This window comes from Pristiophorus japonicus, chromosome 1 (genome assembly GCF_044704955.1).
Source record: "Pristiophorus japonicus isolate sPriJap1 chromosome 1, sPriJap1.hap1, whole genome shotgun sequence".
NCBI classification, from domain to species: domain Eukaryota; kingdom Metazoa; phylum Chordata; class Chondrichthyes; family Pristiophoridae; genus Pristiophorus; species Pristiophorus japonicus.
The window spans coordinates 498445331-498517419 of NC_091977.1; positions in this window are offsets into that span (position 1 = coordinate 498445331).

The window sequence follows — 72089 nt, forward strand, 5'->3', positions numbered from 1 at the left end:
ACAAAATATAATAACTATATGAATATTCAGTCCAAGATTGACTGCATCAGCAGGTTGATTTATATTTGAATATTCTTTTAGGAACTACACACCATCATTAACCATGAAATATTTGAGCTAAATTTGTTCCGAATTATCTATTACCTTGTCAGTCATCTACAATGTAAGACTTGGTAACATCGCAGCTGAAAGGATTGCAGCTATTGCCTACTAAATATTCAATGTGTGTCCAACTACAACGAGATTGATTTATAATGTATTGGTTAAATAATGAAGTGCAGATCATATAAATGCATTATTACATCTGTCACTGGCTCTGGTGTTTTGTGTAGAGTTCAGTGCCTCACTCTGCCTGACCTGGCTGGTGATATCCAACGCAAATCATGCAGCCATGTTTTTTACAAATTTGAACTTGAGAAGCCGAGGTGATGGGACAAGTCCTACAATGCAGGACGCAATCAAGATTGGAAAGAGGAGGAGAGAAATTACAAAAAGAGATATTAATAGATTAAGTGAGTGGGCAAAACTGTGGCAAATGGATTTCAATAAAGGAAATATTGTGTTCCTAACACAGATGAGACTGCACACAGCGGGGTTAAAGTAACAGTGACCTCAGTCTTTATTCACACACTCCAGAGTGAGGAACAGGCCTTAGGGGTCAGCTTATATACAGTGCTCCCAAGGGATGCTGGGATCCCTTGGGACTTCAGGGGATGCACTCATTGGTGGCGGAACATGGGAGTGCATGCATTACAGATACACAACATCACTCCCCTGCAAAGTCAAAGTGAAAACTATTTACAAGGTGAGGCAGTCGGGAGCCTTTCTTTCCCTGGTGGACCGCCTCGGTACAAATGTCTGTTCTGGTGTGTTGGCTGTGCCCTGGCTGGGCTGGCGTGTTGTTGGCCCTGCAGGGCTGTTGGGTGAGCCTGGGCTTGCTGGGCCGTTGGGCGTGATGGGTTCGATTTTCTGGTCTGGGGTGGTGTCGTTGATCCTTTGGGTGTGTGTTGTGGGCTCGAAAAAGGTGGTGTCTGCTGTGGGTTGTTCAGGACAATCTGTGAACCGCAGCCTCGTTTGGTTCAGGTGCTTTCTGCAAATTTGTCCATTGTTTAGTTTGACTACAAACACCCTACTTCCTTCTTTAGCTATCACCGTGCCCGCGATCCACTTGGGACCATGTCCATAGTTTAGCACATACACAGGGTCATTCAGATCAATTTCCCGTGACACAGTGACATGACCATCGTTTACATTTTGTTGCTGCCGCCTGCTCTCTACCTGATCATGCAGGTTGGGGTGAACCAGCGAGAGTCTGGTTTTAAATGTCCTTTTCATGAGTAGCTCAGCCGGGGGCACCCCAGTGAGCGAGTGGGGTCTCGTGCGGCAGCTGAGCAGTACTCGCGGCAGGCGGGTTTGGAGTGAGCCTTCTATGGCTCATTTAAGACTCTGTTTGACTGTTTGTACTGCCCGCTCTGCCTGCCCACTGGAGGCTGGTTTAAACAGGGCCAAGGTGACATGTTTGATCCCATTGCGGGTCATGAATTCTTTAAATTCGGCACTGGTGAAACATGGCCCGTTGTCACTGACCAGTATGTCAGGCAGGCTGTGAGTGGCAAACATGTCCTTCAGGCTTTCAATGGTGGCGGTGGCGGTGCTTCCCGACATTATTTCACATTCAATCCATTTTGAAAAAGCATCCACCACCACCAGGAACATTTTACCGAGAAATGGGCCCGCATAGTCGACATGGATCCTTGACCATGGTCTGGAGGACCAGGACCACAAACTTAGTGGTGCCTCTCTGGGCGTGTTGCTCAACTAAGCACACACGCTGCATCTAAGTCAGAGTCGATACCGGGCCACCACACGTGGGATCTGGCAATCGCTTTCATCATTACTATACCTGGATGTGTGCTGTGGAGATCCGAGATGAACGTCTCCCTGCCCTTTTTGGGTAGCACTACGCGGTTACCTCACAACAGGCAATCAGCCTGAATGGACAACTCGTCCTTTCGCCGCTGGAATGGCTTGATTAGTTCTTGCATTTCAACAGGGAGGCTGGCCCAGCTCCCATGCAGTACACAGTTTTTTACTAGGGACAGCAGAGGATCTTGGCTGGTCCAAGTCCTAATCTGGCGGGCTGTGACAGGTGATTTATCATTTTCAAACGCTTCCATGACCATCAACAAGTCTGTGGGCTGCGCCACCATCAACAAGTTTGCAGGCTGCGCCATTTCCACCCTCGTGGTAGGCAATGGTAGCCAACTGAGAGCATCTGCACAGTTCTCGGTGCCTGGCCTGTGGCGGATGGTATAGTTATAGGCTGATAGCGCAAGTGCCCACCTTTGTATGCGGGCTGAGGCATTAGTATTTATCCCCTTGTTTTCAGCGAACAGGTATAAGGGGGACTTCGGATCGGTTTCCAGCTCAAATTTGAGGCCAAACAGGTACTGATGCATTTATTTACTCCGAACACACACACTAATGCCTCTTTCTCAATCAAGTGTTGGCCCTCTCGGCCTTAGACAAGCTCCTGGAGGCATAGGCGACAGGTTGCAACATCCCCGCAATGTTAGCTTGTTGTAATACACACCCGACTCCGTACGACGACGCATCACACGCTAGCACAAGTCTTTTACATGGATTATACAATACAAGCAACTTGTTGGAGCATAAAATGTTTCTGGCTTTCTCAAAAGCAATTACTTGGTTTTCTCCCCATACCCAGTTCTCACTTTTACACAATAACACATACAGGGGCTCTAAGAGGGTGCTTAACCCCGGTCGGAAGTTACCAAAATAGTTGAGGAGTCCCAGGAACGATCGCAGCTCCATGACGTTCTGTGGCCTGGGTGCGTTCCTGAAAGCCTCTGTCTTGGCGGGCCGAATGCCGTCTGCTGTGATCTTTCTCCCCAAAAACGACACTTTTGTTGCCATGAAGATGCATTTCGACCTCTTCAGCTGAAGCCCTACGCAATCCAGTTGCTGGAGGAAGGTAACTATAGGCCGGTTAATTTAATATCTGTCGTGGGGAAAATGCTTGAAGCTATCATTAAGGAAGAAATAGCAGGGCATCTAGATAGGAATAGTGCAATCAAGCAGAAGCAACATGGATTCATGAAGGGGAAATCATGGTTTAACTAATTTACTGGAATTCTTTGAGCATATAACGAGCATGGTGGATAGAGGTGTACCGATGGATGTGGTGTATTTGGATTTCCAAAAGGCATTCGATAAGGTGTCACACAAAAGGTTACTACTGAAGATAAAGTTATGTGGAGTCAGAGGGAATATATTAGCATGGATAGAGAATTGGCTAACTAACAGAAAGCAGAGAGTCGGGATAAATGGGTCTTTTTCAGGTTCGCAATCGGTGGTTCGTGGTGTGCCACAGGGATCGGTGCTGGGAATACAACTGTTTCAAATATACATAGATGACCTGGAAGAGGAGACAGAGTGTAGTGTTACAAAATTTGCAGATGACACAAAGATTAGTGGGAAAGTGGGTTGTGCAGAGGACACAGAGAGGCTGCAAAGAGATTTAGATAGGTTAAGCGAATGGGCTAAGGTTTGGCAGATGGGATACAATGTCGGAAAATGTGAGGTCATCCACCTTGGAAAAAAAAAACAGTAGAAGGGAATATTATTTGAATGGGGAGAAATTACAACATGCTGCGGTGCAGAGGGACCTGGGGGTCCTTGTGCATGAAACTCTTTTGAGTTTACCTGAAAAAACATAAACATTAAATCGTGCCACCCGCCTGGGTGACACAGCAGACATTTTCAAGGCCCCTTTTTTTTTTCCCTTTTTTTGTGTGTTTTTTTTGTTTTTCTTTCTTTTTTTTTTTTTTTTGGGGCGCTAAAATCACATTTTTCCAAGTGCCCCCTATAAAAGGGGAGGGGGATACTAAAAGCACCGGCAATTAAAACAAATTAAACTTTAAAACGTAAAATCAAATTAAAATTTGGTTGCCGGGCGTAATGATGCACTCCAGTCCCTCCGGTGCCCACCTCTCACGGAAGGCCGCGAGCGTACCGGTGGACACCGCGTGCTCCATCTCCAAGGACACCCTGGACCAGATGTAAGAGCGGAAGAGAGGCAGGCAGTCAGGTTGAACGACCCCCTCGACCGCCCGCTGCCTGGACCGGCTGATGGCACCCTTGGCCGTGCCCAGGAGCAGTCCTACGAGGAGGACTTCGGACCTACCCGCTCCCCTCCGCACAGGGTGCCCAAAGATCAGGAGAGTGGGACTGAAGTGCAGCCAGAATTTCAGGAGCAGCCCCTTCAAATAATAAAACAGGGGCTGCAACCTTGTGCATTCCATAAAAACATGGAACACGGACTCTTCCAGACCGCAGAAATTGCAGGCGGCCTGGGAGTCCGTGAACCGGCTTAAAAATTTGTTGCACGGCACTGCTCCGTGCACCACCCTCCAGGCCAAGTCCCCGATGAATAGTGGGAGGACCCCTGCGTAGAGTGCCCTACATCGGGGACCCCCGCCTCCTCCGGACGGCAAGATGGTACGCCATGGCGTGTCCGGACGGCCGGCGAGGATGGCAAAGTTGAGAGTGTGCAGGAGCAGCCCGTACAGGAAACCCCTCCGCGCGGAACTGAAAGGCACGGAGGGGATTTCCCCGAGGCGGCTCAAGTTATGAGGTGTCCGGCCCCCGAGGGAGGTTCCGGGGTTTGGCGCCGATGAGGAATTCCGTCCGGACGGGGGTCAGTTTGGACGGGATCTCCCCACGTGCTTGAGCCTCCTCGATGCACCTAATGGAGTCAGGGCCCAGAGCTGTTTTTAGCGACTCGATGGCATCGGCCGTGTGGCGGACGTTGGCAGAATTTAGGCACCGCACCAGCATGTCTGGCGCCATCCAGCCCGCTCCTCCGCCATCGAGCAGGTCCCTGACCCTGGTCACCTCACCAGCCACAGCCCTCTCTTCCGACCGCCACATAAAACCTCGGTCGTGGAGGTACGGATTCCCGAGCAGCAGCTCCTGCAGGACGGCCGTCACTCCAGCCGGTGGAGAGCTGCGCTTGGTGGAGACTTTGTTCCAGACCCTGATGAGTTCCTTGTAAAAGACAGGCAGCTCCCGGAGGGCGGTCCTGACACCCCCCAAGTTCACAAACAGGAGCTGCGTGTCATAATTGAGATCGCGCTGCTGGCGGAAGAAATACGTCGTCAGAGCACACCACCTAGGAGGGGGCTCGACGTAAAGGTATCTCTGCAGGGTCTGAAGACGGAAAGTCGCGAGCTGGGCGCTGACGCACTCCTTGTGCATGAAACTCTTTTTGGAGTTTATCTGCAAAACAAAACACATTAAACCGTGCCACCCGACCTGGGTGACACACCAGACATTTACAAGGCCCTTTTTTTTTGTTTTGTTTTTTTTGGGCACTAAAATCACAATTTTTCCCCAGTGCCCCCTATAAAAGGGAAGGGGACACTAAAAACACCGGCAATGAAAACAAATTAAACTTTAAAACGTAAAATCAAATTAAAATTTGTTGCCGGGCGTGATGATGCACTCCAGTCCCTCCGGTGCCCACCTCTCGCGGAAGGCCGCGAGCGTACCGGTGGACACCGCGTGCTCCATCTCCAAGGACACCCTGGACCGGATGTAAGAGCGGAAGAGAGGCAGGCAGTCAGGTTTAACGACCCCCTCGACCGCCCGCTGCCTGGACCGGCTGATGGCACCCTTGGCCGTGCCCAGGAGCAGTCCTACAAGGAGGCCCTCGGACCTGCCTGCTCCCCTCCGCACAGGGTGCCCAAAGATCAGGAGAGTGGGACTGAAGTGCAGCCTGAATTTCAGGAGCAGCCCCTTCAAATAATAAAACAGGGGCTGCAACCTTGTGCATTCCATAAAAACATGGAACACGGACTCCTCCAGACCGCAGAAATTGCAGGCGGCCTGGGAGTCCGTGAACCGGCTTAAAAATTTGTTGCACGGCACTGCTCCGTGCACCACCCTCCAGGCCAAGTCCCCGATGAATAGTGGGAGGACCCCTGCGTAGAGTGCCCTCCATCAGGGACCCCCGCCTCCTCCGGACGGCAAGATGGTACGCCATGGCGTGTCCGGACGGCCGGCGAGGATTGCAAAGTTGAGAGTGTGCAGGAGCAGCCCGTACAGGAAACCCCTCCGCGCGGAACTGAAAGGCACGGAGGGGATTTCCCCGAGGCGGCTCAAGTTATGAGGCGTCCGGCCCCCGAGGGAGGTTCCGGGGTTTGGCGCCGATGAGGAATTCCGTCCGGATGGGGGTCAGTTTGGACGGGGTCTCCCCACGTGCTTGAGCCTCCTCGATGCACCTAACGGAGTCAGGGCCCAGAGCTGTTTTTAGCGACTCGATGGCATCGACCGCGTGGCGGACGTTAGCAGAATTTAGGCGCCGCACCAGCGTGTCTGGCGCCATCCAGCCCGCTCCTCCGCCATCGAGCAGGTCCCTGACCCTGGTCACCTCACCAGCCACAGCCCTCTCTTCCGACCGCCACATAAAACCTCGGTCGTGGAGGTACGGATTCCCGAGCAGCGGCTCCTGCAGGACGGCCGCCACTCCAGCCGGCGGAGAGCTGCGCTTGGTGGAGACTTTGTTCCAGACCCTGATGAGTTCCTTGTAAAAGACAGGCAGCTCCCGGAGGGCGGTCCTGACACCCCCCAAGTTCACAAACAGGAGCTGCGTGTCATAATTGAGGTCGCACTGCTGGCGGAAGAAATACGTCGTCAGAGCACACCACCTCGGAGGGGGCTCGACGTAAAGGTATCTCTGCAGGGACTGAAGACGGAAAGTCGCGAGCTGGGCGCTGACGCACTCCTTGTGCATGAAACTCTTTTTGGAGTTCACCTGCAAAACATAAAACATTAAACTGTGCCACCCGACCTGGGTGACACTCCAGACATTTACAAGGCCCCTTTTTTTTTCCCCCTTTTTTTTGGTTTTTTTTTCTGTTTTTTTGTTTTTTGGGGTTTTTTTTGGGCACTAAATTCACAATTTTCCCCATTGCCCCCTATAAAAGGGAAGGGGGACACTAAAAGCACCGGCAATGAAAACAAATTAAACTTTAAAACGTAAAATCAAATTAAAATTTGGTTGCCGGGCGTGATGATGCAATCCAGTCCCTCCGGTGCCCACCTCTCGCGGAAGGCCGCGAGCGTACCGGTGGACACCGCGTGCTCCATCTCCAAGGACACCCTGGACCGGATGTAAGAGCGGAAGAGAGGCAGGCAGTCAGGTTGAACGACCCCCTCGACCGCCCGCTGCCTGGACCGGCTGATGGCACCCTTGGCCGTGCCCAGGAGCAGTCCTACGAGGAGGCCTTCGGACCTACCCGCTCCCCTCCGCACAGGGTGCCCAAAGATCAGGAGAGTGGGACTGAAGTGCAGCCAGAATTTCAGGAGCAGCCCCTTCAAATAATGGAACAGGGGCTGCAACCTCGTGCACTCAATAAAAACATGGAACACGGACTCCTCCAGACCGCAGAAATTGCAGGCGGCCTGGGAGTCCGTGAACCGGCTTAAAAATTTGTTGCACGGCACTGCTCCGTGCACCACCCTCCAGGCCAAGTCCCCAATGAATAGTGGGAGGACCACTGCGTAGAGTGCCCTCCATCGGGGACCCCCGCCTCCTCCGGACGGCAAGATGGTACGCCATGGCGTGTCCGGACGGCCGGCGAGGATGGCAAAGTTGAGGGTGTGCAGGAGCAGCCCGTACAGGAAACCCCTCCGCGCGGAACTGAAAGGCACGGAGGGGATTTCCCCGAGGCGGCTCAAGTTATGAGGCGCCGGCCCCCAAGGGAGGTTCCGGGGTTTAGCGCCGATGAGGAATTCCATCCGGACGGGGGTCAGTTTGGACGGGATCTCCCCACGTGCTTGAGCCTCCTCGATGCACCTAACGGAGTCAGGGCCCAGAGCTGTTTTTAGCGACTCGATGGCATCAGCCGCGTGGCGGACGTTGGCAGAATTTAGGCATTGCGCCAGCGTGTCTGGCGCCATCCAGCCCGCTCCTCCGCCATCGAGCAGGTCCCTGACCCTGGTCACCTCACCAGCCACAGCCCTCTCTTCCGACCGCCACATAAAACCTCGGTCGTGGAGGTACGGATTCCCGAGCAGCGGCTCCTGCAGGACGGCCGCCACTCCAGCCGGCGGAGAGCTGCGCTTGGTGGAGACTTTGTTCCACACCCTGATGAGTTCCTTGTAAAAGACAGGCAGCTCCCGGAGGGCGGTCCTGACACCCCCCAAGTTCACAAACAGGAGCTGCGTGTCATAATTGAGGTTGAGAAATACGTCATCAGAGCACACCACCTAGGAGGGGGCTCGACGTAAAGGTATCTCTGCAGGGTCTGAAGACGGAAAGTCGCGAGCTGGGCGCTGACGCACTCCTTGTGCATGAATCCCAAAAAGTTAGTTTGCAGGTGCAGTAGGTAATCAGGAAGGCGAATGGAATGTTGGCCTTCATTGCGAGAGCGATGGAGTACAAAAGCAGGGAGGTCCTGCTGCAACTGTTTTGGGTATTAGTGAGGCCGCACCTGGAGTACTGCATGCAGTTTTGGTCACCTTACTTAAGGAAGGATATGCTAGCCTTGGAGGGGGTACAGAGAGACTATTCACTAGGCTGATTCCGGAGATGAGAGGGTTACCTTATGATGATAGATTGAGTAGACTGGGTCTTTCCTCGTTGGGGTTCAGAAGGATGAGGGGTGATCTTATAGAAACATTTAAAATAATGAAAGGGATAGACAAGATAGAGGCAGAGAGGTTGTTTCCACTGGTCGGGGAGACTAGAACTAGGGTTCACAGCCTCAAAATACGTGGGAGCCAATTTAAAACCGAGTTGAGAAGAAATTTCTTCTCCCAGAGGGTTGTGAATCTGTGGAATTCTCTGCCCAAGGACGCAGTTGAGGCTAGTTCATTGAATGTATTCAAATCACAGATAGATAGATTTTTAACCAATAAGGGAATTAAAGGTTATGAGGAGTGGGCGGGTAAGTGGAGTTGAGTCCACGGCCAGATCAGCCATGATCCTGTTGAATGGCAGAGCAAGCTCAAGGGGCTAGATGGCCTACTCCTGTTCCTAATTCTTACGTTCTTATGTTCTTATGTTCTTATGACCTCCTCCAGGTTTTGTATGTGCTCGACAGTGTCCTGACCCATGAGCAATATTTCGCCCTGAAAAACCATCGTGCGTTGTACCGACTTGAGTCGGCTCTTCATGTTTCTCTGGAAGATCACTGCAGCCGACCGAATTCCAAACCGGCATCTGCTGTAGATGAACAGTCCCTTGTGCATGTTGATGCAGGTGAGGCCCTTCGAAGACTCCTCCAGCTCCTGCGTCATGTAGGCCGAAATCAAGTCGAGCTTGGTGAATGTCTTGCCTCCTGCCATCGTCGCAAATAGGTCTTCTGCCTTAGGTAGCAGGTATTGGTCCTGTAGCGAGAAACAATTAGTAGTTACTTTATAATTGCTGCAAATCCTGACCGTGCATTACTTTTGAGTACTGGAACAATTGGGCTGGCCCACTCGCTGAATTCCACTGGGGAGATGATGCCCTCGCGTCGCAGCCTGTCCAGCTCGATTTCCACTCTCTCGCTCATCATGTGAGGTACCGCTCGCGCCTTGTGGTGAATGGGTCATGCCTCTGGGACCAAGTGGATTCGCACCTTCGCCCCGGAAAAGTTTCCAATGCCTGGTTCAAAAAGGGAAGGACATTTGTTGGTACATGAGGCCTCATCGATATGTGATAGCGCTCGGATGTCATCCCAGTTCCAGCGGATTTTCCCAGCCAGCACCTTCCAAGTAGCGTGGGACCATCGCCTGGAACAATCCAGAGTGGCAGTTCGTGCACCGTGCCCTCGTAGGTGACCTTGACCATGGCGCTGCCCAGGACAGTGATAAGCTCTTTGGTGTACATTCTCAGTTTTGTGTGGATGGGGCTCAGGGCTGGTCTCAGTGCCTTGTTGCACCACAGTCTCCAAACATCTTTTTACTCATGATGAATTGGCTAGCAGCAGTTTCCAGTTCCATGGCTATGGGTAAGCCATTCAATTTTACATTTAGTATTATAGGTGGACATTTCGTCAAAAATGTGTGCACTCCATGTACTTTAGCATCTGCCTCCTCTCGCTGAGGCTTGAAATTGCTTTAATCCACCATGGACATATCTTCCCCTGCCACGTGGTGGTGAGCAGGTTTTGCAGAGCTAGCAGCTCGTCTGCAAACTCGTTGGGGGTGCCCATTTGTTCCACAGCTCTTGCAAACATACCCTTTGAAGCGGCATGAATAGGCTGAATGGAAGTCTCTACAATGCCAACAAGGTGTGAATTGCCTTGCATTCATCCTTTGTTGCAGACTCTGAGTCATCTGCGTAAGCTGAGGCCTGCTGGCAGTTGCAGACTTGTGATTTCTGCCCTGTACATTTCTGCTCGCAAACACAGTTTAGGTTAATTTATGAACATTGCTGGCACTTGTGTGCTGAGAGATTTGTTTGGTGTTATCACTGGTGGACATAAATGCCTGTGCTATCGCAACAGCCTTCCTGAGGGTCAGTGTCTCTACAGTCAAATGTTTTTGAAGGATGGTCTCGTGGCCAATGCCCAGTACAAAAAAGTCTCTGAGCACTTGCTCCAGGTAGCCATCAAACTCACATTGTCCTGCAAATCGCCTTAGCTCGGCGACATAGCTCACCACTTCCTGACCTTCAGATCGCTGGCACGTGTAGAACCGATAGCTCACCATCAGCACGCTCTCCCTTGGGTTAAGATGCTGCCGAACCAGTGTACACAGCTCCTCATATGGCTTATCTGTGGTTTTCACTGGAGCCAGAAGATTCTTCATGAAGCTGTAGGTTGGTGCCCCGCAGACCGTGAGGAGGACCGCTCTCCTTTTTGCAGCGCTTCCTTCTCCGTCCAGCTCGTTGGCTACAAAGTACTGGTCTAGCTGTTCGACATAGGCTTCCCAGTCCTCACCCTCCGAGAATTTCTCCAGGATGCCCACAGTTTGCTGCATCTTTGCGTTGGAATCGAATACTCGTCACGAGTTATTGTGTTCCTCACACAGATGAGACTGCAGACAGGGAGCTTAAACTAACAGTGACCTCAGTCTTTATTCAGACACTCCAGTGTGAGGAACAGGCCTTAGGGGTCGGCTTATATACAGTGCCCCCAAGGGATGCTGGGATCCCTTGGGACTTCAGTGGATGCACTCCCTGGTGGTGGAACATGGGAGTGCCTGCTTTACAGATACACAACAGCATAATGTGAGGTCATCCAGGTTGGTCCTAAAAAGGATTAGAACAGTCATTTCCAAATCGTGAAAAGCTAGAAACAATGGAGGTCAAGGAGACTTGGGGGTCCATGCACATAGATTATTAAAATGTCATCGGCCCCTATTTTCCATTTGCTGGATTTTTGGTGCCCGCGCATGTTAACGCACGATTCTTTTTGTGTACGTTCACGGTAAAAAAACAATTAGGACTTTCAACAAAGAAGTTTTTGAATTTGGCACAGTGCTCTCTGAAGTTAGTCTGGGGAGCGGAGCGTCAAGTCTGCGCTAAAAACTGTCTGGGCATGCGTGTAAAGCTGAAGTTACCAGGGCAACCAGAGATGCTGAAGCAAGCTGAAGCCTGCTCCTGTCTTTGATTCATAATGATATTCAGACTGAGGGATTAGCGATTGTAAGACATCTTTACCAAGACATAGACATCATTGGCAGTTGATCACTGCTGTATTCTGTACCCCAAAATGATAACCTGCTCATTTCTATACCATACAGTATTTAAAAATTAAAATACGCTGGACCCACTGCAATCCTGCTCCCCTGAAGGACCTCTCCCTCCCCACCCCCCCCACCACAGGACCCGCTGCAATCCTGGGCCCCCGAAGGACCTCGCTCCCCCCCGCTGGACCCGCTGCAATCCTCGGCCAAATAGACATCCCGCTCCCGAACTTCAACTCGCAGGGGGAGCAGAACTGAGTGGGTGGCCATTCGGCCCTTATCTTGTGCAATACAGGGTATTCTTTTATGTGGCACCTTATATACCTTTTGGAAATCCAAGTATACCACGTCCACTGGCTCCCCTTTATCTACCCTGTTAGTTACATCCTAAAAAACTCGAATAAATTTGTCAAACATGATTTCCTTTTCCTAAAACCATGTTGATTTTGCCTAATCATGTTATGCTTATCTAAGTGCCCTGATACCACTTCTTTAATAATGGATTCCAGCATTTTCCTGATGACTGATGTCAGGCTAACTGGCCTGTAATTCCCTGTTTTTAATCTCTCTCTCCTTTCCGCTGAGACCGTCCTAGAATGTAGGGAATTTTGAAAGATCAAAACCAATGCTTCCATTATCTCTGCAGCCATTTCTTTTATAACCCTAGGATGTAGGCCGTCAGGATCAGGGGAATTGTCGGCTTTTAGTCCCATTAGTTTCTCTAGTACTTTTTCTCTAATTACATGAATTACATTAAGTTCTTTACCCTCATTAATTCTTGGCTCCCCATCATTTTCGGTATGCTTTTTGTGTCTTCTACTGTGAAGACAAATACAAAATATTTGTTTAACGTTTTGCAAGCAGTTTTGATCCTAGCCCAATTGGATGGTTTGAATTGCCCCTGCCTTATGAAAATTCTATACCCGGGGATTAATATTCAAAGTGTAAATGAAATAAGTCACAGACAGGAACGCTTCGGTGAAAAATCGTACTTATATTTATTTAGTCTAACATACCCTGGCTAAAATATGCACTACTAAACGAAATGGAGAATAAGATCCAGCTTACAAACAACATACATACAGTACAAAACTGAGGACCGGTAACATACAATAATTCCCTTGTTGCTGTGGTGGATTCTAACTCCACTCCTACCAATGAATTACCCGGTCACAGCCCCTTCGCCTGGCTCAACCAAACAAAGCTTCCTCCCCATAACAGCCCCGAACAACTTTACTTCTGAGAAAACCCTGAGCCCTTACACCTCACCCAGCTCGCCTGGGATATCTGGTTACCGGCTTGGGAACACGCGACCATGCTCACCACCACACACAGTCGGTCTCAAGCGCTCAGCTCAGCTGTGGGAAGTCGCTGCCTGGAGGCCGTACCCTGTGAGGGGTATGCGGTTCTCTATCTCAGCGGCTTCTTCTGCACAACTGCGGCTTCCTCCTCTGGTACTTCTTGTTACGTCGAGAGCGAGAGGGAGAAGGGGGGCAGGGGGTGGGGGGAGGTGGGACTGGGGTGTAGTGAAATGGTGGAAAAGAGTCTATCTTTATAGGAGTCTTGCTACCCCTATCTTTCCTACCAATCTTTAAAACCCTTTTGTTTCTAAGCACTCCGGTGCTTAGTTAGTGATGGGCCATCAGACCCATGTGTATTGGACTAATGGCCCTGAGTCTGGGACATATCTCGGTCTTTATGTTGAGAAAAAAAAAACTGGCTCCTCTTTGGCTGGCCAGGCTCGTGGGATCATTGTTCTGCTTCACTTCTGAGATAGAGGTGAGAATTGCTTTTGCATATGGCCCCCTTCCTTTAGCTAGGACTGGCGGGCAAACCCATACATTCTGGATGACTGACAGTTCTTTTGTCACAGCCAACTGCCATGTGGTCTCTCTGCACAGGGTGATCCCATCACAGGGAAAAATACCCTCAGAAAAATCCCATAAAGTCCACAAAATATTCTCGACTGAGTCCATTCTTCAAATAGAGCCTTTGCGATCTCTTCAGTTCCCCGTCTGATGCTTTTTCTTTCCATAAAGCATCACTCGATGAGAGAGCATAGGCAAAAGTCTCCCAGAAGTGAAGCTGTTCCCATGATTTTACGTTTTAAATCCCTGGAACTGTCCCCTTTGCTGCGTGTCACAGTTCCCTTCTACAGAGTCAAAACATCAGCGAAAACGGCTTCTTCACACATTCAAACTGTCATGTATGTACTTTTGGGATCACTAGCCACTAGATGCTGTCACTGTTGGAGGCCATTGGGCTGCACGCATGTGTGTGCAGCCCAAGTATAAAAAGCCAGCCATTTTGTATATTAGTCACTTTGGGCCTTAATAAAGCAGAGCCAAGGTTATACCTCTTGGAGTTAAACAGCACTCAGTCAAACAGTTATTGCATACACAACATTTGGCGACGAGGCAACAAGAACCTTTGCATAAAAAAATGAGCACAATTGGATTGTTGGAGCGATTTGTGGAAAGAGGAGATTGGGCAGACTTTATGTGCTGTTTAAGCCAGTTCTTCGTGGCCAACAAAATGGAGAAGGTTGGCGATGCAGATCAGCGAAGGGCGGTGTTCCTCACGGTTTGCAGTCCAAAAATTTATGGTCTGATAAAGATTCTACTCCAGCCTGTGAGTCCAACAGAGAAGACGTATGAAGAATTGTGTACACTGGTACAGGATCACCTGAAGCCAGACGAAGGCATCATCATCTCAAGATACAGATTTTACACGCACGTTCGCTCAGAGGGCCAGAATGCCGTGGAATTCGTTGACGACCTGCGACATCTAGCAGGACCATGTAAGTTTGGGGCTGTGTTGGCAGACAAGCTGCAGGACTTCTTTGTAATTGGCTTCAATCACGAGGTGATCCTGCATAAACTATTAGCGGTGGAGATGTTGGACTTGAATAGGGCCATCACGATCACTCAGTAATGAATGATGACGGATAGAAATCTAAAGCAGATATCAGTGAAAAATCAAAACTCGGCAAGTATTGTAAATATGATTGATTCAGCGTTCAGCAGAGCGGCACATGGGAGGGCTTACCCGATTGCGTACGAGAAATCTGTAGCTGCCCAAAGTTCGCGAGCAGGAATGCATCTGATTTCTCCGTGTTGGCATTGTGGGGGAAATCACCGGCACCAGTAGTGCCGATTTAAGCAATATAGTTGCAAAGGCTGTCTGAGAAAGGGGCATCTTCAGCTCAAGTGACCGCAGATGAGCAAGCGTGCTGCGACACACCACGTGGAGGATGATGGTCAGACTCGCGCAGATCCGGATATGCGATCCGAGATACCAGAGGAGGAGGTGTATGGACTATACTCATTCCTGACTAAGACTAAACTGATAATGAAATTTAATGGGGTGCAAGTATCGATGGAACGGGACACGGGGTTAAGTCAGGAATGAGTACAGTCGATTGATAATAAGCCAGAGGACATTTGACAAGCTGTGGGATACTAAAGCTGTGAGACCCAGACTGATTCCAATAAATGCCAAGTTGCGCACATGTACCAAAGATTGGTGGTGCCACAATTAAAGTGTTGTATGATGGTGCAGTTCACGAGTTATCGCTATGGATTGTCCCAGGCAATGGCCCAACCCTATTCAGGAACTGGCTTGAAAAAAATCAGATACAATTGGAACGACATCAAGGCGTTGTCATTGGAGAAAGATACATGTGCCCAAGTACTGAGCAAGTTCCCCTCGCTGTTCGAACCAAGCATTGGCAACTTCACGGGAGCCAAGGTGCAGATCCACATGGACTCGGATGCAATACCTGTCCATCATAAAACTCGAGCAGTTCCGTATATGATGAAGGAGCAGGTCGAAATCGAACCAGATAGACTCCAGCGTGAAGGGATCATATCATTTAATGATTGGGCCAGTCCCATTGTTCCTGTGCTGAAAGGTGATGACACAGTCAGAATCTGTAGAAACTATAAGGCTACGATCAACAGGGTTTTGAAACAGGATCAGCACCCGTTACCGAAGGCTGATGATTTGTTTGCAACACTAGCCGGGGGGAAGTCGTTCACCAAACTAGGCTTTGACATCGGCCTAGATGACATAGGAGCTGGTCGAGACATCGAAGAGACTTAAGTGCATTAACACGCATAAAGGACTGTTTATTTATCATGGGTGCCCTTTTGGAATTCGTTCAGCTGCAGCAATACTTCAGAGGAACATGGAGAGTCTACTTAAGTCTGTTCCCAGAACTGTCGTGTTCCAAGATGACATACTGATCGAAGGTCGTGACTCCGAGCAATATCTGAAACACCTGGAAGAGGTTTTCCTTGTCTGGACAAAGTGGGACTCAGACTGAAATGCTCAAAGTGTGTCTTCATGGCACCAGAGGTAGAATTCCTGGGGAGGAAAATTGCTGCTGACGGCATCAGGCCCACAGACACGAAAATCAGGGCCATCAAGAATGCACCCAAGCTTCAGAATGTGACGGAGCTGCATTCGTTCCTGGGTCTACTCAACTACTTCGGTAACTTCCTACCTAAATTCAGCACCTTAATAGAACCACTGCTCATGCTGCTAAGAAAAGGTGACAACTGGGTGTGAGGTGCGTCTCAAGACAGAGCTTTTGAGAAAGCCAATAATCTGCTTTGCTCGAACAAGCTGCTGGTAATTATGACCCATTTAAATGTTTGGTATTGGCCTGTGATGCTTCGTCATCTGGAATTGGTTGCGTACTCCAACAAACTAATGAGTCGGGTAAACTTCAATGAGTCGTGCATGCTTCAAACAGTTTGCCTACTGCATAAGAAGAACATAAGAACATAAGAAATAGGAGCAGCAGTAAGCCATACAGCTCATCGAGCCTGCTCCGCCATTCAATAAGATCATGGCTGATCTGATCATAGACTCAGCTCCACTTCCCACCCGTTCCCCATAACCCCTTATCCCTTTATCATTTAAGTAACTGTCCATTTCTGTCTTAAATTTATTCAATGTCCCAGCTTCCACAGTTCTCTGAGGCAGCAAATTCCACAGATTTACAACCCTCTGAGAGAAGAAATTTCTCCTCATCCCAGTTTTAAATGGGTGGCCCCTTATTCTAAGATCATGCTCTCTAGTTCTAGTCTCCCCCATCAGGGAAAAATTCTCTCTGCATCCACCTTGTCAAGCCCCCTCATAATCTTATACGTTTTGATAAGATCATCTCTCATTCTTCTGAGTTCCAATGAGTAGAGGCCCAACCCATTCAACCTTTCCTCATAAGTCAACCCCCTCATCTCTGGAATCAACCGAGTGAACCTTCTCTGAACTACCTCCAAAACAAGTATATCCTTTCATAAATATGGAAACCAAAACTGCACAGAGTATTCCAGGTGTGGCCTCACCAATACCTTATATAGCTGGAACAAGACTTCCCTGCTTTTCTACTCCATCTCCTTTGCATTGAGAATCTCAGTGTCATGTTCGCGACACATGGTCTGCCTGACATCGTTGTTAGTGACAACGGATCGTGCTTCACCTCTCCATTGGCGTTCCTGATCACTTGCTATACCTGCATACTATCCTTTTGTGTTTCATGCACAGGTACCCCCAGGTCCTGCTGTACTGCGGCACTTTGCAATCTTTCTCCATTTAAATAATAACTTGATCTTTGATTTTTTTTCTGCCAAAGTGCATGACCTCACACTTTCTAACATTATACTCCATCTGCCAAATTTTTGCCCACTCACTTAGCCTGTCTATGTCCTTTTGCAGATTTTTTGTGTCCTCCTCACACATTGCTTTTTCGCCCATCTTTGTATCATCAGCAAACTTGGCCACGTTACACTCAGTCTCTTCTTCCAAGTCATTCATATAGATTTTAAATAGTTGGGGTCACAGCACTGATCCTTGCGGCACCCCACTAGTTACTGGTTGCCAACCAGAGAATGAACCATTTATCCCGACTCTCAGTTTTCTGTTAGTTAGCCAATTCTCTATCCATGCTAATATATTACTCCCAATCCCATGAACTTTTATCTTGTGCAGTAACCTTTTATTTGGCACCTTGTCAAATGCCTTCTGAAAGTCCAAATACACCACATCCACTGGTTCCCCTTTATCCACCCTGTTCGTTACATCTTCAAAGAACTTCAGCAAATTTGTCAAACATGACTTCCCCTTCCTAAATCCATGCTGACTCTGCCTGAAGCATGATAGAGAAAGAAGCACTAGCCTGTGTATATGGGGTTAAAAAGATGCATCAGTACCTGTTTGGTCTTCAGTTTGAATTGGAGACAGATCACAAGCCGCTCTTTCACTGTTCTCTGAATACAAAGGTATCAATACCAATGCTTCATCCCGCATCCAGGGGTGGGTGCTGAAATTATCTGCTTATGGTTATGTCATTTGCCATAGAGCTGCCACCAAGAATTGTGCCAATGCTTTGAGCTGTCTGCCGTTGCCCACACCGGAGGTGGAAACGCCACAACTGGCGGACCTATTGTTAGTTATGGATGCTTTTGAGAGTGAAGGAACCCCTGTCACGGCTCAACAAGTTAAGACCTGTACCAGCCAGGACCAGATTTTATCGGTAATGAAGAGTTGCATCCTCAAAGGTGATTGGTCTGCTATACCCAAGCAAATATGCGAGGAGACCAAACCTTACATTCGTCGCAAAGATGAACCGTCTATTCAGTCGGATTGTATACTGTGGGGCAATCGTGTTGTTATGCCCAAGAAAGGAAGAGAGAAATTTGTACATGAACTCCCGGCATTGTAATGATGAAAGCCATCGCCAGGTCTCATGTATGGTGGCCAGGAATTGACTCTGAATGGGAATCATGTGTGCCTCAGTACAACACTTGCATGCAGCTCAGCAAAGCACCAGCGGAATCGCCGCTAAGACTGTGGTCGTGGCCGTCCAAACCATGGTTCAGGATCCACATAGACTTTGCAGGTCCCTTCTTGGGGAAGATGTTTTTACTTGTGGTGAATGCATATTCGAAGTGGATAGAGTGTATAATCATGTCATCCAGCACATCCACAGCTACCATTGAGAATCTCAGTGTCATGTTCGCGACACATGGTCTGCCTGACATCGTTGTTAGTGACAACGGATCGTGCTTCACCAGTCAGGAGTTTCAAGAGTTCATGAAACTCAATGGTATCAAACATGTAAGGTGAGCACTGTTCAAACCTGCATCCAATGGGCAAGCAGAGCGTGCTGTCCAAATCATAAAGCAGGGTATGAAGTGAGTAACCCAAGGGACACTGCAGACCCGCCTGTCATACATACTGCTTAGTTACAGGACAAGACCACACACGCTTACCAGGGTCTCGCCTGCTGAACTAATAATGAAGAGAGGTCTTAAGACCAAGCTATCTCTTGTACACCTTGACTTGAGTAATCATGTGAATACAGAAGACAAAGTCAGCAAGGGTATCATGATTGCGCAGCTGTGTCACACGATATTTCTGTAAATGATCCTGTATATGTTTTGAATTATGGTCAGGGTCCCAAGTCGATCGCTGGTACTGTCATGCCGAAGGAGGGCAACAGAGTATTTATTGTCAAGCTCAAAAATGGGCAAAAATGCAGGAAACATATGGATCAGACAAAGCTGTGGCACACAGATGAACTGGAACAGTCAGAGGAAGAAACAATCGACAATCAACCAACCTACACCCCATCATCAGAGGACTCAGTGGTCATCGGTGAATCGGGACTTTCAATCACTGACATGTTCAATGAAAATGGACTTTCAATCCCTGACATGGTCATTGCCACTCCCACCAGGTCAGCCACCCAGCCACCAGTCACAACAGACTCTGAACACTCACCCAAGGCTGGAGTTGAACTGAGAGGGTCAATCTGGGAGCGTAAAACACCGGAACAACTCAATTTGTAAAAGACTGCGTTAATATCTCAGAGGGGGTTTTGTCATGTATGTACTTTTGGAATCACTAGCCACTAGATGACGTCACTGTTGGAGGCCATTAGGCTGCACGCACGTGTGTGCAGCCCAAGTATAAAAGGCCAGCCATTTTGTATATTAGTCACTTTGGGCCTTCATAAAGCAGAGCCAAGGTCATACCTCTTGGGTTAAACAGTAATCAGTCTAACAGTTATTGCATGCACAACACAAACGGTTTGGACTAATACACAAGATGTTACCAAAAAGGCACCGTGCACATCACACAGTACAGCATTGACAGGTGGTAACACATTACAAAAATCATAACAGCGCACATCGTGCAATACAGAATGTAAAACTATAACCAAAATATAATACACTTGTTTACAGAACTTTGGTACATTACAAGTTTTAGCAGAGAGAAACCATCATCAACATAAATCAATTACACCTCTCTGGGTCGATCTAACATCCCTTGCCACCGCACTCGGAGCATCTGGCTCCGTCGCCTGCAGCGAGTGTAAAACAAGTAGCCTACAAGCAACAATTGTATGATATCTAATTGTAAAGTCCTGTCCCCTCAGTACAGATTCACACGAGGCATGTAGTGAAGTCAAGGTCACTCTGGACCTGCACCTTTATTTCACAGCTCTGGAATGCTGCACTTGCCTGAGACCTGCCCTTATATACCTGTCTCTTGCAAGTGCACCCCTGGTGGTAAGGTATGCTGGTGGTTACAGGTCATATCTTATTACAGTCATGTATAGCATGTTAGGATACAGTTATATATAATAATGTAAGATACATGACACTAATGCATGGGAACAAACACGGATCCAGGGAGGGATCTCTACACTCAGACCGATGTCCCACCACGGTGGCGAGACAATCCCCTTGATCTCCTCCCCCACTTCGATTGGCTTTTGCTCTAAAGTGTAATAATGTTTCTGGGACAGCTTAACGGTATTTATTAACTCAGTGAGGAAAAGGAATCGGGTACCTGAAATGCTCCACATAGTCCTGGAGATGCGTGAGAGTGTTGTTCACAGTGAGGTGAATGGTCGAAGGTTCAGGGATGGGAGTGATTCGCTCTTATGCCACTTGAACCTCAGCCTTGGGTTTGAAACAAAAACTGCTGTCGCTCACCGGACACCACATGTCCTGGCTGTACCGGTAGTGGAGCGCACTTGTGGTGACACAGTATGTCCCACTCATCACGTATGCTACCTGTGGAGGTACGTGATCTGGTGCCAACACTTCCATGATGCATTGATAGGTTCCGCGCTGCAGAAGCAAACCCAGATTCTGATCAAGAAAAAGCAATCAAGTGCTGGGGACACAGTATTACGTGTGCATCCTGGCTCTGGCATCCGGAGAGGTCAGTGCCTGTCGTAGCATGCTCCCACTTTATGACATATGGCGGGACCGCTTTAAAACGAACATGCACTCCTCCACAAATGACCCCGATATTCTCAACCCTGTATACTGGTGCTGGCTGGGGTGACCCGCCCATTACCGGCATCCTCACTACAATTTCCATCACTATATGGTTGGACCGCCCACAATCTACAAGGACGGGGTAGACTTCAGAGGCTAACCGAAGCTGGCACAGGCTCAACGAATTGCTATACGGGTGCAGCGTGGCGAGATGCTTGTTGTTTAACCATGAAGGGATACGACCTTGCCTCAGGTCCTCCAGGTTACTGCGGCCCTCACCCAGCAACCAAGCTCCATACAGCACACACACCTTATTCCATGCAGCCTGCTCCAAGGTGTTCCTGTCCTCCCGTATCAAATTATTAACAGTTTTAGCGTGCCTCTCCAGCTCCGCAATGACCTACTTTAAATGAATGGTCATTGCCTGATCCTCATGAAGCTCTGAACCCACCATTGTATTCTCTTCGCCTAGAATCTTACGCAGTTGGTTCTCAGCCCAGTGATCTGCATCTGGAGTTGTACATCATCCTTACTATTAACAATACCCGTTACTGTACTGAACTTTGTGGTTACATCATTTCAGATCCCTCTTCTCTGCCTTCCGGACCCCACACTATTCCCAACATTCAGACCATAAAGCTGTTCTTTATCTGCATTTTCATAGTCCACTTCATAAAATTCCTGAAACATCACTTTTAACAGAGCTTCATAAAGCTTCTCTGTCTTCTTCGGACACCACACAGGCAGATGGACTTCAGTCAGGCTGAGGATCACGGATGCCATTGAATGGTGCACATTCTGAAACAAAACCTTGTCAGTAGGGATTAACATCAACCCATTCCCCGGACCCCTGGTGGTGGTGGGACACCTATCTACAGTCGTCTGTATCGTTGTGGCTCTGGGCCGGGGGCGTCCTGATGTATGAGATGAGCTCTGTGGCGTTGATGGTGTTCGGGAGATTTGGGATCACACAGGAGTCCACACTCCGATCCCACCCCCGGCGCCCTGCCATCGCCTGCTAAACACAATTGACACACCAGTTGGGCAGATCTTTTCTGACCCCCACACACACGTATAAATCACTTTCTCGGATTCCCACCACTTATCCCAACACACATTCACTCCTCCCTGAGAACCCGTGATCATCCGGTACATGTTATTACTTAGTCTTTCCCAGTCAGCTGTCTGGTCCACTGTGTCCGCACTCAGTTTCCTGTGGAATGTGTACCCCACAGCTAAGGCACACCCGCTTACCCTCCGTTACCCTAACCCGAGAGATGGTAACCCCTATTCTCGGGCATGGGATGGACATTTCACCATCGGTGAACTTGTCATGGCTGGAATACTGGAATTTGACCCCAGCCATCCCGGCCATCTTCCCTCATGGAGATAGATGCTCTCCCCATCCTTCGAGCAACCCACAGTGGTCATGGTCGGTTCGTCTCCACCGGTGCTTCTGAGGCTCAAGCAATAAACAATTTCTACAATGTTGCTTCCCCATGTTACTGGCAGCCTGCCAATGGATCTGTTTGAAATGCTCAAACAGATTCTTAACAAACCTTTCCCGGTTCACCTCTCTCAACTGACCTTCCGTGAGAACCAGCTGGGCGTTCTCATGACCCTGCCAGTCACGAGTTCATGCGGGGAATAACCTGTGCTTCTAGATGGGCTGGCTCGGACCCCCATCAGAACTAACGGCAAGACCTCCACTCATTTTTTAGGCAAGTCTCCCGTCTCTTTCTGTAAACTTTCCTTGATGGTCCTATTCTTCGGCTCCACAATCCCCGATGACTGCGGGTTGTGGGCGACGTGCCATTTACCCTCTACACCTAGCATCTTCAGAGTTGCCTACATGACTCCCCTGATCGGACTCCATATACTTTGGTAGCCCCCACCTAGAGAACACTTCTCTCACTAGAATCCTTGCAGTCCCCAAAGCTGTGGCTGTTCGACATGGGAAGGCTTCTACCCATTTAGAGAACACATCTACCAGAACCAGGCAGTACTTGTAACCCCCCTGCGCGGTGGACAGCGGTCCGATATAATCGACCTGTATGGACTGCCATGGTCCCTCCACTCTACTAGTGTGTCCCATGGATACCTTCCTTTTCTGGGGGTCAGGGTTGTTTGCAGCACACACCAAGCAATCCGCGCAGAAGTCGCGGACGTCCTCCCTCAGTTGTGGCCACCACCCTGCCTGTTCCACCCATTGCCAGGTGATCTCCGGCCTGGGGTGCCCCGCTCCTGGATTCTCGTGGGCCAACTGAAGGAATTCTCTCCGGTGCTGCTGCGGAACTACCTACTGTTTCTCTCTGAAAACCATCCCTTCCTTTTCCGTAATGTCTGCCACTCCGTATTGGTCCTCTACCTTAACTCCCTTAGCCAGTGTCTCCAGAACAGTCTTTAGTGTAAAGTCCTGTCCCCTCAGTACAGATTCACATGAGGCATGTAGTGAAGTCAAGGTCACTCTGGACCTGCACCTTTATTTCACAGCTCTGGAATGCTGCACTTGCCTGAGACCTCTCCTTATATACCTCTCTCTTGCAAGTGCACCCCTGGTGGTAAGGTATAGAAACATAGAAACATAGAAAATAGGTGCAGGATTCGGCCATTCAGCCCTTCGAGCCTGCACCGCCATTCAATGAGTTCATGGCTGAACATGCAACTTCAGTACCCCATTCCTGCTTTCTCGCCATACCCCTTGATCCCCTTAGTAGTAAGGACTTCATCTAACTCCTTTTTGAATATATTTAGTGAATTGGCCTCAACAACTTTCTGTGGTAGAGAATTCCACAGGTTCACCACTCTCTGGGTGAAGAAGTTTCTTCTCATCTCGGTCCTCAATGGCTTACCCCTTATCCTTACACTGTGTCCCCTGGTTCTGGACTTCCCCAACATTGGGAACATTCTTCCTGCATCTAACCTGTCTAAACCCATCAGAATTTTAAACGTTTCTATGAGGTCCCCTCTCATTCTTCTGAACTCCAGTGAATACAAGCCCAGTTGATCCAGTCTTTCTTGATAGGCCAGTCCCGCCGTCCCGGGAATCAGTCTGGTGGACCTTCGCTGCACTCCCTCAATAGCAAGAATGTCCTTCCTCAAGTTAGGAGACCAAAACTGTACACAATACTCCAGGTGTGGCCTCACCAAGGCCCTGTACAACTGTAGCAACACCTCCCTGTCCCTGTACTCAAATCCCCTCACTATGAAGGCCAACATGCCATTTGCTTTCTTAACCGCCTGCTGTACCTGCATGCCAACCTTCAATGACTGGTGGTTACAGGTCATATAGGGTGGTTACAGGTCATATCTTATTACAGTCATGTATAGCATGTTAGGATACAGTTATATATAATAATGTAAGATACATGACATTTAGGACGGGATCCTGTGCCTGGACCATCTTTAGGTCTGGGGCCAATGCAACCCCTGCACTCCCTTGTGTCCCACCTCTGTCTCTGATCGCTGCTACTGGACTCGACTCATATGGATCCCAAAACGTGCCTGTTCGAACATCTTCTTTGGCCAGTATGTCAGCCTGCTGATTGCCTTCCGCATGGGGTTCTGTCTTAGAATGGGCCATAACTTTGTGGATACAGAAATCCCCCGGGTTCCAGCGATGTTATGATCTGTCGCAACAGTGGCATGGTTGCTAGGAGTTTCCCGTCTGCAGATGTGAACCCACGATGAGACCAAATGGCTAAATATTCTGTCCACGAATTGCAAGTGAACATGCTGTCCGAGCAAATCGCGTAGGGTATAGGGAATTCTGCGGGGTGGGTAACCACATACACCACCACCGACAGTTCAGCAGGCTGGGTGCTCATGTTGCTCGGGAGTTTAATGGCTTTGGCAATGCCTGCCTTTAGGTCAAAAATCACGCATCCAGTGAGTCGCTGGCCTGCCACCACTGTACTGGACCCGCCTACATAGATCTCGCGGCCCATGGGATGGATCCCAGCCCGAAACCCTATGTCTACGCCCCATACTCCTTCAACAGAACATATGTGAGCCACCTCTGGGTAGATCAAATTTGCGACAAGCTTGGACTCAAAGAAGCCTTTCACACTCAAATTCATCTGAGAGAGCAATAAAGTCCAGCGAGCAATGCGTGCACTGCTCACCATGCCATCCTTTATCCTCCCATCCAGAAGCGTCTGAGTGGGCATATGACGGATTAAGAGAATTATCGGGGATGCCCCCGTGAAGATTTGTGATCTCTTCATGGCCCAATGTGTGGCAAGCAGGTGCCTCTCACAATTGGAGTACCCCCTCTCTACATCTGTGAGGATTCTTGATGAGTATACCACAGGCCTCAGCTTGCCATGCTGCTCCTGGAGCAGCACTGCGCTCAAACTGTCCCCTGTGGCAGCTACCTCCAAAATAACTCAACTCCCCCATCAATCACTCCTAAAGCCTGCAGGTCTCTCTTCAGATGACTAAAAGATGCCATGCAGTCCTCATCCCGCTCCCAGCCCACTCCCTTGTGGAGGAGCCGAAGTAGAGGGGCTGCCGTCGTGGCATAGTCCTCTATGTAATCCCTGCAGTACCCTGTGAGTCCCAGGAAGGATCTTACCCTCTTTACCGTGGTCGGGGCAGGTAGCTCCTGAGCCTCCTCGTCTCATCGATGGCCCTCTCCCCGCAACGCCCGTTCAGCCCGAGGAATTTTATTCCCTGCTGGCCGATCTGTGCTTTCTTGGGATTAACCTTGAACCCAGCTTCCTTTAACAGACTCAGCAGCTCAGCCAGCGGTGGGCCATGCTCCTCCCCCTCTTTGGAGAACAAAAGCAGGTCGTCCACATACTGCATAAGCTGGCACGGTCTGCTGAACCCTTTTTAACAGTTGGCCATACATTGGTGGAAAATAGAAGGACTGTTATGAAACCCTTGGGGAAGGCAGGTCCATGTGTACTGCTGACCCTTGAATGTTAATGGGAACTTATACTGGTCCTCCCTTTTGAGAGGGATAGACCAGAATCCTTTCGAAATGTCCAGCACCGTGAATGTTTACATGGATGCTGGGATGCTCTCGATCAGGTCGGCTACAGCTGCGACGGTGGGGGCACAGGCTGGGATGTTCTTGTTAAGAACCCGATAGTCTACAGTGGCTCTCCACGAGTTGTCCGGTTTCATAACTCATAGAGAGTTCACATGGGCCGCTAAGGTTCTCAACACACCCTGCTCAACCAGTGATACCAATGCCGTCTCTAAATCCGCCTCTGCCTCTCTGGGGAAGTTGTACTGTTTCTGTGGTCAGATCATGGGGTCTCCTTCTACTCTGACCTCCACCCCTGCACCCTGCCGCAGTCGTGCTTGTGTATAGCGAATGCCACAAGGTTGGCTCACACATCTGCCCTGTACTCCGCCGGGGTAGAAGTGACCAAAGGTTCGAGGTCATAACTACCCTTGGGCTTCATTGTACACAGGGTTCCCTTGCCTTGCTTCCCTGGTATAACTACCACCTCCTTCTCCTTTCCTGTGCATATTTCCCCGCAATGACAATGATTCCGGAAATCCACAAATATCTTGTGAGCCAGTATGAAGTCTGCCCCCAAAATGCCTATTCCCTCCCGCTACCACCACATCAAGACACATTTCCACTCTGTATGGTGTGTACACAGATCGATGGCTAGCGGGATGAAGAAAGACCCTGTTCATTCATTCCCACTGAACCCTACTAAGTTATATGGGACCCCGTTCGATAGAGGTGATGTGGTCGGGTTATCTGCATAGACAATAGTGCTTGAAGCTCCAGTGTCCAGCAGTTAGGTCTCTTGCACATTCTCCACCCCCATCTTCACGCACGGTCTTTTCCAAGCATCATAATTAGTGGGCACAGGTAAACAGGCTGAGAAATCCCTCGTCATGGGTCGGGATTGTTCGGGGCAGATGGGAGTACGCTGCCTGCTGCCACGTCCACCCTACCCTGCCCTGCCAAAAAGACTGCGCGGAGAGCAGCCACTAATACCGTGAATGGATCAATGCTGCTTCCCGCCACATCTGTGGCTTTCCGCGCTGGCGCTGGAGGATCCCCTTTCCCACTCCCTTTGTCAGTGACTGGGCAGTCTTTCCTCCAATGCTCTTTACTCCTGCACCCATAACAACCCTACTTCTTCTCTGAGCTAACCCCTTCCTGGTGCCACTCTCTCCTAACGGTGCCAACACTCGGCTTTACCTTGTACACTCTGCCCTTTGCTTTGTCACCCTCACCCCTACCGTTCTTAAAAGAGAGAGTTAACTGCTGGATCACACTCTCTTCTGTGATCTGGGGATCCCTGGAATCAAACTGTACTATATTCACAGAGCACAGCACATACAGCTTCCTAACATGGCAGGCAGCTCTGTCGGAAGCCTCTGGAACAGCCTGGTTCTGTTTATTATTAACTCTGCAGTTGCATTACACAATACGTCCACATCCACAGTGTGGAGCTACAAACATTGCAAGCTTGCAGACATTACACTTCTCCCTCCTTAATGAAGAAGTTATTATAACAAACATCATACATAACTTTCATTTTTATACATAACACAGGATATAGACTTGTTTTTTTTTCCATATTTACAAATTTAACTTGACCACTTGTTTTCTGTTTCGAAGAGGATACCTTCGCTCTCGAACAGAACCTTCCAAACATGGTGTTGATTTCACACTCATTCGAGGCTCATCCAAAGGAACGTTTTCCTCCACGGAATTTCTTTGATTTTCATTTGAACTCACTCTAACTTCAGGCTCTTTGTTTTCCTGACTCGGGCTCAGACTTTCATTCTGATCCTCTCCTGGATTTGTTTCCAGTACATTAGATTTAGGATTTGATACTGGTGTATAAAAACTACCTGATGAGTCAGAAATAATTGAATCATTCCCACCTTCAACTCCTTCCATGTCTGTAGGTAAAATATGATCAATATGAACAAACCTAACCTGTCCATTATCAAACATCTTGACCAAATATGTGTGAGGACCAGATATCTTCACCACTCTTCCTAGTAACCACTTTAACTATTTATGGTGATGATTCTTCACTCTCACCTTCTGGTTTAATTTCACACTTCTCTCTTTTACTCTACCTCTATCATGATTCTCTTTCTGTCTTAATTGTGTCTCTTCTACGGACTGTGCTAAATTTGGTTTTAACAATGAGAATCTGGTTCGTGGCTGTCGTTTGAGCAACAACTCTGCTGGTGTTCTACCAGTAGTTGTGTGAGGAGTATTACGATATGCAATCAAAAAATTAGCCAATTTGTGATCCAATGACAACTGTCGTTTCCTTGGATTTGGTTCTAGCATTTGTTTTATGAGGGCACATTTTACAACTTGGAGAGTGCGCTCTGCTGCACCATTCGAAGCAGGATGGTATGGTGGAACCTTGGTATGTGTCACACCATTTCTGCTCGTGAATTGTGCAAATTCTTTTGAATGAAATTGTGGTCCATTATCCGAAACAATTTCTTCAGGGAGACCAAATGAAGAAAATAATCTTCGTAAAATGTCCAATGTTTTACTTGTTATTTTCCACATTGGGAATACCTCAATCCACTTCAAATGGCTATCAATCACAATGCACAATTGTTGTCCTTCTAACTCAGCAAAATCAATATGTAGCCTTTGCCACACCCTGGGAGGCCATTTTCATGGCTGTAATGGTACTGATGGTGGTTGTTTGCTTACCGATTGACATGTCGTACACTCACTCACGATGTACTCCATATCTTTATCAAGACCTGGCCACCATAAATAACTGCGTGCAAAACTCTTGGTCAAGCACATTCCCAGGTGCTGGTCATGGAGGTCTCCTAATAACTTGGACCTGAATTTATTTGGTATAACCACTCTTGCACCCCACATGATACAATCTTTATCGACTGATAATTCATTCCTACGAATGAAGGATGGATGTGTATCTTTATCTGTTACCTGATTTGGTCATCCATTTGCAATATAATCATACACCTTTGACATCACTGGGTTACGTTTGGTTGCTCTACCAATCTCTTCAGCTGTGACTGGCAATGCATGAAAATAAAACACTTCTTCCCTAGCGGGTGTAGCTTGTGATGGGGAAGGCAATCTAGACATTGCATCTGCATTACTGTGATCAGCTGATTGTCTATATTCAATATCATAGTATATGCTGACAAAATCAAAGCCCATCTCTGCATTCGGGTTGCAGCTAATGTAGGAACTGGGGACTTTGGATGGAGGATTGCTGTTAGGGGCTTATGGTCTGTAATGATGGTAAACTTATTCACATTTGTGAAACTTCTTGACCCCAAAAATGAATGCCAAAGATTCCCTTTCAATTTGCGCATAATTTCTCTCACTGGCACTGAAAGTGCGTGGAGCAAAAGCAATTGGTCTCTCCTCCCCACTATGTGATACATGAGAGATCACTGCCTCAACTTCATATGGAGAGGCATCACATGCTAGCTTAATCTCCTTAGATATGTCATAGTGAAGTAACAGGGCACTCTCTACCAATTTGCTTTTATACTCCTTGAATGCTGTATCGCATTCTTTTGACCACTTCCAATGTACCTGTTTTTTCAAGAGTTCATTCAGTGCATGTAATACTGTAGCCAAATTTGGTAGGAACTTCCCATAATAGTTCAAAAGACGCAAGAATGAACAAAGTTCAGTGACATTCCTGGGAGTGGGTGCATTCCTGATTGCATCCAGTTTTTCCTTGGTCGGATGTAAACCATCTTTGTCTACTCTGTACCCTAAGTACTCCACTGAGTTTTTAAATAACTCACACTTATGAGCAGACACTCGTACTCTGTGCTTCTATTGCCGTTTGAGGACTTCATTCAATATGTTATTATGAATTTGCCTATTAGGTGCTGAAATTAGTATATCATCCAAATAACATACTACCCGTTCAATACCTTGCAAAATCTGGTTCATCACCCCTTGGAATATGGCAGGGGCGGAAGACACTCCAAACGGTAGCCTATTAAATTGATATAGGCCTAGATGAGTATTTATAGTCAAACATGACTTGGACTCCTCATCTAGTTCAAGCTGTAAGTAGGCTTTCGTAAGATCCAGTTTTGAGAAGATCTGACTACCTGTCAGTGTTGTGAACAAATCTTCTATATTCGGCAATGTATTGGGGACATTACCCTCTAGAACCTGGTTTACGGTTACTTTATAATCACCACACAATCTTACCTTACCATCGGACTTTGGTACAACAATGGGTGCAGCCCAATTACATCGATCTATCTTACAAATAATGTTCTCAGTCTCTAGTCTTTTAAGTTCTTGCTCAACTTTCTCCTTGAGTGCATATGGTACGGAATGTGGCTTGTAGTAAACCGATCTAGCGTCTTTCTGTATCCTGACACTCGCCTTGAAGCCTTGGATCTGACTGCCTGTTTCACAGAACACCTTCGGATACTTCTTGATAACCTCATCCGTTGATGAAAATCTCGCTTCCACACAGAAATTCTCACTCCAATCCAGCTTCAGTGAGCTCAACCAATTTCTTCCTAGTAAGGCAGCCTTGTCTCCTTTCACTACTATTAGAGGCAAGTTCTGAAATTGATCTTTATATTTCACCGGTACGGTGATACGACCTACCCAAGGAATTTTCTCTGCTGAGTAGCCTCGCAGCTCTATCTTGGATTTCTCCAGTTGGAAATCTCACAATTTGTCGAGGTACAGCGACTCCGGTACTACACTCACAATGCACCCGTGTCGATTTCCATTGTTATCTTGAATCCCGCAGCAGCTATTTGGATTTTGATACTTTCTGAATCGCTGTCCGTTAACCTCGTGCTCCTGATGACGTGTAACTCTAACATCTCCTCATCCTGTTGTTGTTCTTCCGTGCTATGTAGTCTCTTGGGATTTCTACTCATAGCTTTGAACACTGGACTCATAGCTTTGAAAGCTGGTTTTCCCTTCAGTCGGCATGCCTTCGCAAGATGCCCAGTCTTTCTGCAGCAGAAACACTCTGGTAAAGATGTTTGATAATGGACAGGTTAGGTTTGTTCATATTGATCATATTTTACCTCGGATTGTTGTAGCTTTTTTTAAAGACAGAAACTTCCAAAGTCTCTCTGTCGGCTGGCTGAATCCACCAACAAAATTTAAGGTTTAATTCATCCGAAAAATCCCATCTCGCCGTCAAATGTGATATATTCTCAGAGCACAGCACACACAGCTTCCTAACATGGCAGACAGCTCTGTCGGAAGCCTCCGATACAGCCTGGTTCTGCTTATCATTAACTCTGCAGTTGCAGTACACAATACGTCCACATCCACAGTGTGGAGCTACAAACATTACAAGCTTACAGACATTACACAAACCACCCCTCTGCTTTGGCCTTGAGCCTGGGCAGGCTGTTCGTCACCAGGGTCCTTAGCCAATGAGCCCTCGGCTCCCTCTGCAGCTGCATCCGGTCGGGCACCCCCGGACAGGCACTCCGGTAGACGGGCCAAAGCCTGTCCGTGAAAGCCTGCGGTGCCTCCCCCGCTAACTGCAGTGTACTTTCCACTCGGGAGAAGGGACTTCTCATAGCCTCTAGGATGTCATCCTTTATCCCCTCTAATGTACACTGCCCCCTCTATTCTACCCGCTAAGAGCAACTGGTACAACCTACTATCCAGGGAAAATAAAAGTAATTTGGCTGCCTCAGCTTCGTTACAATTATTGATCCCCTCCCACCTGCTTCACATCTGTAAAATGGACAGATGGGTCCCCTTTGCTGGTTAGTTTGGTCAGGTTACAGTCCATTGCCTGCAGCTGGGAGGTCGTATATGTTATGTCTTGAATAAAGCGCCAGACTAGATACTGCAAGCTCAAAGTAAGGTGTGACCGTCGTCCTTTATTACAGATCTCAGAGTGCCTCTCCAGCCTGTGAGGCCTCCTTTATACAGGTGCTCCCAAGGGATTGTGGGATCCCTTGGGACTCCAGGGGATAAGCCCTCTGGTGGTTAGACATGGTATTTACAGGTTCACATACATAACAACAAAGTCCCCCCAAAGTCAATAGAGTAACTATTTACAATGTGAGTCGATCTGGGGCCTTCCTTTCCCTGGTTGATCGTATTGGTGCAAATACTGGTTTGGTGAGTCGTTTGTTGGGCCCTCGCTGGGCTGCTGTGTCGCTGGCCTTGCTGGGCTGCTGGGGGTGGTGAATCCTGCTGGGCTGCTGCGGGTGATGGGTTCTGCTTCATGGTCAACCGCTGGGTTTGTTGCCACTTGTGTGTGTGTTGGAGAGTCGAAGAAGGTGGAGTCTATTGTGGGTTGCTCTGGATAGTCCATAAATCTGAGTTTGGTTTGGTCCAAGTGTTTCCTGCAGATGAGTCCATTTGAAAGTTTGACCACAAACACCCTACTCCCCTATTTGGCCAAAACAGTGCCAGGAAGCCACTTGGGACCTTGACCATGGTTCAACACAAATACAGGATCATTTGTCTCAATTTTGCGTGAACATTTGCGTGATCATGATATGTATTCTGTTGAAGCCGCCTGCTCTCTACCTGTTCGTGTAGATCAAGGTGTACTAACAAGAGCCTTGTCTTAAATGCCCTTTTCATGAGCAGTTCAGCGGGAGGGAACCCAGTGAGCAAGTGGGGTCTTGTGTGGTAACTGAGCAGCACTCGGGATAAGCGAGTCTGCAGTGAGCCTTCAGTGACCCTTTTCAAGCTCTGCTTGATTGTTTGCACTTCTCGCTCTGCCTGACCATTGGGTGCTGGTTTAAATGGGGCAGATGTGACATGTTTGATCCCATTGCTGGTCATGAACTCCTTGAACTCGACACTGGTAAAGCACAGCCCATTGTCACTTAAAGGGACATTAGGCAGGCCATGCATGGCAAACATGGCCCGTAGGCTTTCAATGGTAGCAGCGGGCGTGCTTGCCAACATTATCACACATTCAATCCATTTGGAGTACGCATCTACAACCACTAAGAACATTTTTCCCATGAATGGGCCTGCATAGTCGAAATGAACCCTAGACCACGGTTTGGAGGGCCAGGACCATAAACTTAGTGGCGCCTCCCTGGACACATATAACATTTGTGCACACAGGACTCTAAGTCTGTATCGATACCGGGCCACCACACATGGGATCTGGCTATCGCTTTCATCATTTCGATGCTTGGATGGGGGCTGTGGAGATCACTAATGAAAGTGTCCCTGTCCTTTTTTGGCACCACTACCCGATTTCCCCATCGGAGGCAGTCTTCCTGTATCGACATTTTACCTTTGCGCCACTGGTATGGCTTTATTTCTTCCTGCATCTCCAACGGGACACTAGACAAACTCCCGTGGAGCACATAGTTTTTAAGTTTTTACTCAGGACAGTAAGGAGTCCTGGTTCGTCCAGGTTCTAATCTGTCGGGCGGTAACAGGTGATTGCTCACTCTCGAATGCTTCCATTGCCATGGACTGTGCCATCTCCACCCCTGTGGTGGGCAATGGCAGCCTGCTGAGAGCATCGGCATAGTTTTCTGTGCCTGGCCTGTGGCGGATGGTGTAGTTGTATGCAGACAACGTGAGCGCCCATCTCTGGATGCGGGCTGATGCATTCATATTTATCCCCTTGCTTTCAGAAAAGAGGGATATAAGCGGCTTAAGATTGGTTTCCAATTCAAATTTGAGCCCGAACAGATATTGATGCATTTTCTTTACCCCGTAAACACATGCTAACGCTTCTTTTCAATCATACTGTAGGCCCTCTCGGCCTTAGACAGACTTCTGGATGCATAAGCAACCAGTTGCAATTTCCCAAATTCATTAGCTTGTTGCAATACACACCCGACTCCATATGACGACGCATCACATGCGAGTACCAAATGCTTACATGGATCGTACAGCACAAGCAATTTGTTTGAACATAACAGCTTCCTAGCTTTCTCAAGGCATTTTCTTGGCTTTTACCCCATAGTCATTCATCTCCTTTACGCAGTAAAGAGTGCAGGGGTTCGAACAATGTGCTAAGACCCGGTAAGAAGTTACCAAAACAGTTCAGGAGTCTTGGAAACGACTACAGTTCCGTCACGTTCTGTGGTCTCGGTGCAGTCTTGATTGCCTCCGTGTTCGAATCGGTGGGCCTGATGCCGTCCGCCGCGCATCGCCTCACCAGGAACTCCACTTCAGGTGCCAAGAAAGCGCACTTTGAGCATTTTAGCCTGAGCCCCACACGATTAAGCTGACTAAGAACCTACTCCATGTTCTGCAGGTGCTTGACAGTGTCCCAACCTGTAACCAAGATGTCATCCTGGAAGACCAACTTCAGCAAGCTTTCCATGTTCCTGTGGAATATCGCCGCAGCTGATTGAATCCAAACCGGGCATCTGTTGTAAATGAAGAGACCTTTGTGCGTGTTGATGCAGGTGAGGCCTTTCGATGATTCCGCCAGCTCCTGTGTCATGTAGACCGAGGTCAAGTACAACTTCGTGAACGTTTTCCCTCCCGCCTGCGTCGCAAATAGGTCGTCTGTCTTCGGTAGCGGGTATTGATCCTGCAGTGAAAAACGATTGATAGTTACCACAGATTCTGATGGTGCCGTCTCCCTTGAGGACTGGAACAATCGGACTGGCCCACTCATTGAATTCGACCAGCTCGATCTCCACCCTCTCTCTCATCATGTAAGGTACCACTCTTGCCTTGTGATGGATGGGTCGCGCCCCCGGAATCAAATGGATCTGCACTTTTGCTCCTTGGATCTTCCCGATGCCTGGTTTGAACAGCGAGGAGAACTTGTTTCGGACCTGGGTACATGAGGTGTCATCAACAGATGAAAGCGCTCGGACGTCGTCCCAGTTCCAGCGTATCATTCCCAGCCAGCTCCTGCCGAACAGTGTGGGGCCATCGCCCGGTAGCACCCAGAGTGGTAACTCGTGCACCGCTCCATCGTAGAAGACCTTTACAGTAGCACTGCCGATTATGGGAATCAGTTCCTTTGTATACATTCTCAGTTCAGTACGAATGGGAGTCAGGACTGGCCTTGAGGCCTTGCTGCACCACAATTTATCGCAAGTCTTTTTGTTCATTATGGACTGGCTTGCGCCTGTGTCCAGCTCCATGGACACCGGGAGTCCATTTAATTCAACCTTCAGCATTATTGGGGGACACTTTGTGTTAAATGTGTGCACCCCATATACCACTGTGGTTCTGTCCTCTTCTGCAACATGGTGGTTTGCAGGATTAGCAGGGTTTGCAGTTCGCCTGCACATGCGTTGGAGGTGTCTCATTGTTCCACAGCCCTTGCAAACGTATCCTTTGAAGCAGCATGAATGGAAACGATGATCACCCCCGCAGTGCCAACAAGGTGGTAATGGCCTTGTATTCACCACCCTTGATGGTGGTCTCTGAGTCATCTGCGGATGTGCAGCTGCAGGCATATAGGTCCTGCTCTGTACATTTTGATTCGAAAACAACGTTACTTTATTCACACTGCTGTACTGAGAAATTTGTTCGGTATTGTCACTGGTGGCGATTAACGCCTGGGCTGTCGCTATGGCTTTACTCAAGGTTGGGGTCTCTACAGTGAAAAGTTTGCTAAGTATTACTTCATGGCCAATGCCAAGTATAAAGAAGTCCCTGAGCATGTGCTCCAAGTGTCCTTCAAATTCGCAATGTCCTGCAAGGTGCCTTAGCTCGGTGACGTGGCTCGCCACTTCCTGGCCTTCTTGTACGTGTAGAACCGATACCTCGCCATCAGAACACTTTCCTTCGGGTTTAGATGTTCCCGGACCAGTGTGCACAACTCATCATATGACTTGTCTGTGGGTTTTGCTGGAGCGAGCAGATTTTTCATGAAACCATACGTTGGTGCCTCGCAAACGGTGAGGAGGATTGCCTTCGTTTGGCAGCGTTCCCTTCTCTTTCCAGCCCATTGGCCACAAAGTATTGGTCACTCCACGAAGGTTTCCCAATCATCGCCCTACGAAAATTTCTCCAGGATGCCCATGGTTCTCTGCATTGTTGCGGTGGGATTCATCATTTGTATCTCCTCGCCAGTTGTTATGTCTCGAATAAAGTGTCAGACTAGATATACTGCAAGCTCAAAGTTAGGTGTGACCATAGTCCTATATTACAGATCTCAGAGTGGCTCTCCAGCGTGTGAGGCCTCCTTATATACAGGCGCTCCCAAGGGATTGTGGGATCCCTTGGGACTCCAGGGGATAAGCCCTCTGGTGGTTAGACATGGTATTTACAGGTTCACATACGTAACAGTATATGGGACCATGAAGTCACTCTGCAGTGGTCTTTGCTCCTGACCGCCTATGGGTTCACCGTATTTCCGCTGCCAGACAGGGCAGATGGATCCTGGTCCCGGAACTTCGGGCGGTGGTCGAGCATCCTACTCTGCCTCACAGTCCTCCTTATGTACCCGGGCCATTCCCGGAGCTACCACGCAGACCATCCCTTTGGCCTTAGATAGAGCATCGGTCAAATTCCAGATCTGCTCTTGGCAAAGAACATGATTACCCATATCAAACACTCCAGTGTTGGCAACTCTGTATGCCACCTGAATATCCTTCAACTGTTCTTCCAGCACCTTTCCCTCACACGACAAGTGAGCGTTCTCCTCCCTAACCACCCTCTCATTCCCCTTTGCCTCAGTTACTTGGTATTGCAGGAACTTCTTATGATTACGGAAGGTTTTCTCCTGGCTTATTCTTCCCAGCTTCTCATCCCTCAGCTCCGTGCATAACCTGCTCCCTACTACAGCCCTTGCGTCTGACTGTGCCTCGGACTTGCTGAGCTTTGTCTCTAACTTACCAACCTGCTCATCTTGCAGTTGGACTTGTCTTTGTAGACAGACGAGCCATATCGCTTTTTCAATACTGTGCCTATGCTCCTTGCCCTCCATCCATTCTGCCGCTGAGTCCACTGGACGCTCAGCACGCAACAAGCCTAGCACTCATTTCTTAGTGATGTTAACCTTCTTAAATACATATGAAGAAATACCTTCCTCCATTTGGGATCTTTCACCAGAAGCGCTGTCCATGACTGATTCACACTTCTTTAACCCAAGTCCCCCCGTGGTCGGCAAGAGATGTAAGCGGTTTTGATCCTAGCCCAATGGCTAGATGGACGATTCGAATCGCCTCCGCCTTACGAAAATTCGATACCCAGGGATTATTATTCAGAGTGTAAATGGAATAAGTCACGGACAGGAATGCTTTGGTGAAAAATCGTACTTATATTTATTTAGTCTAACATACACTGGCTAAAACATGTACTACTAAACGAAAATCACTGACTCTGTGGAGAATAAAACCCAGACAACATACATACAGAACAAAACTGAGGACCGGTAACATGCAGTAATTCCCTTGTTGCTATGGTGGATGCTAACTCCACCCCTACCAACGAATTACCCTGTCGCAGCCCCTTCGCCTGGCTCAACCAGATGAAGCTTCCTCCCCAGAATAGCACCGAAAAGCTTCACTTCTGAGAAAACCCTGAGCCCTTACACCTCACCCAGCTTGCCTGGTATATCTGGTTACTGGCTTCGGACACTCACGACCATTTTCACCACCATGCATAGTCGATCTTGATCGCTCAGCTCAGCTGTGGGAAGTGGGGCACCGAGGCTGACAAGGCCCGATGGAAGGAGCACTTTGAAGATCTCCTCAATCGAGACTCTGCCTTTGACTCGAGTACTCACGACTCCGCAGCATGCGACCCACAACCAACTCAGTCAAACTCCAACGTTGCACGAGGTAGGCAAAGCCATAAAACAGCTCAAGAATAACAAGGCTACGGGTACGGATGGAATCCCTGCTGAGGCGCTAAAGTATGGCGGAGAGGCACTGTTGGCGTGGATGCATGACCTCATCTCTCCCATCTGGAGGGAGGAAAGCATGCCGGGTGATTGTGACCATTTTTAATAAAGGGGACAAGTCCGACTGCGGCAACTACAGGGGAATCTCCCTGCTATCAGCCATTGGGAAAGTTGTCGCTTGAGTTCTCCTCAACCATCTTCTCCCTATGGCCGAGGAGTTCCTCCCGGAATCACAGTGTGGATTTCGTCCCCTACGGGGCACAACGGACATGATTTTTGCAGCGCGACAGCTGCTGGAAAAATGCAGGGAGCAGCGCCAGCCCTTATACATGGCCTTTTTCGATCTTACAAAGGCCTTTGACACTGTCAACTGTGAGGGTCGATGGAGCGTCCTCCTCCGTTTTGGATGCCCCCAAAAGTTTGTCAACATCCTTCACCTGCTTCATGATGACATACAGGCTGTGATCCTTACCAACAGATCCATTACAGACCCAATCCACGTCCGGACTGGGGTCAAACAGGGCTGCGTCATCGCTCCAACCCTCTTCTCAATCTTCCTCGCCACCATGCTCCACCTCACAGTCAACAAACTCCCCGCTGGAGTGGAACTAAACTACAGAACCAGTGGGAAGCTAGTTAACCTACGCCGCCTCCAGGCCAGGTACAAGATTACCCCAACCTCTGTCGTTGAGCTGCAATATGTGGACGACGCCTGCATCTACGCACATTCTGAGGCTGAACTCCAGGATATAGTCAATGCATTCACTGAGGCATATGAAATCATGGGCCTTACGCTTAACATCCGTAAGACAAAGGTCTTCCATCAGCCTGTCCCCGCCGCACAGCACTGCCCTCCAATCATCAAGATTCACGGCACAGCCCTCGACAACATGGACCATTTCCCATATCTCGGGAGCCTCTTATCAACAAAGGCAGACATTGATGCGGAGATTTAACACCGCCTCCAGTGTGCCAGTGCAGCCTTAGGCCGTCTGAGGAAAAGAGTGTTTGAAGACCAGGCCCTCAAATCTACCACCAAGCTCATGGTCTACAGGGCTGTAGTAATACCCGCCCTCCTGTATGGATCAGAGGCATGGACGATGTATAGAAGGCACTTCAAGTCGCTGGAGTTATATTACCAACAATGTCTCCGCAAGATCCTGCAAATCCCGTAGGAGGAAGGCGCACCAACATCAATGTCCTTGTCCAGGCTAACATCCCCAGTATTGAAGCACTGACCACACTCAATCAGCTCCGCTGTGCAGGCCACATAATTCGCATGCCAGATACGAGACTCTCTAAGCAAATGCTTTATGCGGAGCTCCTTCATGGCAAACGAGCCAAAGGTGGGCAGCGGAAACATTACAAGGACACCCTCAAAGCCTCCCTGGTAAAGTGCGATATCACCACTAACACCTGGAAGACCCTGGCCGAAGGCCGCCCGAGTTGGAGAAAGTGCATCCGGGAGTGCGTTGAGCTCTTCGAGTCTCAACGCAAAAAGCGTGAAGAGGTCAAGCGCAGCAAGTGGAAGGAACGCGCGGCAAATCAGCCCACCCATCCCTTCCCTTGACGAATGTCTGTCCCACCTGTAACAGGGTCTGTGGCTCTCGTATTGGACTGTTCAGTCACCAAAGAACTCACTTTGGGAGTGGAAGCAAGTCTTCCTCGATTCCGAGGGACTGCCTATGAATGAATGAGAAGTCACTGCCTGGAGGCCGTATCCTGTGAGGGGTATGCGGTCCTCTGTCTCAGCAGCTTCTTCTGCGGAACTATGGCTTCCTCCTCTGGTACTTCTTGTTACGATTAGAGCGAGAGTGAGAAGGGGTAGCAAAATGGTGAAAAAGAGTCTATCTTTATAGGAGTCTTGCTACCCCTATCTTTCCCACCAATCTTTAAAACCCTTTTGTTTCTAAGCACTTCGGTGCTTCGTCAGTGATTGGCCATCAGATCCATGTGTATTGGACTACTGGCCCTGAGTCTGGGATATATCTCGGTCTTTATGTTGAGAAAAAAAAAGCTGGCTCCTCTTTGGCTGGCCAGGCTCGTGAGATCATTGTTCTGCTTCTCTTCTGAGATGGAGGTGAGAAATGCTTTTGCATATGGCCCCCTTCCTTTAGCTAGGACTGTCGGGCGAACCCGTACATTCTGGATGACTGACAGTTCTTTTGTCACAGCCAACTGCCATGTGGTTTCTCTGCACAGGGTGATCCCATCACAGGGAAAAATACCCTCAGAAAAATCCCATAAAATCCACAAAATATTCTTGACTGAGTCCATTCTTTCAACAGAGATTTTGCGATCTTTTCAGTTTCTTCCATTTCCTTATTCCCCATAATAATTTCTCCTGCCTCAGTCTCTAATGGGCCAATGTTTACTTTTACTACTCTCTTCCTTTTTACATATTTGTAGAAAATTTTACAATCTGTTTTTATTATCTCTTGCTAGTTTTCAGTCATAGTCAATTTTTTCCCGTTTTATCATTTGTTTTGGTCATCCTTTGCTGGTTTTTGAAACTCTTCCAATCCTCAAGCTTACTATTATTCTTCACAACATTATAAGCTTCTTCTTTCAATCTAAAGCTATTCTTAACTTCTTTAGTTAGCCACGGATAGATCACTTTTCTTGTGGAGTTTTTGTTTCTCAATGGAATGTATTTTTGTTAAGAATTATGAAATATTTCTTTAAATGCTAGTCACTGCTTATCTATTACCAAAACTTTTAATCCATTTTTCCAGTCTACCTTCGCCAACTCGCCCTTCATACCTATGTAATTGCCTTTATTTAAGTTTAAGACTCTAGTTTCGGTCACTTAATAGCATAATGTGAAATTCTATCATATTATGGTCACTCTGCCTCAGAGAATCCTTTACTATCAGATTGCTAATTAACCCTGTGTCATTACACAATTAAATATCTAAAATATACTCAAATCCTTTTGTAACAAAGGCCAACATACCATTTGGTTTCTTAATTGCTTGCTGTACCTACATGTTAACTTTCAGAATTTTTGTACAAGGACACCCGGGTCCCTCTGAACACCAACATTTCCCAATCTCTCACCACTTAAAAAATACTCTGTTTTTCTATTGTTCCTACCAATGTGAATAACTTCACATTTCTCCACATTATATTCCATTTTCCATGTTCTTGCACACTCACTTAACCTGTCTATATCCCCTTGAAACCTCTTTGCATTCTCCTCACAACTTACCTTCCCACCTAGCTTTGTATCATCAGCAATCTTGGATAGATTACATTTGGTTCCATCATCCAAAACACTGATATAGATTGTAAATAGCTGAGGCTCAAACATTGATCCTTGTAGTACTCCACTAGTTACTGCCTTCCAACCTGAAAATGACCCGTTTATTCTTACTCCCTGTTTTCTGTCCATTAACCATTGTAAAAGGGTAAAAATTATGCTACAGCTATACAAACCCTGGTTAGACCACTGTGAGCAGTTCTGGGCACCACACCTTAGGAAGGCTATATTGGCCTTGAAGTTTTATCAGAATAATACATGGATACCAAGATAAATTATGAGGAGCGATTGCACAAACTCGAGTTGAATTCCCTGGAATTTTGAAGGTTAAGATATGATTTGATTGAAGTTTTCAAGATATTATAGGGGACTGAGAGGGTTGATCGAGACAAACTATTTCCGCTGGTTGTGGAATCTAGGACAAGGGGGGCATAGTCTAAAAATTAGAGCAAAGCATTTCCAGTGCGAAGTTAGGAAACACTTCTACATGCAAAGGGTGGTAGATGCTTTGAACTCTCTTCCACAAACAGCAATTGATGCTACGTCAATTGTTAATTTTAAATATGAAATTAATAGACATTTGTCAACCATAGGTATTAAGAGATATGGGGCAAAGGCAGGTATATGAAGTTAGGTCACATCAGCCATGATCTCATTGAAAGGCAGAATAGGCTCCAGGGGTTAAATGGCTGACTCCTGTTCCTATGTTGCTATGTTAAGATGAGGGGAAAGTAGTGCTTGGATGATGAGCGCCTAATTCGTAGTGCCCAAAAGGAACTTCTCTTCTTCATGTTGCAGTGCTCACACTGATACAGCAGGAGAGTTCCAGCTCAATCAAACCATTGTTAAGGAAACTTCTTCTTTGTCTTCACTCCCTACTGCATCTGAGCAATCTGCTAACACAAAGAGGCCCGCACCTAATCATAATGACTTAGTGGGTACCTCGGTCAGACAAGTGTTGGCTAATTGTGAGCAGGAAAGCTCTAATTGTCTTGCTTGGATTGTTAATCATGATTGACTCCAGCTGTCTGCGCTGTACAGTTTTGTTTGTCTCCTAAATCACTTAGGTTTCAACCAGGTTAAGGGTCTCATTGATTGCATATTACTTGTTGTTTTTCTCCTCATCTTATTGGTTTGAACTGTTCAATTTATTCCAGTTAAGTGGAAAGATTTGGAGGACTGGGTTTTTTTCTTAACCATTAAGATAGATTTTTCAGTTCTTTCTCTTACACTTTTCAAAATGTATTGATCGACATATAGGTGCCTAAACTTTTTTAAGCTTTCTGATTTTAGACTTAAATGTTATTAAATCTGATTATTACCCCCAAAAGGTGAATTCCAAAATTGGGATTAAGCTCAGTATAGACTTGAACTATCAGTCTCGCCATACTGTAGTTCCAGTGTGATGTTTTCTCTGTTAAGAGGACTTCATCTTCTTTGTATATTGATGGGCAACTACTCCTGTTTTGATACTTGCATCACAAACAAAGATCCAACAGGAAGAAGGAGGAGGAATGAAGATACGGTTAAAGCTGCAGAAAATCATATTTCACTTTGTACTTTGTGAAGGCAGTTGTAAGCCTTTATTATTTAAATAACATATTTTACTTATTCCTTCCAAAGTTATTCCCTCCACCCCACATTATCGGCAAAGCTTTCAGCTTATGCTCCACTCGAGTCTCCTCCTGCCTTTCCTCATCTAAATCTATCAGCTTAACCCTCGATTCCCTTCTCCCTCATATGCTTATTTAACCATCCCTTAAATGCATTTATACTATCACTACTGTTTCACATTCTCACCACTCTCTGGGTGAAGAAGTTTCTTCTGAATTTCCCATTGGATTTCTTGGTGAATATTTTATATTGATGGCCTCTAGTGGAAACACTCTCTCTGTATCCACTCTATCAAAACCTTTCATGATTTCAAAGACCTTTATTAGGCCATCCCTCAGCTTTCTCTTTTCAAGAGAAAAGAGACGCAACCTGTTTAGCCTTTCCTGAATTGTATATCCTCACATTTCTGGTATCATTCTTGTAAATTTTCTCTGCTCCCTCTCCAGTGCCTCTATATCCTTTTTATAATATGGCGACCAGAATTGTAAGCAGTACTGCAAGTTTGGTCTAACCAAGGTTTGATACAAGATAAGCATAACTTCACTACTTTTCAATTCTATCCCTCCAGAGATAAATCCTAGTGCTTGGTTTTCATTTTTAATACCACATAAAATAGATGCAGTATTGGTCCAGAAATTGCGGTTGGAGGCTTCCCGCGGACAGATGCCTCCGACCGCAAAACACTGCGAAAGTACCTGGTGGTCCCGGAGGAATGAACACTTCGGCTCTGAGGCCTAGATGCACAGCCAAGTGCAGAGGCTCATGTATCCCATCAGCATAGGTGCATCACTGGGCTCTCGTGGGTCGGACCACCAATGAACATGGAGTTTCTCATTGATAGTAATGGTGAGTTCCGTTTGTACGGATCTCTCATTACGATGAATGGGGATTATTAAATTAATATTTAAAATTAATTGAAATTGAATGTTTTAGAATTTTTAAAATTCTTTTGACTCTTCTTCTAATATGTTTTAATAAGGTTAAAAATAAACTTACCTTAGCGGACAGGGTTTTTAATATAAAAAATAATGATAACGTTTAATTTTTCTATCTTTTAAAACTCTTACGCTGGTAAAAGCAAGCCTTACACCTGCTTTTACCAGGCGTAAGAGTTTTAAGGATATTTGTTGGGCAGGAGTTGGACAAATAGCCCAACTCTTCACCCTTGGTGACCCTTTACTTTCGTATGCGTTGGATCTGTGTGCGTAAACTTGCGGCGCTCTTCAGGCGCATGCGCACATTGTACGCAACCGAAGAGAACGCAATTTCTGGCCCAATAACTCTGATTAAGACTAAAGCCCTTGAAGTTGTATGGAGACTGCTCTTCCAATGTGTTGGCTTGAAACATCTGTTCAACTGACAGTGAGGCTGCAGATTCCATCTATATTTGACAGCTGGGTCAATTCTATAACTGGAATGACACATCATGCCAACAAGGGTTCTTCTGCTGCAGCTGCTCCAGTCATCTGGCAGATTTAGGAGTGGTACCCATGTCTGTGAAAGGGCCCCAAAAAATAAGGCAAGTGGAAATTTTGCTGCTAAGGAAGGAATTTGTTGGCATTTCAATGGTAATCGAAGCCTTCCAACAACAACAACAACAAATTGCATTTATATAGTGCCTTTCAAGTGGTAAAATTTCCACGGCAATTTGACACCAAGCCACATAAGTAGATGTTAGGAGAGATGACCAAAAGTTGAGTCAAAGAGGTAGGTTTTAAGGAGCTCTTAAAGGAGGAGAGAGGTAGAGATGTGGATAGGTTTAGGGAGGGAATTCAAGAGCTTAGGACCCAGGCAGATGAAGACATGGCCTCCAATGGCAGAGCGAAGAAAATCGGGTATGTGCAAGAGGCTAGAGTTGGTGGAGTGCAGAATTCTCAGAGGGTTGCAGTGCTGGAGAGGGTTACTGAAATAGGAAGAGGGGAAGCAATGGAGGGGTTTGAAAACAAGATGAGAATTTTAAATTTGCGGCGATGCTGGTCAGCGAGCACAGGGCTGATGGGTGACTGGGACTCGGTAGCTTACCTTTACGACTGGAAATTCTGGGGCCTTTTCTGGGCAGTGCTGGATTGCATGCCTGCTTTCAGATGGTATTCATATTACTCTTACTTCCAAATTTTAACCTGCTTAATTGTGCGCCATTTTGTTCTTGGTGAACCATGTACAATAAACGTATATCTGTTATGCACACAGTTTATCCTCTTGTGCTAGATGGAGGAGATGGATCTGGTTGGGATTGCGAGACTGCTGTGGTCATGAAAGAAGCTTTGATTATTAGATCATGCCTATTCTGCATAGCATTAAGTCATTTTCGTTCCTGTCAAATAGCCCGTCTGTGTCAAGGTTTTCTGTATCAGAATTAACAGGGGTGTCAAAGAAATGGAGCATTCCACCTGTTTTTGTTGTCGCGGTTATCGGAAAAAAAATGATTTACCATTTTTGCCTGATCACAAACTTTACCCAATCCATTTAATTTCTTGAAACAAAGTACTGCCCCTTCTAAAGATAAATCGCAATTGCAATATACTTATTGGATCTTGCATCTTGTATTACTCATCATTGACTAGTTGCCTTGGCATGGTATTTCCAAATTAATGCTCCTTAGGGAGACCAATACAGCACAGCATGTTACAAAGGAACATAGGAACAGGAGTAGACTATTCAGCCCCTCAAGTCCGTTCCTCCATTCAGTTAGATGATGGCTGATTACCTCAACTCATTACAATTTCACATTACATTTAAGAGTGACTTGCCTAAGTCTGAAACTAGAGTCTTAAACTTAAATAAAGCCAATTACATAGGTATGAAGGGCGAGTTGGCTAAGGTAGATTGGAAAAAGAGATTAAAAGGTATGGCAATAGATAAGCAGTGGTTAGCATTTAAAGAAATATTTCTAAACAGCCTCCAATGCAAGTATATCCTTTCTTAAATACGGAGACCAAAACTGCATGCAGTACTCCAGGTGTGGCCTCACCAATACCCTGTAAAATTGTAGCAGGACTACTCTGATTTTATACTCTATCCCCCTTGCAATAAAGGCTAACATTCCATTTGCCTTCCTGATTACTTGCTGTACCTGCATACTAACTTTTTGTGTTTCATGCACAAGGACCCCCAGGTCCCTCTGTACTGAAGCACTTTGCAATTTGTAGAATGGGCCTATGCGCTCTGGAGTTTAGAAGAATGAGATGGGATCTCATTGAAACATATAAGATTCTGAAGGGGATTGACAGGGTAGATGTTGAGAGGTTGTTTCCCCTGGCTGGTGTGTCTAGAACTAGGGGGCACAGTGTCAGGATAAGGGGTAGGCCATTTAAGCAGAGTTGAGGAGGAATTTCTTCGTTCAGAGGGTCATGAATCTTTGAAATTCTCTGCCCCAGATGGCTGTGGATGCTCTGAGTATATTCAAGGCTGAGTTAGATAGATTTTTGTAATCTAGGGGAATCAAGGGATATGGAGATCGGGCAGGAAAGTGGAGTTGAGGTCGATGATCAGCCCTGATCTTTTTAAATGGCGGAGCAGTTTCGAAGAGCCGTAGGGACTCCTCCTGCTTCTATTTCTTATGTTCTTATGTTTTTATGTTCAACTCCATGTTCAGTTTGGTGTCCATGGTTGTAGTGCGTTTCTTCCTTGCTTATCATTGTAACCTGGTGTCATTTGCACATTGTTTTTATTCTTATTGTACATTAAAGCCAGTTGCTGCATTACTCAGATGGAGATTGTTGTGTATCTGTAAAGCATGCACTCCCATGTTCTGCCACCAGGGAGCGCATCCCCTGAAGTCCCAAGGGATCCCAGCATCCCTTGGGAGCACTGTATATAAGCCGGCCCCTAAGGCCTGTTCCTCACTCTGGAGTGTCTTAAAAAAAGATTGAGGTCACCTCCCTGTGTGCAGTCTCATTTGTGTTAGGAACACAATAACTGACGACGAGTATACGAATCCAATGCAAAGATGCAGCAAACTGTGAGCATCCTGGAGAAGTTCTCGGAGGGTGAGGACTGGGAAGCTTATATCGAACGGCTAGACCAGTACTTTGTGGCCACCGAGCTGGACAGAGAAGGAAGCGTTGCAAAAAGGAGAGCGGTCCGACTCACGGTCTGCGGGGCACCGACCTGCAATCTCATAAAGAATCTTCTGGCTCTGGTGAAACCCACAGATAAGTCATATGAGGAGCTGTGTACACTGGTTCGGGAGCATCATAACCCGAGGGAGAGCGTGCTGATGGCGATGCATCGGTTCGACACATACCAGCGATCTGAACGTCAGGAAGTGGCGAGCTATGTCGCCGAGCTTAGGCGACTTGCAGGACAAAGTGAGTTTGATGGCTACCTGAAGCAAATGCTCAGAAACTTTTTTGTACTGGGCATTGGCCGCAAGACCATTCTACAAAAACTTTTGACTGTAGACACACCGACCCTCAGTAAGGCCATTGCGATAGCACAGGCGTTTATGTCCACCAGGTATAACACCAAACAAATCTCTCAGCACACAAATGCTAGCAATGTTCATAAATTAACTGGAACTGTGTTGGTGAGCAGAAATGTACAGGGCAGAAACCACAAGTCTGCAACTGCCAGCAGGCCTCAGCTTACGCAGATGACTCAGAGTCTGCAACAAAGGATGAATGCAAGGCATTTCACACCTTGTTGGCATTGTAGAGACTTCCATTCAGCATATTCATGCCGCTTCAAAGGGTATGTTTGCAAGAGCTGTGGAACAATGGGGCACCTACAACGAGCTTGCAGACATGCTGCAAGCTCTGCAAAACATGCTAACCACCACGTGGCAGAGGAAGATCTGTCCATGTGGATCAAAGCAATTTTGAGCCTCAGAGAGAGGAGCAGATGCTGAAGTAAACGGGGTGCACACATTGTCGACGAAATGTCCACCTATAATGCTAAATGTAAAATTGATTGGCTTACCCATAGCCATGGAACTGGACACTGGCGCGAGCCAATTCATCATGAGTAAAAAGTTGTGCAACAAGGCACTCAGACCAGCCCTGAGCCACATCCACACGAAACTGAGAACGTACACCAAAAAGCTTATCACTGTCCTGGGCAGCACCATGGTCAAGGTCACCTATGAGGGCAAGGTGCATGATCTGCCACTCTGGATTGTCCCAGGTGATGGCCCCACACTGCTTGGAAGGAGCTGGCTGGGCAAAATCTGCTGGAACTGGGATGACATCCGAGCGATATCACATGTCGATGAGGCCTCATGTACCCAGGTTCTTAACAAATTCCTTCCCTTTCTGAGCCAGGCATTAGAAACTTTTCCGGGGCGAAGGTTCAGATCCACTTGGTCTGACAGGCAGGACCCTTTCAGCACAAGGCGCGAGTGATACTTCACATGATGAGGAAGAGAGTGGAAATCGAGCTGGACAGGCTGCAACGCAAGGGCATTATTTCCCCAGTGGAATCCAGCGAGTGGGCCTGCCCGATTGTTCCAGTACTCAAAAGTGATGGCACGGTCAGGATTTGCAGCGATTATAAAGTCACTATTAATCGTTTCTCGCTGCAGGACCAATACCCGCTACCTAAGGCAGACGACCTGTTTGCGATGCTGGCAGGAGGCAAGATGTTCACCAAGCTCGACCTGACTTCGGCCTACATGATGCAGGAGCTGCAGGCGTCTTCAAAGGGCCTCACCTGTATCAACACGCACAAGGGACTGTTCATCTACCACAGATGCCCGTTTGGAATTCGGTCGGCTACAGCGATTTTCCAGAGAAACATGGAGAACCTACTCAAGTTGGTACCACACATGGTGGATTTTCAGGACAACATATTGGTCACGGGTTGGGACATTGTCGAGCACCTAAAAAACCTGGAGGATTTCCTCCAGCGACTGGATCGCGTGGGGCTGTGGCTGATGCGGTCGAAATGTGTCTTCATGGCAACAAAGTGGAGTTTTTGGGGAGAAAGATCGCGGCGGATGGTATTCGGCCCACAGATGCCAAGACAGAGGCGATCAGGAACCTGCCCAGGCTATGTCACGGAGCTACGGTCGTTCCTAGGACTCCTCAACTATTTTGGTAACTTCCTACCAGGGTTAAACACCCTCTTAGAGCCCCTACATGTGTTATTGCCCAAAGGTGAGAACTGGGTATGGGGAAAAAAACAAGTAATTGCTTTTGAGAAAGCCAGAAACATTTTATGCTCCAACAAGCTGCTTGTCTTTTAAAATCCGTGTAAAAGACTCATGCTAGCATGTGATGCGTCGTTGTATGGAGTCGGGTGTGTATTACAACAAGCTAATGTTGCGGGGAAGTTGCAACCTGTCGCCTATGCCTCCAGGAGCTTGTCTAAGGCCGAGAGGGCCAACAGCATGATTGAGAAAGAGGCATTAGCGTGTGTGTTCGGGGTAAAGAAAATGCATCAGTACCTGTTTGGACTCAAATTTGAGCTGGGAACCGATCACAAGCCCCTCATATCCCTGTTCACTGATTACAAGGGGATAAATACTAATGCCTCAGCCCGCATACAAAGGTGGGCACTCACGCTATCAGCGTATAACTATACCATCCGCCACAGGCAAGGCACCGAGAACTGTGCTGATGCTCTCAGTCGGCTACCATTGCCCACCACGGGTGTGGAAATGGCGCAGCCTGCAAACTTGTTGATGGCGGCGCAGCCTGCTGACTTGTTGATGGTCATGGAAGGGTTTGAAAATGATAAATCACCTGTCACGGCCCACCAGATTAGGACTTGGACCAGCCAAGATCCTCTGCTGTCCCGAGTAAAAAACTGTGTACTGCATGGGAGTTGGGCCAGCATCCCCGTTGAAATGCAAGAGCCAATCAAGCCGTTCCAGCGGCGAAAGGACGAGCTGTCCATTCAGGCAGACTGTCAGTTGTGGGGTAACCGGGTAGTGCTACCCAAAAAGGCAGGGAGACGTTCATCTCGGATCTCCACAGCACACACCCGGGTATAGTAAGGATGAAAGCGATAGCCAGATCCCAAGTGTGGTGGCCCGGTATCGACTCTGACTTAGAGTCCTGTGTACGGCAATGCAGCATGTGTGCTCAGTTGAGCAACGTGCCCAGAGAGGCACTCCTAAGTTTGTCGTCCTGGCCCTCCAGACCATGGTCGAGGATCCATGTCGACTGTGCGGGCCCGTTTCTCGGGAAAATGTTCCTGGTGGTGGTGGATGCTTTTTCAAAATGGATTGAATGCGAAATAATGTCGGGAAGCACCGCCACCGCCACCATTGAAAGCCTGAGGGCCATGTTTGCCACCCACGGCCTGCCTGACATACTGGTCAGTGACAACGGGCCATGTTTCACCAGTGCCGAATTTAAAGAATTCATGACCCGCAATGGGATCAAACATGTCACCTCGGCCCCGTTTAAACCAGCCTCCAATGGGCAGGCAGAGCGGGTAGTACAAACCATCAAACAGAGCCTTAAACGAGTCACAGAAGGCTCACTCCAAACCTGCCTGTCCCGAGTACTGCTCAGCTACCTCACAAGACCTCACTCGCTCACAGGGGTGCTCCCGGCTGAGCTACTCATGAAATACACAAAACCAGACTCTTGCTGGTTCACCCCAACCTGCATGATCAGGTAGAGAGCAGGCGGCAGCAACAAATGTAAATGATGGTTGCGCCACTGTGTCACGGGAAATTGATCTGAATGACCCTGTGTATGTGCTAAACTATGGACATCGTCCGAAGTGGATCGTGGGCACTGTGATAGCTAAAGAAGGGAGTAGGGTGTTTGTAGTCAAACTAGACAATGGACAAATTTGCAGAAAGCACCTGGACCAAACGAGGCTGTGGTTCACATGCTGCCCCGAACAACCCATAGCAGACACCACCTTTGTCGAGCCCACAACACACACCCAAAGGATCAACGACACCACCCCGGATCAGGAAATTGAACCCATCACGCCCAACAGCCCAGTAAGGCCAGGCTCACCCAGCAGCCCTGCAGGGTCAACAACACACCAGAACAGACATTTATACTGAGGCGGTCCACCAGAGAAAGAAAGGCCCCGACTGCCTCACCTTGTAAATAGTTTTCACTTTGAAGTTGCGGGGGAGTGATGTTGTGTATCTGTAAAGCATGCACTCCCATGTTCCGCCACCAGGGAGCGCATCCCCTGAAGTCCCAAGGGATCCCAGCATCCCTTGGGAGCACTGTATATAAGCCAGCCCCCAAGACCTGTTCCTCACTCTGGAGTGTCTTAATAAAGATTGAGGTCACTGTTACTTTAACCTCCCTGTGTGCAGCCTCATCTTTGTTAGGAACACAATAGAGATGCCCTCTAGTTGATGATGCTGTGGGTATACAGTTACTCAGGCTAACCTCTTCATATATTCTTAAAGTGGAGGGAAAATCTAACTAGAGTACTTTCTTTTCAAAGAATCCTCAATCCTCTATTCTATATTTATAGAAGTACAGTCGGAAATATATGCTATACTTTTATTTTTTTTTACATTTGCTGTCCAACAGAGACACCTTTTCTCCAGGCATACTCCACTGATGAGAGGGAGCCAGTATGTTCCAGAGCATCCCTATTTATTTTGCTCCCGATTCATCCCATTATGTCTTTGCTGGACCGATCTAAAACTAACATTGATTTTGAAAAGTGTAGGTGAGCGCAGAGACCATCTTGAGGACCAATTCGGAGCAACGTGATATCGTTTATACTTAGCAGATCACAATGAAGTATACAGAAGTGTACAACTCTGTGGGTTAACTTCCCAAACCCAGATGTGCCGCCTTGGGAACATGTTGAATGGAGACTTGTCAATTCCTGTGAGAAAGGGATGGAAAATCCACGAGCCATTCGTCCTGGACAAATCTCATGCAAGCATCCAGCAGTCAGTCACAAAGCAGAATTGACAGGGGCCTGGGAGCAGGTCTGCAGTCTTTTGCAATGTGTAAGGGACAGGGAGACATTGTAAAGGGGAAAAGGGGAGAAAATCAAAGAAGTTATTAACCAAGAAAAAAAAAATCAATAAAATGAAATCAATGGTAATTTCTTCCCATACACACAGAAATATTAACCTCTCAATCAACCACACAATCGAACATACCTCCTCATTCAAATACATTGGACTTCATGGTTAGAGCAATTTATGCAGACCACTCATAAATCATTGAGTCAAAAAAAATGCAATCAGAAAATCACTTTGATCTCCTGACATCTTTCCTATCTGCCCTTCTCACTATATTAAGGCTTCTGAAAACAAATTTCTACTGTCCTTCCAGTCTTTGACTATATGCCTTTTCTACCTGGCAATCTCATTTGATAAAGAAACAGAAACTCAGCATATCATCCTTGAAACTAGCAATTTAATACTGACATTGAGTCCGTAGTTTCTCCTTTCGAAACTAGCTGACTCTATTTCTGCCTGTTGAACTGCTCTCCTCATTATCTAATATATTCTTTCCCTTTGGCTTTATAATCTCAGAAGATTCCTCACTCTCAGCAATTATTCTGCCTCTAACGTTGCATCAAATCCTCAAGCACTACGATTTTTCTATCAACTGTTCATCCTTGGAACTCTCATCCACTCCAAGTCTTTTCTAAAGTTAATTTACAGCCTTTTGAACTTTTACAACTCTTCCAACCCATATTATTATGACTTCTTCCTCTTGTAGCAATTTACTGTAATCCTGTTGTGCTTATTGTGCATCTTTCATTCTCAAAATATGAATTCCAAAGATCTATTCTTTCAAGTTAACATTTCAGCTGGCGTCTCATCATCAGAAGTCAGTTGGTTTTAAATATGAACTTATTTTTTCTTTCAGTGACTGACTGATCTGCTGCAAATTTCTAACAATTCATGATTTTATTTTTGATTTTGGCATTCATTTTTTAAAATCTCGTCTCAAAGGCAAGAGAAGAGAATTTAATTGCAGTTTTCAATGGAGAAAGTAGATAAATATTTGAAGGAGCAGATACAGGGCTATGAAGAGAATGTGGGCCATTGAAGTTCATTTTAGATTGGTCTAGCAAATACGTGATAAGCTGAATGGTCTCCTTCTGTACTGCAGATATCTGTGGGCCTGATGGATTGTTTTACAATATGTTAGCTGTGGCTCAGTGGTTGCACTCTCAGCTCTGAGTCAGACAGTTGTGGTGGGTTCAAGTCCCATTCCAGAGACTTGAGCACAAAATCCAGGCTGACACTTCAGTGCAGTACTGAAGAAGTGTTGCACTGTCGGAGTGCCATCTTGCAGATGAGACATTAAACCAAGGCTTCAGATGCATTTAAAAGATCCCATGGGATTATTTTGAAGAAGAGCAGGGGAGGTCTACTGGCCAATATTTATTTCTCAGCCAACTTTACTGAAACAGATTATCTGATTGTTATCACATTGCTGCCTGTGGGACCTCGCTGTGTGCAAATTAGCTGCTGTGTTTCTTACATTATAACAGTTACTACACTTCAAAAGGACTTTATTGGTTGCAAAGCACTTCGGAATGTCCCAAGGTTGTGATAGGCACTGTATTAATGCAAGTCTATCTCTTTTTATTGAATTACAGATTTTTTAATTGGCACATGCTTCATTTGCTTGTCATCTTAATTCAGCTGAGCTGCTATTGCCATTCAGGCAGCATGACACAGCTTGCCTACTGGGGCCTTATCAATTTTGCCCCATTCCGATGCCCACTGGCAAGTCAAGAGGGGTTGGGGGGCAGGGTGGGGAGGTGATCGTGAGGACAGGGACGGGTTAAGGGTGCCTCGGTCCCCGGGTAATACCCCGGCCCATGGGTCCCCTAGTCCCATTCACATTCTTCAGTAAATGACATTAGTGAACTAAGTTACAGAGCACTATACTGAGTATGTATCAGGTCAAGGTCAGGTCAGGTCTACATCTCAGGTTATGTTCTCATTGATAATATGATGACACTCATTTAATCTTTTATTATGTTTCCAAACAATCAAACTGATACCTGGATGAAACCCTGTTTTTATAGTAAACAACAACGTTTTAATTTAACAAAATCCTTACATTTTGAAACTAAATTGACAATTTAGAACAAAACAGTGTAATTTTTTTAGTAGACCATCACTTGTCATTTGCATTCCATTTTCACTACAGAGGCAACTATAAATATAACATTATATTAGTCTTTTCCTCAATTTTTGTCGGCTAAACTCGTCAATGATTTTCGAGAAGTTAACTCCTCTCAGTACTTGCTCGCGATTCTCAAGATTGAAAGACTATTAAGCCGATCTTGTCCTATTCGGCTCCTGACATCATCCTTGATGCGTTTTGGTTTCGAGAAGGACCTCTCACCACTGCAATTAGATACCATCATTGACATACATATCCGAAGAGCTATTGCAATGTTAGAAAAGGTTTGGGTGAGGGCGTGTGTATGGAGGAATTGGTACATTCTCAGCTCTGCTGACTTAGTTTGTTTGACACAAATCAGGGTTTGAAGCTCTGTTGAGGATCCCACCAAGCTAGAAAACTGAATGAATTCACTTTCAATCAGAGGTTCCAGATCTTTGGGATAGAAGTGGGCAAGATCTGCTGCAGCTTGCTTGATCTCATGAGTCAAGAACTTTAGGAACCTTTCCTCAGGACCATCGGTAAAACATAGCAGATGACAAATGTCAGCTGATCTGAGTGTGTGACATCTGGCGTTGAATTAGCAGATATTGAATAGAACTTCACTGATTTCAATTCCTGGATAATCATCTCAAGTACTTTGCCACCCATCAGACTAATCAGTTCTTCACAATTGGTGGAAGACAAGTATGAAGTATGCCCCTTGCCTTTGTTGGCGAACCGTTTGGTATGTTCAGCAAGAAATGCATCGTGGTTTGCGAGAACCTCCAACACACCCAGATAATTACCATTACTTGGAGACCCAACGATTTTGTCTCGAGTCTCGCAATGAAAGACCTCGTTCAATGAAACATTATCACACAGACAGCCCGCTCTAGTGCCTTGCACCAGTACTGCCATTCATTTTCAAACTGGAAGACAATATGACCATCCACACAACCAGTGCCTGCTTGTCTAGTGCACATGGCTTCTCTATGCTGGTGGCTGTTTTCGTGAGATAAAATCCTCTCATCTCCATGCGTCCAGTCATTAAACCCATGAATACAGTGGCTATTTGTTCATGCTGTGAACTTGCAAGTAAAGCAGTATACTCTACCATTTGAAGGTGTATAACAGAGCCACGTTCGCTCCACACATTCTCCTGTCAGTGTGCACACGTGTTAAGAAGGACTTCGAGCAGTATCGCCGACATCCTTCCTTAGCATGAATCACGCCACAGTTTTCGAATTCTTTATCACAGTTTCGGCACTCCTCGCTACCTTTTGCAATCCAATGGCTTTTAATGCCTTCTGAGATATTGTCTCCCCACAGCCCAATGTCACTCGTAAGTTGTGCTTCTTTCAGCTCAATATGAGCCAGTTGGTTTTTATCTTCTTCAACTTTTTGGACTTGGAGCTCCAACTCGGCCAACTCCAAGTCCGGTGCCACTAGTGATTTCACTGTTGAAGTTGACTGCACAGCATCGCATTGGCCTTCATCTTCATGATATTGAGTTTTTAGTTGGAATAAATTATCTCGTTTAAACAGTTTAGTTACTTCTCTTCTCTTTTGCTCCTTGCGTAGCTGGTGCTCTTCCATTTTTTTCGTCCTTGCTTTGTGTGCAGAATGCATCTCCAGAAAAAGGGTATCTAGAGTCTGTTTACATTGAGTCAAGAATGTGCCTGAGCCCTCGTGGTTTCGCTCCGCTCTTGCTACATCACTTATGTCAATACTGTTTACCCCTACCCTTAATCCAACCATGTATGGGCCCACCTCCAGGCTTGGGCCGCAGGCAACTGTCCCATCTGCGCCCCCCTCCCCCCCTTAATCAGTCCCTGTGTGAGGGCAGGACAAGAACATAAGAACATAAGAACATAAGAACATAAGAATTAGGAACAGGAGTAGACCATCTAGCCCCTTGAGCCTGCTCTGCCATTCAACAAGATCATGGCTGATCTGGCCGTGGACTCAGCTCCACTTACCCGCCCGCTCCCCGTAACCCTTAATTCCCTTATTGGTTAAAAATCTATCTAACTGTGATTTGAATACATTCAATGAGCTAGCCTCAACTGCTTCCTTGGGCAGAGAATTCCACAGATTCACAACCCTCTGGGAGAAGAAATTCCTTCTCAACTCGGTTTTAAATTGGCTCCCCCATATTTTGAGGCTGTGCCCCCTAGTTCTAGTCTCCCCGACCAGTGGAAACAACCTCCCTGCCTCTATCTTGTCTATCCCTTTCATTATTTTAAATGTTTCTATAAGATCACCCCTCATCCTTCTGAACTCCAACGAGTAAAGACCCAGTCTACTCAATCTATCATCATAAGGTAACCCCCTCATCTCCGGAATCAGTCTGGTGAATCGTCTCTGTACCCCCTCCAAAGCTAGTATATCCTTCCTTCAGTAAGGTGACCGAAACTGCACGCAGTACTCCAGGTGCGGCCTCACCAATACCTTATACAGTTGCAGCAGGACCTCCCTGCTTTTGTACTCCATCCCTCTCGCAATGAAGGCCAACATTCCATTCGCCTTCCTGATTACCTGCTGCACCTGCAAACTAACTTTTTGGGATTCATGGACAAGGACCCCCAGGTCCCTCTGCACCGCAGCATGTTGTAATTTCTCCCCATTCAAATAATATTCCCTTTTACTGTTTTTTTTCCCAAGGTGGATGACCTCACACTTTCCGACATTGTATTCCATCTGCCAAACCTTAGCCCATTCGCTTAACCTATCTAAATCTCTTTGCAGCCTCTCTGTGTCCTCTACACAACCCGCTTTCCCACTCATCTTTGTGTCATCTGCAAATTTTGCTACACTACACTCTGTCCCCTCTTCCAGGTCATCTATGTATATTGTAAACAGTTGTGGTCCCAGCACTAACCACCGATTTCCAACCCGAAAAGGACCCATTTATCCCGACTCTCTGCTTTCTGTTCGCCAGCCAATTCTCTATCCATGCTAATACATTTCCTCTAACTCCGCGTACCTTTATCTTCTGCAGTAACCTTTTGTGTGGCACCGTATCGAATGCCTTTTGGAAATCTAAACACACCACATCCATCGGTACACCTCTATCCACCATGCTCATTATATCCTCAAAGAATTCCAGTAAATTAGTTAAACATGATTTCCCCTTCATGAATCCATGTTGCATCTGCTTGATTGCCCTATTCTTATCTAGATGTCCTGCTATTTCTTCCTTAATGATAGTTTCAAGCATTTTCCCCACTACAGATGTTAAACTAACCGGCCTATAGTTAACTACCTTTTGTCTGCCCCCTTTTTTAAACAGAAGTGTTACATTAGCTGCTTTCCAATCCACTGGTACCTCCCCAGAGTCCAGAGAATTTTGGTAGATTATAACGAATGCATTTGCTATCACTTCCGCCATCTCTTTTAATACCCTGGGATGCATTTCATCAGGACCAGGGGACTTGTCTACCTTGAGTCCCATTAGCCTGTCCAGCATTACCTCTCTAGTGATCGTGATTGTCTCAAGGTCCTCCCTTCCCACATTCCTGTGACCAGCAATTTTTGGCATGGTTTTTGTGTCTTCCACTGTGAAGACCGAAGCAAAATAATTATTTAAAGTCTCAGTCATTTCCACATTTCCCATTACTAAATCCCCCTTCTCATCTTCTCAGGGACCAACATTTACTTTAGTCACTCTTTTCCGTTTTATATATCTGTAAAATCTTTTACTATCTGTTTTATGTTTTGCGCAAGTTTACCTTCGTAATCTATCTTTCCTTTCTTTATTGCTTTCTTCGTCATTCTTTGCTGTTGTTTAAAATGTTCCCAATCTTCTAGCTTCCCACTAACTTTGGCCACCTTATATGCATTGGTTTTTAATTTGATACTCTTCTTTATTTCCTTGGTTATCCACGGCTGGTTATCCCTTCTCTTAACGCCCATCTTTTTCAACTGGAATATATTTTTGTTGAGCACTATGAAAGAGCTCCTTAAAAGTCCTCGACTGTTCCTCAATTGTGCCACCGTATAGTCTGTGTTTCCAGTCTACTTTTGTCAACTCTACCCTCATCCCATTGTTTAAGCATAGTGCACTCGTTTGAGACACTACTTCCTCACCCTCAATCTGTATTACAAATTCAACCATACTGTGATCACTCATTCCGAGAGGATCTTTTACTAGGAGATCGTTTATTTTTCCTGTCTCATTACACAGGACCAGATCTAAGATAGCTTGCTCCCTTGTAGGTTCTGTAACATACTGTTCTAAGAAACAATTCCATATGCATTCTATGAATTCCTCCTCAAGGCTACCCCGTGCGATTTGATTTGACCAATCGATATATAGGTTAAAATCCCCCATGATTACTGCCGTTCCTTTTTCACATGCCTCCATTATTCCCTTGATTATTGCCCGCCCCACCATGAAGTTATTATTCGGGGACCTATAAACTACGCCCACCAGTGACTTTTTCCCCTTACTATCTCTAATCTCACCACAATGATTCAACATTTTGTTCATTAGAGCCAATATCGTCTCTCACAACTGCCCTTATATCATCCTTTATTAACAGAGCTGCCCCATCTCCTTTCCCTTCTTGTCTATCTTTCCGAATCGTCAGATACCCCTGCATGTTTAATTCCCAGTCTTAGCCACCCTGCAACCACGTTTCTGTAATGGCCACCAAATCATACCCATTTGTAATGATTTGTGCCGTCAACTCAATTACTTTATTTCGAATGCTGCGTGCGTTTAGGTAGAGTGTTTTAATACTAGTTTTTAAACCATGATTTATAGTTTTGACCCCTCCTGCAGCCCCTATATATTCAGTGGCCCTTTTTGTTTTTTGCCTTGGGTTTCTCTGCCCTCCACTTTTACTCATCTCCCTTCTGTCTTTTGCTTTTGTCTCCTTTTTGTTTCCCTCTGTCTCCCTTCATTGGTTCCCACCCCCCTGCCATATTAGTTTAACTCCTCCCCAACAGCACTAGCAAACACTCCCCCTAGGACATTGGTGACGGTCCTGCCTAGGTGCAGACCGTCTGGTTTGTACTGGTCCCACCTCCCCCAGAACCGGTTCCAATGCCCCAGGAATTTGAATCCCTCCCTGCTGCACCACTGCTCAAGCCACGTATTCATCTGAGCTATCCTACGATTCCTACTCTGACTAGCACGTGACACTGGTAGCAATCCCAAGATTACTACTTTTGAGCTCCTACGTTTTAATTTAGCTCCTAGCTCCTTAAATTCGTCTCGTAGGACCTCATCACTTTTTTTACCTATATCGTTGGTACCAATGGGCACCACGACAACTGGCTGTTCACCCTCCCTTTTCAGAATGTCCTGCATCCACTCCGAGACATCCTTGATCCTTGCACTAGGGAGGTAACATACCATCCTGGAGTCTCGGTTGCGGCCACAGAAACGCCTATCTATTCCCCTTACAATCGAATCCCCTATCGCTATTGCTCTCCCATTCTTTTTCCTGCCCTCCTGTGCAGCAGAGCCAGCCATGGTGCCATGAACTTGGCTCCTGCTGCCCTCCCCGATGAGTCATCCCCCTCAACAGTACTCAAAACGGTGTATCTGTTTTGCAGGGGGATTTTCCTGCCGCAGTTCAGAGTAGATCACATTCACTGATGATGCTCATGAGGCTGTGGAAAACTAAGTATCACCTATGAGAGTAGTCTGAAATAAGAAAGCCAAAAATATCCTGAATAATAATATAGGAATTGCTCGATGAGAAAAGACCAAGGTCCATCTAGTTCACTCTCATGTGATATAATGATAACGGACTTGTTGACTAATCATAGAAATCAATCTCTATCAATTAGTCTACAACACACCCAGATATAACATGAGGAAAACCACAGTGGTGGAGAGCTTTGGGAACCATAGGTCCAAAGTACACCTTTTTCCTCCCAAGCATGCTACACTTACCATATATCAGGTCTCAAATTACTCATAAGGACGCAAGAGACACAAAAAAGTAAATATTGACTATATTGACAATCACCATAGTTAATGCGCTTCATACCATATCAAAATAACAGGGATAACACACTGCACTCCAAAAAAAATGTTGAATATGTTGAGTGTTCCGAAGCCTTGATTAGTCATTTTCTTAAAACGACTAATTTTCCTCTGTATGCTTCCTGAATGCAGACAAGAATTTTCACGTACATCCATGTAACTGAAAATCTACTAACTGAATAAGGGCTAGAAATTAGCTTTTGGAACATAGCGTATTTTTTTAACTCTGCTATGATTTGTTGGTGGAAGATTTGGGAAAAATCACCGTTGCACAAACATTTGTGGCATAAACCGCAAATGTTCTGCAACTTTTCTCCGCGGCCGATACCGCTGCGAGTTGGGCCTAAGGAGGAGGGAAAACACAAAAAATATTTTTCCAAAAAGCAAATAATAAAAAAATCTGAAAACATTCATAAGGCCCTTTTTAGTGAATCGCTGGAAAAGAATTTAAAAATAAACTTTAACTTACCTTTTTTTGCAGGTTTTCATACCCACCACCGTTTTTCCTCTGCATTTTTTTAAACTTGGGCGAAAGCACTTTTTCCAGTCTTGCACGCCTGCGGTCTGCTCCTCAGCGGTATTTCAAAACCGCCGGCGGAGGACTTCAAGGAATTTCCCACTGTACCATTTTCCACCCAAAATGGCAAAATACCGTCGGATAACGCAGCGGAAGGTTGCTTAATTTTCAACCCTCAGGAACTGATGCAATGATTCTGGAACAATTGCAAGCAGTAAAGGGCCACAGCATTACATCGAGCTGACCTGGATAACTCATTAAGTCAAGAACAATTGAGCCCCTTTCACTGAAGATCATTAGCTGGGTGATAATTGGTTACAGCCCCAAGTACTAAATTCAATACCTGCCTGGATGTTTTTTATTCTCCCATTATGCCATCGTTAGCAGCAAAGGCACTTGATTACAATGAAGTGGGACAAGTTACACTGCTGACTTTGTGTTGTTCTTTGGCCAGGCAACTTGGAGTTGTGGCCAATTTTTATCCCTCACCCAACACCAACAAAAACAAATGTTCTGACCATTTATCTCATTGTTATTTGTCGGGTCTTGCTGTATGTAAATTGGCTGCCATGTTTTTCTACATTAAACAGCGACTACACTTCAAAAGTACTTAATTGGCTGTGAAGCATATTGGAATATCTTGAGGATGTCAAAGGTGCTATATTAATGTAAGTTATTTTGTTCTTTTTTGTGTGCATCTATGGGAACAGAGCTCCACTCATCAGCATCTGAATCTGACTGGGTAGCTGTAATGCAACCAATGCAAAGTTGAAGCAGTAAGAGGCTATATCCTTGAGGTAATCTCGCAATGCTAGCCTAAATCTGATTCAGGGGAATTTACACCCCGATTACATTAACCGGGTGCATTGATGCAAAGCTGAAACAAAATCACACTGACACAAACCATATTATATATAGGTCTGTTACACAATGCCTTCTGAATATTTCTTACTGATACAGCAATCAAACGGGATGACGGTGATCCTGCCTTAATCCTTTCAATAAGGGAGTAAAGGGTTATGAGGATCGGGAAGGGAAGTGAAGCTGAGACCATGATCAGATCAGCCATGGTTTTATTAAATGGCAGAGCAGGCTCGAGAGGCCAAATGGCCTACTCCTGCTCCTATTTCTTATGTTCTTATGTAATAACTGCAGATTTAAACAGTCAAGACAGACAGATCTTCACTTCAAAGCTCTGTATGAAGAACAAGCTATTTGAACGTTTGAAGATTGTGAAGATCACAGACGACTCACAGTCTGTTGTAATTATGTATGGAGATATCCATCTGATTCACTCACAATCACTCGCTTCTCTGACAACAATTTAAGGGACAAAGGAATCAGCTCTCTTGAGACTGGCAAGTGACTGGCAGTTTGCAGACATTACTTTCTGTTGCCAAACATTCTGGCATGATGCGAATCAGTCCTCAGAGTGCAAGATCAAAAGGAAGTTTATCTGTGTGGCCAAATTATTATGGGGCAGATTTTCAACTTGCCACCCGGGTATAAAACTGATGTTGCAGATCAGCCTCCTATTATATAAAACCACCCAATCTTAATTTCTGTTGAAATCAATGGAAATGAAAAGTAGGCAGTTTTTATAGTGTTTGGCAGATTCATGGTGCCAGTTTGCATCCAGGTGGCAATCTACCCCAGTATTTTTTTTACCCCACGTCTCCAAAAGACGCTGATGCATGCGGGGGTATGGTGCCACCGGCCCTGGGGTACGTTCCTGTACCTCACCCAAGTGGTTATTCTTTATATGTGTGTCTTCACACTGTTGCCTGGTTGATTAACTATGGGAGAAGCAGGAAGGATAGGCAGGGACATCACAGCTGAGAATCATCTCATCTTGTGGAATGTTTGTACAGGTAATGTCATCTTCTGCTACCTCATACAGATCCCGAATCCTGATGAATGGCTCTTGGCAATGGATATTGAATGGGTGGCACAACTGATCTTTATCCACACATGTGGACGTTCTGGCAGGGTCACTCGTTGATCAGAAATGGGCACTCCGGCTGATTTTTTTCTTGCCAGGCCTGGGCACAGTGGGACCAATTGTCATGCCTACAGCTAGATGAGAACCAATCTTTGAGATCAGCTCACAAAGCACAGATCAGGTTTGAATCACTGAGCCACTGGAGGAGCGTGGCCAGTATTCCTTCAGCGGCCACCCTTGTGGAGAAGGCAGTTAGTGCGTTGCTTCATCTGCCTAAACTCTCCATCTGTTTACTGGCTGACTCAATCTGGGGTGGATGAGGGGAGTCCAAAATTAGAGGTCATAAATATGAGGTAGTTCAAAGAGAAACATCTTTACCCAATGAATGGTAAGAATGTGGATCGCGCTACCACAAGGAGTAGTCAAGGCAAATAGCATTGATATTGTTAAGGGGAAGTTAGATAAGCTTGTGAGGGAGAAAGGAAGAGGTGGAAGGAGGCTTGTGTGCAACATAAACACCAGCATAGACCAGTTGGGCCAAATGGCCTATTTCCATGCTGTAGACTGCGTGTAACTATCTATGTACTAGCAAGCTAGCTGTATTGAATAATAAAATAGGCCAGATGAAATGTCTACCTGGTCCCTGCAGATCACATTAAGAAGAATGCTTGTGAATATTTGAACTGCATCAGAGTACAGATTTGGGCTACCATTTTTAAGTTATGCAATACTGTCATTAACTACTTTATCTTTGGTTGCAATTCATGTTAAATAAGTGCAAACCACGTAAACCGAAAGATGTTATCTTAGTAAGAATTTAAGATAAAAAGCATCCAGTAACTAAGAATTAATACAAAAGTCAAAAGATTCAATGTGTCTCTGTTTCTGTGCAATAAATAAAATATACCGCTTATTCTGTACTCACTGTGGGGGAAGCGGGGCGGGGGAGTCGGGGTGTATCAGTCAATCCCAAAAATAGATGAGGAAGACTGCATGCATTCAGGAGGGATGAAGATAAAACCTGAGCATTGTTTCACTTTGGTCTTAGTTCATCTTCCATGCAAAGGTCAGATGAAAGTTACAGTAAATCAATGCTGCACATGCTGTTCTGCATAAGAGTTCCTGCTGTCAATGAAGCTGGAATCAGACAGGACGAGGCTGACAGCGAAAACAAGAACAAATGTTCACCTCTGACCTTTCAACTCTTGCCACAGCAGCTTCTCTGTGTTTAATCCCACCATTCTACAGAGATCCCAAGGTCGGGACAATATCAGGCAGAAAAGATTATTGAAACTAAGAAGTCTTAAGATATAAACAAATGTTGCTGGGAAATAATAAAGCCAGTCAGTTGACAGCTCCTGGTCAATCACTCACGCACCTCTGCTGATATAAAAGCAATCACTAATGCCACATATCTCAGTGGCTGTCCCAGAATCCTAATGCTTTAGATTTGTCCTTCGAAGAACATTTCTACACACTCATTGTTCGAGTTGCAAAATTCATTTATTGTAGCTGGTTAGTCCAGTTCGGGATTGTGTTATTAAAGGTCGCTTGAAGACCACACCATTCAAGCAATATTCCTGTCACGTGACTGATCCATTGGACACTAGAAATTAAAAACAGGAAATTCTAGAAATGCACACTATATAAAGCACCTTCCACAATCTCAGGGCTTCCCAAGGTGCTTTACAGTCAATTAAGTACTTTTGTAGTGTGCTCAATGTTGAAATGTCAGAAACATGGCAGCCATTTGTATGCATAAGCAAGCTCCCACAGACAGCAATAAAATAAATGACCAGATCTTTTGTTTTAGGTGTTGGTGGAGAGACAAATGTTGGCTAGGATACCAGAAGAACACCCCTGATCTTCTTCGAAATAGTGGTGTGGGAGCTTTTATGTCCATCTGAGAGGGCAGGCTTCATGTCTTGTCCAAAAGACAACATCTCCGAAAGTGCAGCACACTCTCAGTACTACACTGATTATCTGTTCAAGTTTCTGTTGTGGGACTTGAGCCCACAACCTTATGACACAGAGGTGAGAGTGCTACCACTGAGCCACGGCTAACACAGGTTTATCAGTAAATGAAAGAAATAGATCAGGATTCATGTTTCAGCTGGATTCTTTATCAGAATGGCACAGTCAGGCTTAGGAATCTTTTATATAACTAAAAGGAACTGCAAGCACATCGCCCAAGAAAAATCAAGGAGAGAAGAAAGAACCATTGACAGCTCAAATCAACCAACTAGTTTGACAAAGAGTGCAAACTAGTCAAAGAAAAGCAAACAGCATTTCCTGTGTCCCAGCCAATAACTTTTCAAGACCTCACAATGTAATATTCTTGCTGCCTAATTCAATGGGATTTTGAAATTTAGCTATGGACGACATCAGAGCAGAGCCCAATCCCATTCTAACCTATCGTTCACATATGCATACTTTCCAGAAGGGGCACTGAATAGAAACCAAGAGTGGGAACCCTGGCTGATTTTTACACTTCATAGTCCAGGAGTGTGAAGGCCAAAAGTAGCACTCTTGTCATTATTAACTGAGGTAGTGACTGCAATCCAGGGATTGAATATGGGACCTTCCTGTATGTATGGCTCAGTTCCACACTGAGGATTGTCTTTATATACAGAGGTGGTGACCATCATTGAGTTATTATACAACGTAATATGGCAGAAGGTGCAATTGTGGTGATCTGCAATAATTGGTATCTGCCGATTGAGTAAGGCCAGTGGCCAGGAAGGCCCATCTTAATAAAGCCTTCCTCAAGCACTGGGCTTAGTGAATACTGTGAGGTTCCTTTGGTGTTGCTTCCAGATGTGGGAGACCCGCACATCAGGAGCCAGCAAGCACTAATGTAACATAAATGCAGCTTATTTCTTTCAGCTACTGACTGACATGCTGCCTTTTTCTATCATTGTCCCAGTTTTATTTTATCCCAGACACTAGAAATTGTACACAGCTTTTTTTATTAATAAGATTTATTTATCCAGCTTTCACAGTTTAGAAAATGGTGCACAAATCATAGAGATGAACCATCAAGTTCCACTTCCAGGCAATTCACGGATTTATCCAACATTGAAATTACATAGGGCTAGATTTTCAAAAAAATCCGCCAGCGTCGAACTGCTGCCCAAAATACCGCTAAGATTTTCAAATTTCCACCAGCGAAAAATTCCATAAAAGAAAAGAAAAAAATCCACCCGGCAAAAAAAAATGGAATTACACCCCGATTCTCGGCGGAAAATGGAACCTTGGGCCGATTGGGAGATTCTTAAAAAAAATGGGCGGTAATTATTAAAATTTAGACCGAAGCTGCGGGTTGGGCCGAGGAGGAGAAAAACACAAAAAAATATTTTTTCAAAATACATAAAATAAAAAATCAGGAAACATTCTCAGGACCCTTTTCACCTTAATCACTGTAAGATAATTTTAAAATAATTATTAAAAACCCATTAACTTACCTTTTTCTGCAGGGCTACCGCCCAGCACTGCCCAGCTCCCGTTGCTTCTTGTGGGCATTTTTTTTCAACTTACCTACAGGTCACCACTGAGTCAAAAAACGGGCGATGGCGATCTATGAACGGTGCGAGCCAGCGGTCTGCTCCCCAGCGGTATTTCAAAACCATCGGTGGAACTCTTTGTGGAAATTTTCGCCGACCCGGTTTTCGCCCAAAACGACCAATACCGTCAAGAAACCGGGTGGCGATGCCATGGAAATTTTAGCCCATAGATTCAGCAAATTTCAGTGCAAATATTATGAAGGGCATAAGAAGGAGTGTGACGGGTGGAGCAGAAATAAAAACTGAGGGCTAGAATTTCCACGGCATCTCCGCTCGGTTTCTCGGCAGTATTGGTTGATTTGGGCGGCAAACCACCCAGCGGAAATTTTGGAAATCAGTTCCGCCTGCAGTTTCGAAATACCGCTGGGGAGTGGACCGCCGGTGAGCACCTTCCAAAAACCACATACCTGAGTTTTGTCCCAGCGGTGACCCATAGGTAAGTAAAAAAAAAACGCCCACGAAAAACCAGCCAGAGCTGGGTGGTAGGTATGAAGCCCTGCAAAAAAAGGTATGTTAAGTTTTCTTTTACTTTCTTTTTTAGCGATTATGTGTAAAAGGGACCTGAGAATGTATTATTATTATTTATTTTTTGTATTTTGAAAAAATTATTTTTAGTTTAAATTTTAGTAAGTTCCGCCCAATCGGCCCAGGATTGTGTTTTCCGCCGAGAATCAGGGTGTAAGGTCCATTTTTTTCCTTCTTTTGTAGAATTATTCGCCTGTGGTAATTTTAAAATCTTAGCAGTATTTGGGCGGCAATCCGGTGGTGGCGGAATTTGGGGAAATTCTAGCCCTAAAACTGTTCCCGCTCCTGTACCAAATATTCAATGAAATAAAGCTTCAAGTGCTGATTTAAGTCATGTAAAGTATGCAGCATATTTTTATAGAGCCCCAGTGCCACTACCCTGATAATGTATTTTAACTCGAACCTCAAGGCAGTTATATTTGAACTACATTGACAATGCACTTTAATTCCCAGACTCAGAAAAGCTCAATGTTCATTATTCTGACAATCTATGTTAATATCAGCACGAAAACATTGCTTTATTTTAGCTTTTCAAGTCCTCACAATCTTGCTGCTTATTTCAATAGGATTTCGAAATTCAACGATGGGCGTCATCAAAGCAGAGCCCAATTCTATTCTAACCAAATGTACACACATGCGTACTTTCCAGAAAGGTCACGGAATAGAAACCAAGAATTGAAACCTTGGCTGATTTTTAAACTTCCTAGTCCAAGGGTGCTAAGGCTAAATGTAGCACCCCTGTCATTGCTAGCTGAGCTAGCCTAACTCATTGCAATTGAGGGATTGAATATCGGTCCTTCCTGTATGTATGGCTCAATTCCACATTGAGCACTGCATTTATATACCGAGGCGGTGACCAACATTGAGGTATTTATGAAATGTAAGTATGGCATAAGGTGTAATCGAGGTGATCACCACCTGTAATTGTTGGATCACTACCAATAAAATCAAGTGTACTCCATAATAATTTAACCCGCTCTTCCTGTGTAGTGTCAGAGGTGCTATCCTTTAAGTGAAATGCTAACTGAAGTCTGATCTGCCTGTTTCGGTGATTCAAGTGAAACCATAAAGATCTTGTGGCGCTATTCAAAAAAGATCATGGAATTCTCCCATGCTCTCAATAAGATTCATTCTGCATCCAACACTGCAAAAGAACAGATTTATTGCCTATTCATGTCATTTCTGAAAGTAAGATTTTGTTGTGTGCAAAAGATTTCCATACTTGCTTACACATAAGTCACTGTACCTCAAAGTCATTTATTAAATGTAAATGATGCATTAAACGGTAGGCCACTTAATAGCGTAGATGAACGAAAGGGACCTTGAAGTGCTTGTCCACAGATCCCTGAAAGTAGCAGTCCAGGTGGATAAGGTGGTTAAGAAGACACACGGAATGCTTGCCTTTATTGGCCGAGGCACAGAATATAAGAGCAGGTTGGTTATGCTTAAATTGTATAATACTTTGGTTATCCACAGCTGGAGTACTGCGTGTAGTTCTGGTCGCCGTATTATAGAAACATAGACATAAAAACATAGAAAATAGGTGCAGGAGCAGGCCATTCAGCCCTTCTAGCCTGCACCGCCATTCAATGAGTTCATGGCTGAACATGAAACTTCAGTACCCCCTTCCTGCTTTCTCGCCATAACCCTTGATCCCCCGAGTAGTAAGGACTTCATCTAACTCCCTTTTGAATATATTTAGTGAATTGGCCTCAACTACTTTCTGTGGTAGAGAATTCCACAGGTTCACCACTCTCTGGGTGAAGAAGTTTCTCCTCATCTCGGTCCTAAATGGCTTACCCCTTATCCTCAGACTGTGACCCCTGGTTCTGGACTTCCCCAACATTGGGAACATTCTTTCTGCATCTAACCTGTCTAAACCCGTCAGAATTTTAAACGTTTCTATGAGGTCCCCTCTCATTCTTCTGAACTCCAGTGAATACAAGCCCAGTTGATCCAATCTTTCTTGATAGGAAGGACATGATTGCACTAGAGAGGGTGCAGAGGATATTTACGAAGCTGCTGCCTGGAATGGAGAATCTTAGTTATGAGGACAGATTGGATAGGCCGGGTTTCTTCTCATTGGAACAGAGGAGCTTGAGAGGAGACCTCATCAAGGTGTACAAAATATTGAGGGGCCTGGACATAGTGGATAGTAAGGGTCTATTTCCATTGGTGGAGGGGGCTTTTACAAGGGGGCATAGTTTTAAGGTGGTTGGTGGAAGGTTTAGCAGGGATTTGAGGGTGGACTTCTTTACTCAGAGGGTTGTGGGGATCTGGAACTCACTGCCTGGAAGAGTGGTGGATGCAGAAACCCTCACCACTTTTAAGAGATGGTTGGATGGGCACTTAAAGTGCCGTAACCTGCAGTGTTACAGACCTAGAGCTGGTAATTGGGATTAAACTAGATGATCTTTTGTTGGTCGATGCAGATATAATGATAAGTACTGCAGGGAATAGAATACGGCAGGGTATTTCCTGGACTAGTTTCAATCGCCTGGATGGGTCAGAGAGGAATTTTCCCAGATTTTTTCTCCCTAAATTGGCTTGGGTTTTTATCTGGTTTTTGCCTCTCCCAGGAGATCACATGGCTCCGGTTGGGGTGGAATGTAGATGTTGCAGTGGTGTGGGGCGGACTGGTTGGGCTGGGTGCTCTTTGCCTTTCTGTTATTGTTCATGGGTTTGTATGTAACCTTTAGGGCTGCGGACGAAGGGCCATGCGGCTCTTTGTCGGCCGGCGCAGACACAATGGGCTGAAATGGCCTCCTTCTGTGCTGTAGATTTCTATGTTTCTATGTTTCTATGTTTCTCCCTGAAATTCATTGAGGACTTCCTAGTGGAAGTCTTGAACCAAGGGTCTACAGTTAAGATAGAGATCTGGTTAGAATGTTGGTCAGGCAGCATGGAATTCTGACACGATTCCATCAGAGGGAAAGGTGTGCAAATGCAAGTCTTTATTTTTGCTTTTAGAATTACATAGAATTTACAGCATGTCAGGAAATGCAGCCCGACAGGTCCATGCCAGTCTTTATTCTCCACACAAGTCTCCTCCCACCTTACTTCATCTCATCCAAACACTTGATTATGTTTTTTGAGGAAGTTATGTACTGCCAATTGGGTTATGAAAAAATAAAAAGCTTCTCTACCCTAGTCCTCACAGCCTCTAAAATATTGGTTGTTTTATCAGAAATGATGGTTGCCATGACTGGCTGTTGGGCTGCTAACCTCTGTTCAGTCATCTTACAAAATTACCGTTTCTTCTCATTTGATCACAGGATGTGGGCGATGCTGGGAAGGCTGCACTTATTGGGGCCAAGTTTCGGCCTGAGTTGCTCCTGTTTTTTTGGAGCAACTGGTTTAGAATGGAGTATCTTAGAAATTGCAATTCTCCGCATTTAATTTGCTCCAGTTCTAGTCAATCAGAACAGTTTCAGTTTGGAACAGATTTTTTTTTTCAAAAGGGGGCGTGTCCGGCCACTTATGCCCGTTTTGAAAGTTTTGTCAGTGAAAACTTACTCCAAACTAAATTAGAATGGAGTAAGTGTAGATTTTTGCATGCTCAGAAAAACCTTGTCTGCACTTAGAAAATCAGGTGCAGGTTACAAATCAGGTGTAGGGAATGGGGGGGAGGGGGTTTAAAGGGAAGTTTACTAACATTAAACACTTCAGTTTTACAAATAAAGAGCCATCATCAATAATAAATGATAAAACATCAATAAATCAACCAATAAATCAATCAAAAAAATTAATAAGAAATAATTTTTTTTAAATCAATAAATAAAACATTTTCTACTTACCAACTGCAGCACCGGGAGCCCTCCAACAGCGTGCTGGGATGCCCCCCCCCCCCCCAGTGTGTCTTTGTCAGTGTCTCTATCTCTCTGTCTGTCTATCTGTGTGTGTCTCTCACTCTCTGTCTGTCAGTGTCTGTGTTTCTGACAGCGAGGGGAGGGGGAGGGAGGTGGGTAGAGGGAGAGGGGGGGCGGGGAGGGAGGGAGGGAGAGGGGGAGGAGAGGGGGAGGGAATGGGGAGAAGGGGGAGGGAAGGGGGAGAAGGGGGGAGGGAAGGGGGAGAAGGGGGGAGGGAAGGGGAGAAGGGGGAGGGAAGGGGGAGAGGGGGGAGCGAAGGGGGAGAGGGGGCGAGGGAAGAGGGAGGGGGGATGGAAGGGGAGAAGGGGGAAGCGGAGAAGGGGGAGGGAAGGGGAGGGGGGAGAGAAGGGGGAGAGAAGGGGGGATGGGGAAGAGAAGGGGGGGGAGAGAAGGGGGGAGGGAAGGGGAGAAGGGGGGAGGGAAGGGGAGAAGAGGGAGGGGGGAAGGAGAAGGGGGGGAAGGAGACGGGGGGGAAGGAGAAGGGGAAGGGAGAGGGAGGCTGAACGGGCCGGGCCCGGCCGGGCCCAAGACTTCGGGCGGGGCCCGTCCCCAGCACCGGATTTACAGGTAGGTGGCGTTGGGTCAGGTTGGGTCCGGGGTCTGGGGTCGGGAGCGCGGGTCGGGTCGGGCGGGGGCGGAGGGAGGTCAGGTCCGGTCCGGGGGGGGTGGTGGGGGGGCAGTCGGGAGCACAGGTCGGGTCGGGTCAGGGGTGGGGGGGGAGGAGGGAGGTCGGGTTGGTTCGGGTCGGGGGGAGGGAGCGCGGGTCGGGTCTGGGGGTGGGAGGGAGGTCGGGTCGGTTCGGTTCGGGTCGGGGGGTGGGGGGGCAGAGGGAGGTCGGGTCGGGTCGGTTCGTGTCGGGGGCGGGGGGAGGGAAGTCAGGTTGGGTCGGGTCCGGTCCGGGTTGGGGGGCGGGGTTCGGGAGCGCGGGTCAGGTCGGGGCGGCTGGTGGGAGGGAGGTCTGGTCAGGGGGTGGGGGGGAGGGAGAGGGAGGTCAGGTCGGGTGGGGTGGTGGGGGGGAGCGCGGGTCGGGTCCAGTCCGGGGAGTCGGGTCCGGGGCAGTGGCGCAGACGGGGGCGGGTGGGGGGAAGCGGGAGTCGGGTCGGGAGGAAGCAGGGGCTGGGCGTGGGAGGCAGCCTTATACATGCAGCCCCAGTGAGACCATTCGGCCAGGGCTAGGGGCTGTGTGTTTCGGGCCCCTCCCACACAGTTTTGGGTGCCTGGAGCTACTGCACATGCGCGCCCACTGTAGCGCGCATGTGCAGAGTTCCCGGCACTGTTTCCAGCGCAGGGAACTGGCTCCGCCCCCCACAGCTCGTGCTGCACCGCGCCCAGCTCCAGAGGGCCTGCAAGGAGCTGGAGAATAGACAAGTTTTTTTTAGGCGCACTTTATGGCGCGAAAAACAGGCGTCCAGGTCGGGGCTGCGCCATTCTAGGCGCGGCCCGAAACTTGGGCCCGTTGTTAACACTTCATCGCAGTGAGAAAATAGCAGTAGCCCTTCTTCATTAATCATGTCGATGGTGGTCACATGATGGTGTTAGATAAGGACTTCCAGGATTTTGACCCTTCGTTCATGGTGCTTTGGTAATGGTGATATATGTTGAAGTCAGGGTGGTGCGTGACTTTGAGCACAATTTGAATGGGATGGTGTTCAAGTGATGATGCTGCTCTTATCTTCCTTGGTGGTAGTCAAGGGGCTGAAGTAAATTTCGTGAGTTGCTGCAGTGTGGTCGGGCTTTTTCTTGCTTTAGGTGGCTAGCCTCTGCTTAAAAGTGGCACCAGAATGAACATAATTTGACAAGAGAAAGCCGAGCAGCGTTGTAGCACAGAAGGGACATCGGGGACTTTTGCAAAGATTGGACTGGTCAGCACTTTATCAATTACAGGCACAGAGGAAACCACAAATGAGAGGATGAAAAATAGCATCTAAAAATCTGAAGGGGTAATAAAATAATTACTTGGATCCGTCAGTCTGAAAATGCTTCAGTTATAATTAGAATCATTGTATTTTATAGCATAAA